Source organism: Phaenicophaeus curvirostris, chromosome 2 (genome assembly GCF_032191515.1).
Source record: "Phaenicophaeus curvirostris isolate KB17595 chromosome 2, BPBGC_Pcur_1.0, whole genome shotgun sequence".
Lineage (NCBI taxonomy): Eukaryota > Metazoa > Chordata > Aves > Cuculiformes > Cuculidae > Phaenicophaeus > Phaenicophaeus curvirostris.
In genome coordinates, this window is record NC_091393.1 from 41,931,550 (window position 1) to 41,992,725 (window position 61,176).

A 61,176-nucleotide genomic window follows, 5' to 3' on the forward strand; every position below is an offset into this window, starting at 1 on the left:
TGACTTGAGAAGTGTGAAAGAATGGGCAGCCTCAGCTCAAGATCCTCTTGGGAAGGACTGTAGCTATCATGAGACAATGTGCAACTTTTATTTATGTGAAGCTTGTGACTTAAGAGTTTGAATTACATTTATGTTTTTGATAGATAAACTGACAGTCCTGCCTGAAAACAAATTTTTAATCTCTGCCTGGCAGGAATGTGACAACTGTATCAGTAAATAATCTCACTGTGGTTTATCACTGTTTTGTTAATTAAATGCATTGCATTGGGGTTGTGCATTTATTATTTTAGAATAGCGTTGAATTTATGCCTCACTGAGCATGATTTCACACAGAGGATTTGCTGCTTGCACTTCAGGAAAACTTGGCAACTGTTCATGTGAGCTTTTTATGGTGCTTTAGATGTCAGGGTTTGAGACTTTTGCCTCTTTATACCTTTTAAAAAAAATAATACCTGTCAAATATAAGAAATTCCTATTTGGATGTTGTGTGAGACAGGGAGGAGCTTATACACAGCCAGGTTGCGTGGGGTTGAATTGACTCAGCAACTTTCAGAGTTGTCACTTTTAACTCAAAAGTCAGGCTGGCTGTTTCTGTTAGGATGATACTTAAGGAAGACTGGCCCTTTACTTTTTGTCTTTATGGACTTGTGTGCAGGAAGGGAAGAGCCAAAACTATACATGCTTTTTTTTTTTTTTCCATTTTTAAGAAGCTATTTAGTTGTGAACTGCTGATGAAGGCTTCTGTGACCAACAGGTACCTCATGGAACACTGCCATTGACTTACTCTGATTCCAGAAAACACATCATGTGATAGCAGAAGTATTGTGTAGGATTAAATAATAATAATGGTTTCACATTAAAATAAGTTAAATAAGGAATTTCAGTTCTGCAAGTTGTGAAAAATAATTTTATTCATTACTAAAATGCTAGTTGTTAAATCCTGAGTCAGTAAAAGCTTTTTGGCTTTTAAAATGTTCATCTTGTGGCTTTTTCCATAAACAAAATGTATTTGAGTCCCTCAGTTCATCTTTTAAATAAGATGTCTCTTACAAGTTAGTGTTTACAGGCTCTTGTCCGATGTGGTGTTCCGGTAGTTTCAGTGCAGCATGTAAATATGCAGCTAATATGATAAGTATAGAACATTATGATCCATAACAGAGCCACTGGAAAAATGTGAATCCTATTTTTAGAGAAAGATGGAGAAGTTGCCTAGAATGCTCTTTTTGTATTGACATCTCTCTTAATCTTTATTCCATCACTTCTTTTTCTTCTCTATGTGTAATTTTTTTTATTTGTAGTTTGGAGGGGTTTTAGAATAGTGTCTCCCAAATAAGCCTGAGTTAACTTCCTTATTATTTTTCTGGTTTTGATGGCAGGGTCAGTTAAAACTTCATTTCTTAATCTCACAAGAACCTGCTTGGCTTCTCTTTGTGTGACAGAACCAGCCCCCGATAGCACTGACCTGCAGCCACTTGCTGTCAATGAGCTGAGAAGCAGGCAGGTGAGTTGCAAGTGAAGTGACTCCATGCATCTTTTCTTGACCCTGCCAGCTGTGCTGGGAAAAAGGTCAGGAAGCTGAGCTAGGCTGATTATTGCTCTTTGGGTGGAATATCCTTTTTGAGTTAAAGACTCTGTTAGGGGGAAATGCTTTAAAAGACAAAAATATAAAAAGGTTAGTAGTGGTAATCAGTCTTTCTGTGAAGGTTTAAAATGATTGAACAGAACTACAAAATCAACTACTGAAGTTTCCACAAAAGACTTAACTGATATGCTTAATGACTTGATTTTTTTCTGTAAGTACATTCATCATGACTCTTGGGTATGTTACTGATTTAAGTTTAAAGAACTTCAGTCTTCAATTTTATGTGCTCCCTCCACTTTCTGTACATAACAGTTCCTTGAACAGTCTTAGACTAACAAGATGCCCTAGTATTCATTATCTGACTCCCTTGCATGGTAGGGAATGTAGCCAAAGCACTTGGTGCTTCTACACCATTGTTCTCAATTGGAGCACTAAATCAAAGTGGAAGTAATCATCTGGAATGGGAGTATAATGTCAAGAAGATTGAAAGCACAGCCAAGTATTTAACCTCCACATTGACAAGGCGAGAATTAGTTTGCTTTTATCTTTTAAGAAATGATGACCTGCCCCAAGAGAAATTTTTCATGCGAAAGGGGTGCCTGTAATATCTAAGTAACTGTAAGCCAAGGGACAGGAATGAAAAATTGAGTGCAATTGCATGGAAGGACTTTTGGATTGAATAGTGATTGATACCTTTACATTTTAGCTTCTTAAAAAAAAAAAAGTTTAAACCTGTACTTGTGACTCAAAAGACTGAAAACAAAGCATGTTTATTAAAACAGATCTCAAAGGTCCAAGTTGTTGGATTAGCAGTGTGCCATTCTGGGCATTTGTAGAACTACTTCAGCAATCCCACTGGCAAAGAAAACCAACATGCATGGAACACTGTGCTGAGCTTTCTGACAACTGAATGAAAATTCACAATTAGCTCAATTTTGTAAACTGCTTGGCATTATTTAAAATGTTATATTGCTTTGGTATTTCAAATAATTTTCTATATTTTTGCTGTGAACTGCTGTTCTATTTAGTTCCTCAGTTGTAACTTTGGTTTTTCTCTGGCTGAGGAAGGGTGTGTAGGGAAGTTACTCTTTTCTAAGAATTGAGTTGCTTTGTCCTACATTAAAGAACTTTTGTGTATCAGAGATTGCCTTTACAATAGTTTCTCAGTGTGTACAAAGATGTGTAGTGCAGTTTAATTGAACTGAGCATCTGGGCAGCATCTACTTACAGAAGCTGAGAATGTAGCCCAAAGTTTTTATGGGAGCATGCTTTTGGTGTTGGAGAGCAGGTGGAAGGTGTTTGGTGGTTTGGGGTTTTTTTCCACTCTGAGGCTTTGCCTGAACATGAAAACCTCAATTATCATTTAAACTTTTAGAGTAGTTGTACTTCAAATTTCAAAAGGAATTATCTCCTTCCTCCTCTCACCACACCTTCCAATCCCTTTTTGGGAGAAAACTTCAATCTGTTTTTTTCAGAGGTCATAAGAACTTTGGCCACATTGATGTCCAGTTTTGTCAGCTGAACATACTGTTGCTAATGCAAGTCTTAACTGTTTTGTTTTGCCGTTTTATTTGGACACAAAGAGATGCCGCTTAACTCAAACCTTGTTTGTTTTTTCATTTTAAATTACTTTCATGAAGTTATGCAATGCGAGTTGAGCTTTGCTAAGCAAGAATGATATGGTTCTGGTAGTCACTACATCCCTTTTGATAAAAGGGACAGGAAAGGTTGCTGTGAAAGATTAAAATGTAATTAAGTACTTTCCATTTATGATTTTAGATAATAATATGCTGAGTTTGTTCACTAGTTTTAGGTATTATACTTAGTCTTAGGATATGTCAGAGAGAGATACATTCTAGTCTTGGACTCCGTTAGTCATATTCACCTTGTGAGATATGAGAGGTCTTGATCAAATGTTGTTGGAGAGCATCAGTTAGCATTGCTGCTGTTAAGTTATTCTGGCTGCAGGAGACTATGGCTTCTGTAGTCCTCAGTATTTGCACTGTGGTACAAGAAAACTATTTATGATGAGCAATGTAATGTATTATTTTCAGTTAAAAATGTCAAAAGACTCAAAGGCACAAACTGTATTGTCTCAGGAGCACAATTGTGTATGATCCTGAAATGCTGGCAATTCGCAGTTCTTGCGAATTGAACATTCATGCCCAAAAAGTTATATAAACAGCAATGTGATTTTGGAATTTAAATATCCCTTTCAGTTAATATGAATGTTGGAAGAGAGCAAGCTTGCTTGTTCTGGTTCTTCAACCTCGTTTTCCTTCTCCTGTTCTGTCACGTGACTCTAGGGACAGAGAGGTTCTCTTTGAGATCCTGAAGGCACTGAGCTGTAGTTAAAGATGTATTTTCTAAACAGGCTATTATGATTAGCATAGCACAGAATTTACGATTTGAAGGGCACAGGATTTTACAAGCAGAATCAACATCGTACAATCTAGAAGTAGTATAATACAACTTCTATAATACAAATAAACTTACGGTTTCTAATCATCTAGACCCTCTACAGGTTGGGTCAATTCTTAATACGCGGTTTGGTGTATCAATGTAACAATCATAATTGAGACTTGAAAATCATGTAATCAATCCTTAATCCTGGAGGGAAGCAAACAGTGGAGGTGTCCATGGTCAACAGGGGGTTACAGGTCTTAGTGTCCAGCAGCAGTTCAAGTCCAAGTTCTTCCCTGATTAAATTTCCTCCTGCTGCCTTTTTCCATAGCATTGCATTACAGACTTAAAATAAGCAAGTAGGGTGCTGCTCCCTCAGTCGAGGGAGTTCCACGAATGTACTATCCTCCTATATATGAGGGCTTTTTGTTTGTTTGGCATAGCTTTTGTGCTGTAACAGTCTTGAGAGATTATGTATTATGATGGTATAGGACTCTTGCTAAACCAGTATCCTTATTTTTTCCACTATCATCTCTTTGCAGAGACTGTGTCTGATGTAATAATGTACATCAGATGGGGCTTGTGGAGGGAGGTAATTATCTTTTATTAGACTTGCTTAAAATGGGACAGAGTGCCACTCAAGCTTTTGGTCACACAGTGACCTCAATGGGCTTATGTGCCCAGATGCACATCAGGTCTCTCTTCCAGCTATATTAGTTAGCCTAATAAAAGGCATTACCTCTCCACAGAAATACTGCCTGACTTGCAGCCTTCGTGATCTAAGGATGCAACATGTTCACCATTACTGAGGCTGACCAATATGCTCTTCTGTTTCCAGTTCCCCTTGTCTTGTTGTATGTGCTTCTCTTTTCAGGTCTAGGGGTTTTATATGCAAGGTGTGATGAAGTCCTTTTTAATCACTGTAGCCTTTTCTCTAAATTGTAAGACAAAGTTTGTCACAATAGAAATGAAAAGTTTCACTTTGCAGTGCCTCTATAATCTTTCAACATCACTTTAGCACATGTTTTTAATGGAGACCCAGGTCCCAGACTCTGGGACCCTAAAATTCTTCAGGTATAAGCACATGTAATTTATCACTACTCATTTTTGTTTGCTTTAAAATTTATTTGTGTTCATGAACAACAAAGTGCCTCATGGGTTGAGATTTATTGCTGCCCTTGAGGTACTAAGTAAAGCATACTAGAAACTTGTTTCTGACATCTACATTATGCAGGATGTGTTTTCCAGCTTAGATAATAACTAAAGTCAAAAGCAATTTAACTAATAATGTGTTAGGATGTGTCAGTAATGATCTCTTCACTTACCCTGTTTTATCTCCATAGATCATCTGTTTTCATGTAAATAAGTTTTACCTCTTGATGAAGGAAGCATTTAGTGCTACTTACAAAATCTCAGCTTTCCCCTCACCCCTTTTCTGTCAGTGTTGGGTTTTTTTAAGATCAACTGAAATATTTCCTTTGAATTTTTGAGGGGGGAAGCCTTTGGAAGGAAGTTACTGGTCTTAAACAAAAGCAAATTGACAGGTCTGAGGTGATGAGTAACTGTAGCTATTGAGTGATGCTAAGCCATATAAATTTAGGTAGTTTAAAATTGTGCAATTATGTCTAGCTTACATATCTCTGATGCTGAGGAGTATATAGGTGTCCATATGTAATTGCCAGCTGCATGGACTTCTAAGACTTATTTTAGATTAAGTAAATAAGAATATCTAACAGTGGTTTATATTACTACTTTTCAGAATTCCTTACTTATACCTGGTTACTCTGAGGTATTTCAGGTGGAATATTTAATGTCTTTCCTCTTCTGATAAATGAATGCATATGTATATAAATAGCATCAATATGATGTATCTGTCTAGGCAGCTATGATGATTGAGAGGATGGAGCCAGCAAGTCTCATTTGCCATGGGTGTTTGCTGTGACAGTTTTTATGCTGTTAACAATCCCTGTAGTACATCTGTTCTGCTAGCAATAAAATGTTTTGTGCCAGCAGTGTAATGGCTAATGGCTTTCTAGTTCGTAAGTTGATTTTTTTTTTTTACTGCAATCTAATTATTTACTGAGAAAACTACTACCTTTAAGAGCAGAAAGCATAGCATTAGTGCCCCAACATGGACAAATTTTCATAAACTACGTGCATTTACTTTTCTGCAAAATGTACAAACACTCCCCGAGTTTTCTAATCATTATCTGAAGAAGTCAGATTTCATTGTGCTTTCAATGTTATTGAAATTATTATACTATTAGGAATTAATAGAAGACTGAGGAAGTATTTGATATCTCCCCAGCTGTAGCCTTCTCCATGTGCTATATAGGCTTTTCTTATAACTCTTGAAAATGATACATTAAATGAATTTTGGTCAGGTACCAGAAAATTATCCTTACCTTCACATGGTAGCAGGACTCTGATTCTTCCTTCACTTCACTACCTCTTAAGGATGCGTTGGGTTTTTTTGTTTGTTTTGGAAGTTATAGCATCCTTAAGAAACAGAATTTTAATACACTGAATGCCACATCGTGGTTCCGATTTTTTCCTTTTATGATAACAAACTATAATTCTGATGTGTTGCTTCTCTGGATTATGAATGAACATCTGGAGTTAGGCTGATGTAGGAAGGATTATTTTTCGTTAATTACTGAGTGACAAGTAGTCTATTCCCCGGTTTGTGAGGATCCCACCTACCTGAATGTTGCATTACAGACTTATAGTCAAACTCTAGGCCTGCGACAAAAGCAGTGACTAAACAGATGGCAAAACTTAACTTTCTGAAAACAGCTGACCCCGGTGTTGATCTGTGTCACTAAAATGGTATCTCCTATCTAGGAGAATCTGTAAGATTCTACTAGAATCTTTATATCTTTTTGTCAGATCCAGTCCAGGGAATGCTTCCTGTGTTGATACTGAAGTAATTTAAACATGAGAGTAGTGGGATTTTATCCCCTTTGCAAAATACAAACATAAGAAGATAGGTGATTGCTTCAAGAAAATGCCTTTTGATTACAAACTGTGGATTTGCTCCATAGGTATAGGAGTGATTTAGATTTTATACTTTCACACAAGTGTTTGTAAATGAAACTTTTTTTTAACACAGTAAATTTCATAGTGTTTAAAGTTTATATCTAAGTTGGTATAAAGTCTCTTCCTAAATGGAATTCCTGGAAAAATATGTGATGGATAAGAGCACACACATACAGCACTTGCAATATTATCAGATTTAGGCTGATAATAGCTGATCTGGGCTCAAACTACCATAAATTTTCTCATGTTTCTTTTTTTTTTTCCCTCATTTTAGCCAGTAACAGTTCTACCGCAAACCCCAAGAACTTACAGCTCTTCTCCACAGTACCTGGTGATGTTCAGCACATACATTCTCTGTCATGGCTAGAGCTATACTTGGTCTACACTTGAATTCGTAGCTTATGTATAGATGATATAGTGAGCGTGGTAGGTAATTAATATAGAGTCGGTACTACTCAGCACTTCCTAATGGCGTACAGAGAGAATTCCCTTAGGGATTTTTCATTTTCCCCTGAGCTCTAGCTCTTGCAGGTTTTTTTAGAACAACACTGATGCAGGTAGCAGTATTTTTACAGTGGTGACACAAAAACCAAACACAATGCAAGATGTAAATAATTTTATATGAAAGCAGTGAGTAATATATACAGCTGAAAAGAATGGGTTAACTTGGGACCTTGCTGTAAGAGTGCTCTTGCCATGGTGCCAGTGCAGTTTTTGGGTAGTTTTAACGTTTTGGGCTTCTTAAATTTAAAGCTTAACTGGCTCAGTTCTGATGTGGTTTTTTGCAGGGTCAAATATCTGATTGAAAAAAAAGCATACTCTTTGTGGCATTCTGAAATTGTCTCCTGTGACAGTAATTCTTATTGCGTACATGCAGTCATTCTAAATTACTGTTCTTGAAACTATGGGGGTTTTAAGCATTCAAATTAATATGTTCAATCTTGAGATAAAGAATCTCAAAGTGGTAGAAAAATATTTTTGGTAGTCAAGCTGAGATGCAAGAGAAGTCCGTCACTTAAGAAAAAATAGTCATGGGCTGTGTTCAACCCAAAATTTGTTTCGCTGCCTGCATTTCAACTCCTGTCTGGGATGGTTAGTAACTTTGTTAACAAGACTTTTCAACTGGGTATATGTTGTCCTAAGGTTTGTGTAAAATGGAAAAAAAATTTTAGATAAAACCTGTCTTTATTTTATGCAGTGAAGCATGGGGATTATTTAAGTCACTTTTGGGGTTGGTTTTTTTAGTAGGTCTGAACATTTGCCATCATTAGCTTTTACTGGAACACTTCTAAATAACGCTCTCTGCTGTTGCACAGCATATGGTGTGTTAATGCTTTTTTATTTTTAGTATGCCAGAACTATGTGTTCCTCCCTACAGCATGAGCTGGCTTTCCTTGTTCACATTCCTTGCAGTCCATCTGCATATAAATGTACACTAAACTCATCAAATGATGATGCTAAGATACTGATGTGTTAAGTCATAAACAGTAAATTTTTGTTGGTGTATTTGACCCAAACACACACTCTGCCACCACCTCAAAATCAAGTGGACTCTGTTTTTTAACTAAAATCTTATTTGGAACCTTTTAATCTAAAACTGGCATTTGTCACACTGTTGAGAGCATCTTTAGGAGCAAATCTGAATTTTTCTCCTGTAGAGTGCCTAGTGTTTTGTGGAAAAAGAGCGAAATATTACTTGTGTTTAGGGCAGGCAGTGTAAAACAAGTTTTCCCAGACTTGGGACGAATGTGTTTTTACAAAGTCATTGTGAAATGACTAGAAGAGCCTAAAAGAGGATACATGCCTGTAAGACACAATTCAGCTGGTAAACTTTATTTTCTGAGAGGTGGGGGACTTGATAATCCTCATCCCAAAGAAAACTATTATTTTGAAACATTGTGGTATTAAATACTGTATACTTGCAAAGCAGCAGAATATGCTACCTCTTCTTGCTTTACCTCAGTGGTTATTGATCTAAAAATAGTAACAAGCTTCCAGTTGCCTATAGTTCACAAGTTGCATTTTTCACAATGGGCTCCTCAGGATTATTGAGCATGCTTTCAGAGTAACGCTTGCTGTGGTGGAGCCTTGAATTTAAACTGCTGTTAAGCAAGAGTCCCAGATCTTGAGATCTCACAGTGGAAAAATGGAAAATGGGTGGTAGGTCTAGATATAATGGTTCTTTCCATTTTTACTAGTGCTCTGAAAGCTTGCCCTAGGAAGCTTTCTCTCTAGAAAAGAGATAAAATAGTAAATAGAACTGGCCTGGCATATACAGTGCCTGTCAGCCTCTGAATCCTGCCAATATGCAGTATAAATACTTGGGTTTAAGTGTTGATCCTTTATTCATTTACACAGGAACAAAAAAATAAAATAAATTAAAAAAATAAAATAACATCTTTTGTTGTCAGCATATGGCATGCTTAACTTAGTTACACTTTAGTTAAATTAGTGTCGTCTGTCAATGTCTATGTATAACTTTAAAAAAAAAAATCTTAAGTAAACAGTTAATTCATAGCAGTATATCTGTATTCTTTACCAGTTACAGATCAGCGTCTGAATAGTAGAGCCGCATATGCCCACAGTCTTGCATGTAGTAATGCTTTTGTATTTAATATCAGCATTTTCTAACACAGTTTTGGTTTTTTTTTTTTCTTTCCCCAGGGTAAGAAATGTTTTGAGATGAGAATTCTGTGCTGTGTCTGAGTCTGTATAGAGAACTTTGTACTAGTAAATGGGCATATTCTTTTCATTGACAGCTGCTCAAGGATGAGCAGAAACCACCGTATCACTGGTGCAAATCTAGACTGTATCAAGAAAGAAAAAACAGGCAGCACTGATGCTGCCTCATTTGGATCAGCAAGACAGATACTAAGTCAGAACCATTCAACACTCAAATGAGCATTGTGTCCAGGTTTGGATCTTCTTTGGCAGAATGCTTGGGAAAGTGAGTCTTAAATACCCGTACATAACCTGCCAAATCGGCAGAATTTGGTGTGTTAGCCAAACTGTTTTGTAAAAACCTGTCTGTCTACCCCCACTTTGTATTAATTTCCTCTATGATGCAGCCTTTTCTTCAACCCCTTGTGCTAGTGAATAAGTATAGCAGTGTTTAGCTTCCGTGAGTTATCTCAAATGAGTATTTAAAGGGTTAGGCTCTGATTAAAATCCCACTGATTCTATACTTTAGGTAGTAGGGTGACTTAAATTGCTTGTGTCAGATGTCTTTAACTTCTCCAGCTGTCCCGTCAGCGAGGATGAGTCAGAAGATAATGCACTAAATCTGGAAGGCTCAACTGCTAGCATAACTGATTTGGCAGCTTGGAGCAGATATTGGACTGGTGCATTGCTGAGGTGGCAGCAGCCTTCCCAGAGAAGCACAGCATCTTCCAGAGAAGAGACAAAAGTTTCTTGGTCCATTGTTTTATTCTATGCTGACAGTGAAAACAGTATTTTCCAGGAGAGCTGAACTGACTGTGGGCTGGTAGAAACAATGTTCATGGGGACTTCTCAGCCTAGCTGTATGGGGAAATGCATTGTTCATTTTCTATGCAGAAGCAGTAACTCTGGTATTTGGGGGTAGGTGCTAAGCTTGCAGCGCATGCATGATGCAGTGAAATCACGCAGAGGAAAAATCAGGATGGATGAAGCCCAACTAGAGATCAGACTAGTCAATTCGGTGAAAGATAATGAAAAATCTTTCTATAAATACACCGATAGTAAAAGGAGGACCAGGGACAACATCCAGTTTTTATTGGATGCAAAGGGAACAACTGTGACAAAGGATGAGGACAAGGCTGAAGTATTTAATCCCTTCTTTGCCTCAGTCTTGAATAGTAAGGAAAGTTGTTCCCTGTGTGTACATCCCCACGAGCTAGGGGAGCAGAACAAAGCTCCCATGATCCAAGAGGAAGTGGTTAGAGACTTGCTTGACCAATTGGACAAACACAAGTCTATAGGGACGGATGGGATTGACCTGAGAGTATAGAGGGAGCTGGCAGATGTGCTTGCCAAACCCCTTTCCATCGTCTTCCAGTGGTCCTGGCTGACTGGGTAAGCTCCACTTGACTGGAGGCTGGCTGATGTTATACTCTTCTACAAGAAGGGTTGGAAGGAGGATCCAGGGAACTATAGTCCTCTCAGTCTGACCTCAGTGCTGGGGAAAGACATGGAACAGGTGATCTTGAGTGCTATTATGAAGCACATGCAAGAGAACCAGGTGATCAGGCCCAGTCAACATGGGTTCACAAAAGGCAGGTCTTGCCAAACAAACCTGATCGCCTTCTATGACACAGTGACTCGGCTGCTGGACAAGGGAAAGGCTGTGGATGTGGTCTTCCTGGACTTCAGTAAAGCCTTTGACACAGTTTCTCACAGCATTCTGCTTGAGAAACTGTCAGCCTCTGGCCTGGACAGGCGCACACTCTCCTGGGTGGAAAACTGGTTGGATGGCCGGGCCCAGAGAGTGGTGGGAAATGGTGTGAAATCCAGCTGGAGGCCAGTGACAAGTGGGGTTCCCCAGGGCTCAGTGCTGGGTCCAGCCCTGTTCAATGTCTTTATCAATGACCTGGATGAAGGCATCGAGTGCACCCTTAGCAAGTTTGCAGACGACACTAAGCTGGGTGGAAGTGTGGATCTGCTGGAGGGTCGGGAGGCTCTGCAAAGGGATCTGAACAGGCCGGACCACTGGGCAGAGTCCAATGGCATGAGGTTTAACAAGGCCAAATGCCGGGTCCTGCACTTGGGGCACAACAACCCTGTGCAGTGCTACAGACTAGGAGAAGTCTGTCTAGAAAGCTGCCTGGAGGAGAGGGACCTCGGGGTGTTGGTTGACAGCCAACTGAACATGAGCCAGCAGTGTGCCCAGGTGGCCAAGAAGGCCAATAGCATCTTGGCTTGTATCAGAAACAGTGTGATCAGCAGGTCCAGGGAGGTTATTCTCCCTCTGTACTCGGCACTGGTGAGACCGCTCCTTGAATACTGTGTTCAGTTCTGGGCTCCTCACCACAAGAAGGATGTTGAGGCTCTTGAGCGAGTCCAGAGAAGAGCAACAAACTGGTGAAGGGGCTGGAGAACAAGTCTTACAAGGAGTGGCTGAGGGAGCTGGGGTTGTTTAGCCTTGAGAAGAGGAGGCTGAGGGGAGACCTCATTGCTCTCTACAACTACCTGAAAGGAGGTGGTAGAGAGGAGGGTGCTGACCTCTTCTCCTCAGTGACAGGTGATAGGACAAGGAGAATGGCCTCAAGCTGTGCCAGGGGAGGTTCAGACTGAATATCAGGAATAATAAAAGGTCACCAGGCACTGGAACAGGCTCCCCAGGGAGATGGTTGAGTCACCATCCCTGGATGTATTTATAAGATGGCTAGATGAGGTACTCATGGACATGGTTTAGTGACAGATAGGAATGGTTGGACTCAATGATCTAAAAGGTCTTTTCCAACTTGGTGATTCTATGATTCGATGCAGGAGGTGACTGGACTGCAGTGCCCCTGAGCCTGAAAGAAAGTAGGTGGCTGGCCCAGTCATAAAAGTCTCCATTAAAACTTGGGCGTCCCTTCTCTTTAGTGGATATATATATGGTGTATATGCAAACTGAGTTTGTGTGCTCAGTCCTGATAGATCTGCACCTGTATCACTCAACACTAAGGAGACAGTGTTTATTTTAGTGATCTTGAGCAGAATGATGACGGCATCGAGTTGTAAAGATGTATTTTCTTAACAGGCTATTATGATTAGCATAGCACAGATTTTATGATTCGAAGGGCACAGGATTGCTACAATTTCTAGCAGAATCAATGTTGTACAATATATAAGTAGCATAATACACCATTTATAATATGAATTAATTTATGGGTTTTGATCACTTGGGCTCTCTGCAGGTTGGGTCAATTATTAATACATTGTTTGCTGTGTCAACATAACAATTATAATCTAGACTCGAAAATCAGAGAGGAGAATTAGTCACTTCCTCAGTCCTGGGGGGAAGCAGACAACAGTGGAGGCATCCACGGTCAACAGGGCAGTTGCGGGTCTGACTGTCCAGCAGCAGTTCACATCCAAGTTGTCCACTTCAGACTTGTAACTGCTTGATTTTACAGACAGTGCTCTGTGTGCTGTTCTGCTTCTCTCAGGGTCATCAACAGCACACAGTTGGCTGTGTGCCTGGGACCATCAAGGGTGGCAAGGAAGGGAGAGGTTGACCTGGTGCCCAGGAACCTTGAGGCTAGTAGTAAGGGGAATAAGAAAAAAAAATGTTTGCTTTGTCCGCTTGGTTCACAGGAGCTTCAAGGCCTGCTAATAGGGGGAAAGGGAACGAATACGTGACCTGTTGGGTCATGAAGAATGGATGTTCGCCTTGTAAAATGGTGTTAGTTGTGCTAACCACAATGTTAGGGATGAGGAGCAGGAAGTGCCAGCCACCCACCTGATACTGGGTTTGGTAGCACTGTCCTACTGTCTACTGTTAAGTAGAAATACTCCTCCTCACACGGAGGACAGAAGACTTCACAGAAAGTCATACTGTGCAAACAGTGGTTAGAGATTTGTGGCTTTCCCTGCCTTTGAAAAGAGAGCTCAACACTTTGTGGTCACCTGGCAACTACATACACAATATGCGAGGATAATTTTTCACTTTTCATGTTACATCATGTCTCCATGTTGTGGAGAGGAGGGAGCTGGCCTCTTCTCCCAAGTGACAGGGGACAGGACAAAAGGGAATGGCCTCAAGCTCTGCCAGGGGAGGTTCAGGCTCGACATAAGGAAAAAATTCTTCACAGAAAGGGTCATTAGGCAATGGAACCGTCTGCCCAGGGAGGTGGTTGACTCGCCTTCCCTGGAGGTGTTTAAGGTGCAGGTGGATGAGGTACTGAGGGGCGTGGTTTAGAGATTGGTGGGAATGGTTGGACTTGATGATCCAGTGGGTCTCTTCCAACCTAGTGTTTCTATCTTGATTTAGCCGTAGTTACAAACTGCTACTGCCAGGTTATAGTTTTGGGGGTTTTTTTGCTGGGGGGGGGGGTGTTTTTTGGTTCTTCCCCCCCTACCCCATGCCCCCACCCCCCCCAGGAAATTCCACAGATCTAACAACAAGGTTTTGTACAGTTTAAACGAAATCTAAACAGATTTGTAATTTTAGGTCCATAGACATAGAGAAACATTGTCTTTCTGTATTTTGTTGATGGTTATACTGGCTGCATGTTTGACCGCATTTTATGGTTTGGTTTTGCTTTTAATATAGTGTCAAAACTTTTACACAAACAATACTTTTTTTATTTCCACAATATTTCCTACAGGCTTCAATTAAAGATCTCCTACAGGAGATAAGATTTAATCCTAGCTTTATAATGCCATTTGAATTGTTCCCTTAAAAATACACCTTTTTCAGTGATAATCATGAAATTTTCAACTAAATTTCAAACTAAATTTTTCAACTGAAACAAAATTTTTGAAGATTTTTCTTTTAAGCCATCTAGATTTGGAGTACTTTGCTGCATAGCTGTGAAAAGAAACTGATCTGCATAATAAAGTTACTAAGCCTGAGATCTTCTTTAGTCAGAATTAGTGTCAGAATAAAACAAACTGGAATAGAAATGTTGAATTTCACTACCTAAGAAAGAAAGTTGACAAACCAACATTTTGAAAAGTTACAGAATCCGGCACACTAAAAGGGCAGAAAAATCTTTAAGTGTAAAGTTCTGCTAAGGGAAGAGTTCATGGGATTGGATAAATCTCTTAAGAATTAATCTTTCTGGCCTCAGAACAGAAGCAGCTTCCTGGGAAATGGTAAGAGAGGCATGTAAGCAAACTAATGTAATTTATTCTTTAAAATAAACTTAATTTCAAAAATTAACAAGAACACCATTAATTTTGCATGTCAAATGTATTGTTGAAGTTGCTTACTGATACTTTTTGAAGTATTTCTACTGTGCTTTGTGCTTTTGATAAAAGTAAACCAATGCAAGGGATGTTCTTTGACAAAAGCTTTCTGATGCTCTGGAGTTGAACTGGCAGAACAGTTATTTTTACGGCAGATGTAATGTTTGGAATGTGAAGTAGCATTAGAGGGAGGTCTTTCAATGATTAAATAACGCATGTAGCATGTGCTTGCTAAACTAGCTTCAGGTTAGATAAAAGCTGCTTTTCACGTCTTACTTGATTTGACTTATGAGCATTTCTTTGCATAATGTTCATAACTTCTATGTTACAAAATCCTACTTGAAGAAACAATCTTGAGAAATTTGTGCTACGTTCGTTGTAGCTACTTTTCATTTTGGAATAAAAGTGTTAAGTTTGGATGACCAAATAAGCACATATGCTTAGGGGTTTGTTGTTTTTCCTTACCATCAAAACTGGTTTTCCACAATTGCCAACAGATGGCTACAGCAAACTACTTTATAACTTCCATAAAGTTTTCTGCCAGGCATGCTGCCCATGAAGCCTTCTTCTAGTTTTCCGTAAATCTACTGTCCTTCCAAAAGCTTCAATAAAATGATTAACTTTGCAAAAATCCCTGAAGATCAGATAAGCTGGCCTGGATTTAGAACTCTTTCTTAGAGTATTAAGAAATGGCTTTAGATTCAGATTATTTTTTTTCCCTTCTTTTTAAAGGTGGTGGGAATTTATGTCTTCAAGTGTTTTAAGACTGGAGTTCTTTAAAAAAAAATATTGCATTGATGGATGATTACGAACCAGAGGACATTTACTGAGCACCCCAAGCACTGAGCAGCTAATGCTAAATGAAATAAAGGCACCTTAGCATAAGGCCTCACAGCTTTTGCACCAGAGTTAAAGCTAACTTTGCAGAAGAAGCAGCTGCTGTAACTGACATACTGTCTTCAAGGTTTCTCTTTGCAACAATAGAGAGTTGTTCTACCTTATACTCCTCTCATTTCTCACGGGAAGCTTTCCTCGGTAGTCCTTGACTTGTTACTTTGTAGTCTATCAATTTGTAGACTGAAATGCTCACATAGCTATTTCTCATGAGAAAATATAATAATGTATTGTAACCAATGATTACTTGTTGCTAATGGAGAATTGTCAAATCAGCTTGCAAAACAATGGCTTGCTTCAGCAAGTAAGGTATAAAATGTGTTGTGAACTTCAATTAAATGGCTTCACTTGGATCACATTGATCACTGCGTGTTGTCCCATATTTTCTTCCGTCATTGCATTTGATTGAATGTTGTCTTAGCTTGTTTAGAACATACCTTTCTAAGTTGGTAACTCTTCCTTATAGTACAAGAATGTAGTCTTTTAAGATACAGAGAGTATTTTCATTGAGTATAGAAGGTCTTATATAACTGAGAAAAGCCTAAATCAAGTATTTATCATACATAAGCATATAAAAAACCAGATACTACTTTTTCTGTAGCAAGCTATCTTGAAGGGTTAGTAGTAAATATGAATGCACATCTGAATTTTCCTTTCAATAAATAAAAGCCCTTGATCATGAATGGAAGTGGGTTTCAGTTATCATAGCTTAATTTTAAATATACTGTGGGGAACAGTTATGATAATTTTAAAACTTAATGCCAGTCTTTATTGTATCATTGTCTATTATATATCTGGTGTTCTGACTCTGCCATCTGCTTTTCCTGCAGAGTGTGTGGAGAAGGTAAGGAAAATTAATCATTTAGTCATCCAAAAAACTGAACAGTACTTAAATGAGATGCACAAGGTCTGCATAAAACTGATTGAAAGGATATTAGGATTGGAAGAACAGTCTTCAGAAGCTCTCTGAAATGTCATCTACCTTGCTTACTCTTAACCAGTGTCATCATGAACACATCTCTGAGGCTGACACAGGTTCAGGGAGGATTAATTTAAAGCTAGGCCTCTTGGGGCCACTTATAATTCAAGAAGATCCTCGTATATGCAGAGTTGAGACTCCTAGAAACACTTTCAGTTATTTAAATGGCATAATACCTTTTACAAAGGTGGAAGGCTTCCACCAAATTTGGCTGTGAAGTGTGTTTGATACTACAGACATCCTAAGATGATCTACTTGTGGCCTTTTGTGCTTGTTACAGGGGCAATATATGTGCAAGCTCAGTGACTGATTTTGTATTTTGCTTTCACAGGGATCAATATAGACAAATCAATTAAGATAACTGGATCTGAAACACAAATTATAGCATGCATCAGAGTTACAGGGTGACCATGTTGTTCTTTACTTACCTTATCCTTGCCAGAACCTCCCAAGGTCATGCACTTCAGTCAGGAGTAGAGTATCTCCTTGAAATCTGTCCCCCTACCTTTGGCTCCCCTGTCATTTTCAATTGCATTTTTTTTAATCATGCTGTTTGTGTTAAAGAAAATCTTTAGACTGGTATTCCTTGGGGAGCTGACTTTAAGCTTTACTCAGGGTCTGATGTTACAGGAATTCCCACAGATTGCATTTAAGACTTAAAACAGCCATGGCAACAGCCTTTAAGGAAAGCTGGGCTATTGACTGTTGCTGTATGTTCCACTGTAGTGGAATAAAATAGGAGGTGAGAGAAAAGAGATTCAAGCTTATATCAGAAAAGTATTGTTACTCTCTTGTGACCTTTATTTTTTATTTTTAAGTATGCTGTAGAACAAAGAATCCCCATCCCAAATTATTTCTATTAACCACAGCAAATCCGGACTATCAGTGGCCAAAGCTCCTCTAAGAAGGGACAGGACTGTTAAGGGGCTTGCTTGCTGCTCTAGCATGAGAGGAAGAGACCAGTGGTGGTTCTGATTCTAAGCATATGTGATGCCAAAATACACGGGTAGAGCTAGGAGCAGGTATCTAGCTTCATTCCTTTGGCTTCCTGCCCAGATCTGAGGTACTGTTACCTGTACAATCTCACTGTGAAAGCTGTAAGAGAGTGCTGGAAATCAGGTATTCCCTGTTGGCAACACCCTATTGGTCCCCAAGCACTAGGTCTTAATTGGAACTCCTGCATACGGGGAAGCTGTGAATTCTAGGAGGGGGAAGGAGACTTGAGAGGAACAGCATCTCTTGGGGCTTGAGAGGTTAGCTGGGGGATATGGGAAGACATCCATTCTTTCCAAATTCCCAACATTTTCACAATACCCAAGAAGTTTTACAATGTGATGTGTTATTTCTGGTGGGAGAAGGGTGAAGACTGTATTTATTGTGAAACACTTAAATAGCTTGACCTGTCTGGAAACTGAAAATTACCAGACTTCTGCACACTGAATGGATGAAAGCTTTACTGTAGAGTGGAAAAAAAGATGATTGATACTACTGCTCATGAAGATACTGGGAAATCAAGTAGTCCCAAGTTAAAGATTGGTTAAAGACTACAACTGCTGACTAGTAAAAATAACATAAGAGGAAGCTTTATGAACATGGATGAGTACTTACCTTGTGCTCTGACCTTGTAAGATAATAAACTAAGGGCTACTTGACTTGTACATTGCTAACATTTTATGTTAAGAATTAAATCAATAACTTACGGTTCTTAAGCCTTCAGAAGAAAATTTTTCCTATACTGGGCTTTAGCAGGAAAGCTTAAAAGACTTCCCTCAACTGTAAAATGTTGGAAATGATGTTACACAATGGCCTTTCTCACCAAGGTGATGCTCAATCTATTACTGAAATGCAAAACAAAACAAAAACAAAAGTGCATAGTTCCACTTCCGTCTAAGCAAAAGATATTGATACAGCATTTTACCTTTCAAAATAATTCAAAGTTTACAAGTTCCATTTTCTACTTTCAAATGTGTGCTGTAAACAAATGTAAGATGGAGAGCAATACTGTGTCCAGATTAAATCACAAGCATATTCTCTCTGCTTATCCAGCATTTGTAGCTAGATAAATGCAACCTGGCAGGAGCTTGCCTACTTGGACAATAACTGTAAACTTGTGCTTAAACTTAAAAGGCATTCTTTTAAGTTTTATCATTCCAAATACTGACCCTGACAAGCTAAGCCATAAACTTAGTAACTGTGTCTCCTCTCAGGAATGATCTAGCAAATGTCAGTCAATGAGTTCGTTACAGGCTGTTGTAGCTGGCAAGCGCTATGAGAAAAAGAGAAGCTGTGTGATACTCAGCTTGAAATGGAAATATTTAAATTAATTTTCCTGCAGCTTACACTAGGTTAAAGGTTCTCATTTTTTTCCCTTGTGCCATCATGCTTTATTCTCAGTGCAAAATGAAGCAAATCAAGCTGACCTTGAATCTTTGAGACTGTTTTGCAAACTCAACAAAATAAAACATCAACTGCCAGTTGATGAGGGTTTGTTGTGAAAATACCACTTCTTGTTCTGTAGAACGATTTCTTAAAAATTATCTGCAATTAAGTTTGTGATGAAGTTTAGCAAAATACTTAATACAGTATCAAAGGAAACTATTTTTATAGCATTTTACCATTCACTAGGCTATTTTCTTAGAGATATACTTTTTGATTTATTAGGTTTCACTAGTTTCTTTTTAGACTGTCTGTAGTGAATAGATCTGAAGTCTTAACACAATTTGCCTTTACAAGAGGTCTTCCCTTATGGACTGCCTGACTACTTTTCTAGCAAGTTACCTTGGATGTTGTGCATATACTTATATTGTATGTTCTTCTTCTTAGGTCATGTAAATAATGATTTACTACCCTCTGTGTCCAGGTTTTTCAGTTGACTAGCTATTGACTAACCTTTCTGCTAGACCTTTCTGAAAATGTCTGACTGAGTTGTCTTTGAAATGCATGTTCTCTACACCTGTAAACTGTTGCTGAGATGTTGCCAACTTGTTCCGCTGCCCTCCCTGTATCCCCGTCACAGGGGAGAGTGGATTACTGAGAGGGAAGAACTGGTGCAGCGGAAGTCACTTTTACAACTAGCTTTGAGAAACCTGAACAATTTGGTACTTATTTTCATTGAAAACATAATCAAACTGAGGGACTTGAGAAGTTAGGAGTTGGATTGTTTTCATTACTACTACAACCCTGAGAAGCATGAGGATGATAGTCAGGCAACTCGCTACAATGCTGGCAGTAGGTGGGAGGGGATGGCACTGAGGATTTGTTTGGTGCTCCTTCAGCTCTGGATACAGTCTCTCCTCTACATATTTATACTTTCATAGAATCACAGAAGCGGAGAAGAAGGTTGGAAAAGACCTTTAAGTCCAACCACAAACTTAAGACTGCCAAGCCCACCACTAAACCATATCCCTAAGCACCACATCTACGCATCTTATGAATACCTTCAGGGATTCTAACTCTGCTGCTTCTCTGAACAGTCTATTCTAACAGTTGATAACCCTGTCAGTGAAATAGTATTTCCTATTATCCAACCTAAACCTGCCCCGGCACAACCTGAGGCTGTTTCCTCTTCTCCTATCACTTTTACTTGGATGAAGAGAACAAAACCTGCCTCACTACAACCTCCTTGTAGGGAGTTGTAAAGAGCAATAAACTTTCCCCTTGGTCTCTACCAGGCTAAACAACTGCAAACTCTGCTGCTCCTCCTCAGATTATTTTTTTTTTTGCTCCAGACCCTTCACCAACTTTTTTGCCATTCTCTGCACCTCGATGTTTTTCTTGCAGTGAGGAGGCCCTTTCTGAAAAGGGTCACATCATCTCTCTTCAACCACAGCTCGCCTCTAAGGAAGCCCCACTGTCCTTAACCTTTCATAGAGCAACACTGACGTGTTGAGGTTTAACAAGGCCAAGTGCCGCGTCCTGCACTTGGGGCACAACAACCCTGTGCAGAGCTACAGACTAGGGAAAGTCTGGCTAGAAAGCTGCCTGGAGGAGAGGGACCTGGGGGTGTTGGTTGACAGTGACTGAACATGAGCCAGCAGTGTGCCCAGGTGGCCAAGAAGGCCAATGGCATCTTGGCTTGTATCAGAAATTGTATTGGTTTAGTGTTTAGTGTTGGCTTGTATTGGTTTAGTGTTTGGTAGGAACGGTTGGACTCGGTGATCCGGTGGGTCTCTTCCAACCTGGTTATTCTGTGATTCTGTTTCCCTGGAGGTGTTTAAGGCACGGGTGGACGAGGTGCTGAGGGATATGGTTTAGTGTTTGGTAGGAACGGTTGGACTCGGTGATCCGGTGGGTCTCTTCCAACCTGGTTATTCTGTGATTCTGTGATTCTGTGAAATGGCGTGACCAGCAGGTCCAGGGAGGTTATTCTCCCTCTGTACTCGGCACTGGTGAGACCGCTCCTTGAATCCTGTGTTCAGTTCTGGGCCCCTCACCACAAGAAGGATGTTGAGGCTCTGGAGCAAGTCCAGAGAAGAGCAATGAAGCTGGTGAGGGGGCTGGAGAGCAGGTCTTATGAGGAGCAGCTGAGAGAGCTGGGGTTGTTTAGCCTGGAGAAGAGGAGGCTGAGGGGAGACCTCATTGCTCTCTACAACTACCTGAAAGGACGTTGTAGAGAGGAGGGTGCTGGCCTCTTCTCCCAAGTGACAGGGGACAGGACAAGAGGGAATGGCCTCAAGCTCCGCCAGGGGAGATTTAGGCTGGACATTAGGAAAAAAATTTTCACAGAAAGGGTCATTGGGCACTGGCACAGGCTGCCCAGGGAGGTGGTTGAGTCACCTTCCCTGGAGGTGTTTAAGGCACGGGTGGACAAGGTGCTAAGGGACATGGTTTAGTGGTTGATTGGAATGGTTGGACTCGATGATCCGGTGGGTCTCTTCCAACCTGGTTATTCTGTGATTCTGTGTGCTCTGCAGCGGCTGCCAGCCCTTGTGGTGCTGGATGGGCTTCTCGGAAGATGCTGTCAGCGCCGCTGCAGGCCCCTCCGTGCCCTGAAGGGCTTTCATACCCAGGTGCCCCCCGCGAATACAGCGAGACTCCCCACGAGCCGCCCTGACCCCGCAGCCCCCTCGGGCGGCCCCTCCGCCCCGAGCCCCGCGAGGCCCCGCCCCCCGGGGAGCGCCGCGCTCCCATTGGCCCCGGCGCCGCCTCATTTGCATGAGCGGGACCCACCCGCTCCCCCCTCCTCCGGCGCCCCGCCCCTCGCAGGCGCGTGGCCGGGTCCGCGCTGTTGTGACACGTGAGGAGGGCGCACGTGGGCCCGTTATGTAAAGCGCGTGGGGAGGGGGGCGGTAAAAAGGGCGGGCCGGCGCGCACGCGCACGCAGGCGCGAGCAAGCGAGGCGAGGGGCGGGCGAAAAGGCCGCGCCGCGTCTCCTCCCCTTCGCGCTCTTCTCCGCTCTTCTCCGCCCCCCTCCTCCCCCGCCGGCCCAGACGGCGGAGCCTGCCGAGCGACAATGAAGCAGCAACAGCAGCAGGCGCAGCTCCCCCCGCCCCAGCCGCCGCCCTCCGCCAGCGCGGGGGTCCCGGCGTTTCTCAGCAAGCTGTGGGCGCTGGTGGGCGAGGCCCCCAGCAACCAGCTCATCACCTGGAGCCAGGTGCGGCGGCGCGCGCCCCTTCCCGCCGGGGCCTGCGAGCGGGCCTTGAGCCGGGCCCGAGGCATCGGGGCGGGGGGAGTGGGGGGGACCGGGCAGGGCTGCTTGGCTTGGCAGAGCCGGGACACCTATCCCTCCTAGCACCCTCGTTCCCCTCCGTGGATGGGGGCAGCCCCCCCATTCCCGCCCCCATGGCTGAGGGGGAGCCCCCCTGCCCGCCTCCGTTGCTGGAGAGAGGCCGGTTCGCCTCGCCGGCCGCCGCCGGTACCTGCGGAGCGCCAGGGCCGGGGTGGGGGGGCTGCTTCCCTCCCCCCTCACCGAGCCTGGGGGGCTGGGCCGGGATCCGGGCGCGGGCAGGCACGCGGCTTGCGTTAAAGCCGTAACGCGGGAGAGAAGAGGCAGCGCCGCGTGGGGATTTTTAACCCCCCCCCCACAGGAGCGGCGGGTCTCGCCGTCGAGGCGGAGGGTGACACGAGCCCCTGGCCTCGCGTGACGCCGGGCCCGGGCGGGCCGGCAGCGGCGCGGCCACGTGCGGCGGCAGCGCTCGCGCTCGGCCCGCGTGCGGGAGCGGAGGCGCCGCGCCCCCCCCCGCCTGCAGGGGGCGGGACGCGGGGGACCCGGCGCTGAGCACCCGGGAGAAGGTGGGGGGTCACCGACGGGCGCCCGTGTCGCTCTGGCTCTGTTTTCTTCGGTAACCGAAGACCCTGCTCTGGGATCTGCAGGTGTACGGCGGCCGTGTCGGTATACATCGGCTTTGATTGTTGTTAAAAAAGTATGGAAAATCTTGAGTCGGATGGCCTTTCATCGGGAAGATGCCCCATCCCTGGAAACTTTCAAGGTCAGGTTTAATGGGGCTCTGAGCAACCTCATGGAATTAACGATGCCCCTGCTCACTGCAGGGGGAATTGGACTGAATGACCTTTGTGGTACCTTTCAACCCAAACCCTTCTATGGTCCTGTAGATTCAAACGCAGGCTGTTGTAGTGAATAATAAAGAAGCATTGTCAGAGCACAAACTTTATAAGTACCTTAAAATATTGAAGGGCTGGCAAGTTTGCTGCCGTAAACATCCTAGCTCCTGTGATAAATCATAGAATCATAAAATCATAGAATAATTTGGGTTGGAAGGGACCTTAAAGATCATCCAGTTCCAACCCCACTGCCATGGGCAGGGACACCTCCCACTGGATCAGGCTGCCCAGGGCCCTATCCAGCCTGGCCTTGAACACCTGCACGGATGGAGCATCCACAACTTCCCTGGGCAACCTCTGCCAGCGCTTCACCACTCACATTGTGAATAAATTCTTCGTTGTGTCTAGTCTAAATCTGCCCCTCTCCAGTTTATACCTAGTTGCCCCTAGTCCTATCACTACGAGCCTTTGTAAAAAGTCCCTCCCCAGCTTTCTTGTAGGCCCCTCTCAGGTACTGGAAGGTCACTATAAGATCTCCTCAGAGCCTTCTCCAAGCTGCACAAGCCAAACTTTCTCAGCCCGTCCTCATATGGGAGGTGCTCCAGCATTGCTAAGTGTTTTTTAAATTTAATTTTTCTCTACATCTTGAATGCTTTTAAAATTTATATTAAAACAATCTTCTTCTCAAACTGTATCAACATCTAATGCTGTCAAGATGGCGCCTCTCAGCTGAGTTTATGTTAAATGCTCAGGCAATGATAAAGTGTCTTTCTAAATGTTTTGCTGATAATGAGTTCAGCCAGAACTTCTGAACAAAGAGGCAGGTAGACTCGGAATTGGTAGGTTACAGCAGTTTCTTCTAATTTCTTTTTTTCTGGAAGAGATGGGCTATAAGAAGATTCAGATGTCATGTAGCTTTAAAAGTGCCATTTTTACCACTTTACACTCTTAATAGGGACTTGTCAAATTCATTCCTTAACTTATCTCAAGTAAGCACACCAAGGCTACTATTAAGTATCTGGTATTTTTTTGATTAAAAATAAAGACTAATTGGTTTGAGATTCTGCAAGGCTGTTTGTGGAAGGAAAATCCGCTAGTCACAGTTGATGTTACCAGCATCCACCAGTTGTTCTGTGGGGGAAGGCGTTGGGATGTCTTGGCACACAAGTGATTATATCTTTTAAATAAGTGTGCTATGTCAATATTATGTGGTACAGAAAGCTTACAAAATGTAATGGCTAAGGAAGAGTAGAGTAGCTATAATATTTCATTTTCCTCCTGTACAAATCCATATCCTTACACTGTAAGGATAAACACCAAATGAAACCAGACAGCCAAATTTTGTCTCCCTGCATGCGTATCTTGGTGAAGCCGCAGGTACGTGTTGTCCATGGAAACAGGTACAAGGAGTACCAAATGAAGTGCTTGGAAGGTTGCTGTGTGCTTCAGTCAGTGATGCTAGGACTTGAAAAGTGTGTCTAGCTATGAGTAATGCTTCGGTGAGTTCGAGTCAGGCCTTGACATCTGTACACCTTGACATCTGTATTTGCTGTAAACAACTGTCAGGGCAGTAAGAACTAGTAGATGTGTATCCCAGATTTTTTTGTGCTAAATCTGAACAGTACCAAAGTGACCGTGAAGTGAGGCACCACAGGAAAGCTGTCTGTTGACATCACAGGTCACTGTAGTGCCACTTGTTCGAGTACCTTCAGCTGGTGAGTTTCATTAATCACAGTATCCTCCTGAACAAAATGTCCAGCATACAGCTGGATAAACACATAATGCAATGGGTGAGCAGTTGGCTGATGGGTTGAGCTCAAAGGGTCATAATGAATGGAGTTACATTGGGCTGGTAACTAGCAGGATTCCACAGGGATCCGTCTTAGGCCCAGTACACTTTAATATCTTCATAAATGATCTGGATGCAGAACTTGAAGATTTAATAAGTTTGTGGATGACATGAAATGGGGAGAAGCTGTTGACACTCTTGAGGGCAGAGAGCCCCTGCAAAGGGATCTAGACAAATTAGAGAGCTGGGCAGTCACCAACTGCATGAAGTTTAACAAGAGCGAGTGCTGGGTTTTGCACTTAGGGCACTGCAACCCTGAGTATACACAGAGACTGGGGAGTGAGAGGCCGGGGAATGAAAAGCTGCAGAGCAACCCTGCAGAAAGGAATCTGGGAGTTCTCGTGAGTGGCAAGTTAATCATGATCCACCAATGTGCCCTGGCAGCCAAGAGGGCCAACCGTGTCTTAAGAGTGTAGCCCCACCTTGATTAGTGTGCAGTGTTGGGTGGCACAGTATAAAAAAGATAGCAAGCCATTGGTGAGTGTCCAGTGGAGGGCCACAAAATTGGTGAAGAGTTTGGAGGGGAAGCCATATGAGAAGTGGCTAAAGTCACTTGGTCTGTTCAGACTGGAGGAGACTGAAGGCAGACCTCATCATGCTCTACAGCCTCCTCGCAGGGAGGGTAGGAGGAGCAGGCACTGGTCTCTTATCTCTGGCAACCAATGATAGGATTCAAGGGAATGGCAGGAATATGTGCCAGGAGAGGTTTGTCACCCAGAGGGTGGTGGAGGACTGGAACAGACTTCCCAGGGAAGTAGTCATGGCACCAAGCCTGTCAATATTAAAGAAGTGATTCTATTAATTCATTGGCTAAAAGGATCCACTCCTGCCCTTTCTTTTGCTTCCCCTTTACCTTCCACTGACTGATTCTCAGAAGGAACTAGGTAGGTATTACTGGGCAGTTTTCATCTTGCAACGCTCATCTCAGTCTTAAGCTTCTAACTCATCCAGTGGTGAGCCTTTTATAAATCCTGTTTCTGACAATCCAGCAAGGACCAAGCTCTTGGGCAAGGACCTTCTTGTGGCCCTGTGGTTGGTTCTTAAAGCTTCTTGGGATCACAGAGCTGCTGGCATCTAGGGGTAAGAAGCAAATGTGACACATTGAACCAAAAAGCTTCGAAAAAGCTGCAGTATCAGTGGCAGCATTTGTTGAAGATGGTACAGAGTGAGAGTGCTGTGGATGTAGACAAAACCTAAGACATTTTGAAGTAGCTAATTTGGATTCTGCTAGTTACTTGTCTTTTAGTTAATGGAGCACAGTCAATGAAGAACAAAGCTAAGCCATCTAGTTTAGTCAAAGCCTGTGGATAAAATAAAATATCAGTCCTCCCTCACAACTGGTATCCCAGGAGGAGGGTGGCATTACCTTGTGTGGTTATCTTTTCAGTAGCTCTAAAACCCAGTGGACACCCTCAGTTCTTTGACAGCTCCATCTGCTCTGCAAGTCCTGTCAAACTAAGCATGCTTTTATACTGGAAAGCAGAAGGTACTTTCAGCTAATTATTGGGGTTCTTTTTCCCTTGCACAGTCTCTAATTTCTTCCTAATACTTTGAAGCTACATACAAAATTCATAGTATTGTCTTGTAGTGAAACTGTGGTAATTGTAAACAATTCATTTCTTCAGGAAGCAACAGGTAATAATAGAGATGCTCCCCTTCAGATATGGTTAGTGATGTAAATTGGTAATACTCTGTTGCTTTGCAACTGCAGGGCTTGTACACTTTTTGTTTTGGAAAACTGTAGGCAAGCAGATCAGTTACATTACTGTATGCACAAAGGAAACATTCCTATCTGGTGATTAATTCTAAAAGCCCAGTGTGTTTTCTGCAGCGGTTTTCAAGTAGCTTAATTTGTCTCTCTCATTTTAGAATGGCCAGAGTTTCTTGGTATTGGATGAACAGAGATTTGCAAAAGAGATTCTTCCCAAGTACTTCAAGCACAACAACATGGCAAGCTTTGTCAGACAGTTAAACATGTGTAAGTTACTGAGTTTTTACTTTCTGGCATTTCTGTATCCTGTATGTGTTTTGTTATAGACTATTTCCTTTGAGCAGTGGCCCTGCGTTCTCTGCAAGTAGGCTACTGTCTCATCCTCAAAAGTGATAACAGGATAGTACAGCATAGTTTGAATTTCTTAATGTGGGTTTTGAGAGGTTGCTTTTTTTTTCTTTTTCTTTTTTTAAAGATGGCTTCCGTAAAGTTGTCCACGTTGATTCTGGGATTGTCAAACAGGAGCGAGATGGTCCAGTAGAGTTTCAACACCCATATTTTAAACAGGGCCGGGAGGACTTGTTGGAACACATTAAAAGGAAGGTTAGTGAAAATTCATTATGTTGAAAACCTGTACTAGTAAGTATGAATGAACAGCAAAGTTTAGGTCATGTATTTTGTAGAATTGTGAGTGCAAATAAGTTTCAAGATTGGGGAAGGAAACTGTGCTGCTTTCGTATTTATCGTGACTTTCTCAAAGGTATTTTGGGGGATTTGACTAGGCTCCTTTAGTAACAGCAAAGCAGGTTAGATATAGTAAGTTTTCACAGGTGGCAAAAATTAGCAACTTATGCAAATAAAACGTTTTGCAAATGGGTATTAGAAGTTCAGAGTATGCTTTGACTTCGCCGTCAGTAATATAACTGTCTGCTTGTTTATGTAGCTTTTTTTTTTCCACAATAAAGCTTCTGTGAGCATTAAACTTTCCCCTAGAGAGAAGAGGGGTAAACCTGAAACATGTTTTACACTGCTAAATGTGACTCTGAAATGTGTTCTGCTCTTATTGCGAATCAAGTGAATACAGATATCAAGTAGAAATATGTCAAGCTAAACTGTAATGAGAGGGATGTACTTATTAACATTGGGTTATTGCAAAGCACTTGTGATGAGATAGAACTCTTAGGAGAATGCCTGAAGAATCTGAATGTGCACAGATGTTTGTAACAACTAAAGCTAATGTGGTGACAGCTGTAAGAGGACATTTCTGTGGGTTTTTTTATTTGATGCTTGGTTTATTGTTAACTTAAATGCATAGTTTATCAACACTAGAAAAAATATACCTGATCACCAAAAGAAAATAGTAGTTAACAATCAGTAAAAGCAAATGTTGTTTCTGGGTTCTTATATTTTAAAGGTTTCTTCTTCGAGACCTGAAGAAAACAAGATACGTCAAGAAGATCTCTCCAAAATAATAAGTAGTGCTCAAAAGGTGCAAATTATACAAGAGACTATTGAGTCTCAGTTGTCTGTTTTGAAGAGGTAAGTTGCTCCATCAGCAACTAATCCCTAAAATTGAGTAATTCTGATAATAGTTACCAGACAAAGACCTTATTTTAGGTGTCTCTTGATTTCTTGTTGCCTAACTTAAAATATTGCTTCAGGGGAAAAAAATTCAATTAAAGAATTGTATTAAAATGGAATATTCTGATATGGCTAAAAATAATAGGCAGTGTTGGTCTTTGAAGGCAGTTGTCTAGTAGTATGCAATTAATTAGCAACTGTAATAATAGTTCCATAATGCTGCTGAGGCTGGATATTCAACTCAGCTCTTAGCATAAAGTATGCTGGTTTATGTCTTCAAGTTTGAAATAATTACTGTGTTTAGTTTGAGGCAGAGTTTGGACTGTGCAAATTGCTTATAGTTCTTGCTATAATTAATGTCTCTGCTCATTGCTTTTTAACTTCCTGTTGTTGTCTGCACTCCCTCACTGCTAAAATTTGCAAAAGTTAGTGCCACTGAAAATCTGTTTGGAAATTTACTAGTTACCTTAGCGGCAGAGGTGCAGAATCTAAAATCCAAATATAAATAAAGTATTTTTGGAATTTAGTAATTACAATTTATTCTCAACAATGAGAAAGATGTTTCACATATTACTTAATACAGACAGGATATATGAGCGTAACTTGGTGGACTACAAGTCACAGCACCTCAACAGTAACTTGTCTCAGGACTCCTTATGTTGAAAACATGAATGATGGTGTATCTCTGTGACTAAGGTCAATGATCAGTTCAAGTTTTAAGAAGCAAATGCTGTCAGTTCTAGTCTTCAGTTCTAATTACTTGAGTAGTGGATTATTCAGAGCCAAGATTATTTTGTCTAGGTAAAGTCTTTATTAGAATCTGGCCAGTCTAGAGTAAAAATGGTCATATTTACCATTTTCCAATCATAGACAAGTTTGGGTTGGACGGAACCTCGGAAGGTTGCTAGGTCTAAACTCCTGCCCAAAGTAGGGCTGACTTTGGCTGAAATGGCATGCTGTTGCTGACAACCCGACAGTTTGTAGAAGTAAGAAGGTAGAATGGTTGGTCTTTGATGTCTGTATTGTTGCCCCATGAGTTTAAAATGATTGAGGTAGAAACTGGAGCTAAATCGGAAGGCCAGGTACTATAAAACACGTCAATAAAGCTTGTGAGAAAATTGAGAAAGTTCAGAATCCTTGACCTGAATTGTTAAATTTATGATGGACATATACTCTTAAAGTACATTGGACATAGGAGCAGGTTGAGGAGTGAGTATTACGCTTCATTACACTGCATATAAACAGCTGCTTCTGAAAACTTAGTTTAAGGTTTCCTAAAAGCCCAGACACTGGTGGAGAGATTTTCCTCCTTTATCTGTTTTGAAAACTAAACAGCGAAAGAGATGAGGTTGGTAAGTTTTCTTTCTGTATTTGTTGAAGCTTTTGGTGTTCATTATCTGCCTCTTAGTATGCTTTATCATGTTTGAAACAACGAGGTTGATCGATGTGATAGCAAGGGCCACTTTACAGTAGTTTTTGTACTCTCAGTAACTGGACCTCCTGTGTATACTGTAACAACCAAGGTTTGTAAAATGGCAGTGTTTCATAAAAACTGCCAACTCTGCTGTGCTCTCTTAGCACCTAACATGCCATTTACTGGAGGTCTGAGAGGCAACTGTTAGCTGCATGGATGACCTCAGAGCTTGTTCTGTAAAGATGTTCTCAAAGTGGCTGTACGATTGCTGACAGATGGTTTGCATCTAGCAAGAGGTATGTCGGAAGGACAAACAGGCTTGATATAGATGAAGAACTCTCTTTTTTAGTGGTGAGAGGTAACTTCATTCTTATGCTGTTGGTCTCTTGCTGCTACCGCAAATCAGTTGTGTGCTTGAACTTTTTTTTTTAATGTAATTCCTTAGGATTTAAGTACTAGAAGTAAGAGGAGAAAGTAACTGTTACAGGAAAGGAAGCAGAAAGTTCATTTTCAAATACTAAATGTATGTGTAATAAATCTTGCTGAATTTGGGGTTGGTGGGGTTTTTTTTCTAAGGGGACTGGAAGTTCTCTGCAGGGTCTTGTCTCCATTTTGTAATTATTTGCCAAGGCTGCTGACTGTGTGACTTCCCCCTCCAATCTAAAAACACATTTCAAAGAGCTTTAACAAAGCAAACTAATTTTTAACAAAAATTATCAATGTGAATACTTTAAAACTTAGTCTTAGTTTGACTTCTAAATCATCCTTTTCAAACAGGGAAAATGAATCCCTTTGGAGAGAGGTGGCAGAACTTAGAGCAAAACACTTGCAACAACAGCAAGTTATTCGGAAGGTAAGGCTTCGTTCAAGTGTCATGTGTGAATGAGTGAGTAATTGGTTCTGAACTGGGAATAATGTGCCACATGTTACATTCCTTTGCCCGCCCTTTTTTTTTTGTAAAAAAAGTGGGTTGATGTTTGGTGAACAGAAACTTTTGGTATATTTCACCCCAAAAGTGGGAGGTAAGGCCAAACTCTTGTAAACGTTTTTGAAGAAACAGGTTTGGGAACATCATATATCATTCATTTAGGTACCCTTAAAATGGTCCATCTATTTTTTATTAATTTGGGAATTGGATGACTAATACGTGTTGCATGATCTCAGGAAAAACTTTCTCACTACAAGAATTACAAAGTCCTGTATTGGAAATTCACTACTGTCCCGCTTAACTGACCCACTGACTATATATTCCTGAAGTTATCAGAACAGACTATTGAGTGGAATGGAACCCAATGGTAGTATGTTAGTTTAGCTTAGTTGAAATTAAGATTTATGATCTACCAAAACTGGTGCAAATGCAGAGTTTACAGATTTTTTTTTTTACACATAAGAAATGGCAACACTGAAAGTAGTCTTGTAGCAGAGACTTACTGATATTTTTTGCAGATTATCCAAGCCAGATACCTACATTTAATGGTTAAACTTAAAGCATAAGGGAAGAAACTCCTAACATTTCAAAAGGAAAGGCAGCTGATGAATACTGTAAAGTATACATGTAATTTTTTCTGAATCTGTCAAACACGTCTTTCACCTGAACCAGTATTTACAGATACAGGTTATGTGTACAGTCAGCATCCCTATGTGCCTTCTGTTATAACTTATTAGAATTCTTCTAATAGTTTGAGTTACTGCTTGGTTTTCTGTGTTCTATATGATGTAGTGTAAAAACCTACTGTTATGACCTGCTACGTGAAAGAACTTTCTCAGACAACTGAATAACTGTTCTTATTAGATATTATCAGCAATGTTTTATATTGTACCACAACTTTTGACTTTCCTGAACACTTCTATATAAGGGTACATTGAAAAGTCTTCTGCTAGAAGGTATCTGGATACTCTGAGAGAAACAATTACAGAGTAGAGCAACTAATAAAGTGTTCTTTTTCTTACAGATTGTACAATTTATTGTTACCTTGGTGCAGAATAACCAACTAGTAAGCCTAAAACGCAAGAGGTAAATATGGTCTTGAAAACTTGCTGTCCACTCGTTTTATTGACTAAAACCAAATAATTAGTTTTGAGACGGCTTTGTTCCTTTACTCTTTCTAATTCAGGCCTCTACTTCTGAACACTAATGGACCTACAAAGTCAAATGTATTTCCACAGATTGTGAAAGAATCAGCTGACAGTAATCACCATGTAAGTTTTCTTTTGTATGTACTCTTTGTTATGATGAAGGAGGGAGTGGAGGGGAGCAGACAGATCAAGTAGCTTGTTTTACTGGGAATAAAACATAGCTTTGTGCCAAGAGCTATCAGCTTTTTAAAGTTGTGCTGTATTCCCTTCAGAAGACAAGTGTGTTGATAATCACCATTTTCTTTTAAATATAAGCATGTATAAGCCAGTTACTAGTGTATTAAATACAGCTTGATGTGATCCTGCTTAAAGCAGTTTTGTTTTTAATAATGGTGCTGTTAGAAACAGTGTATGTATGTTGTGGTGTTATTGCTGGGAGTTAGGCGTCCCTAGCCCCCTGCAGGGATAAGGATCTAGTGTATTGCACTGTAAGGCAGCATCCAATGCAACAAAGTCATGTCAGGTTGCTGTGCCATTTGAATGTGTCACTGTCCAAATAATGGTTAGTGGGGAAATGGTTAGAATGAGTGCTATAGCATGGTACTAGAATTAGAGCTATATAGCAAAGTGTTACTTAAATATCTGTTTTAAAATTTTTTAGTTCCTAGGTAGTCCTGTTGTTGCAGCTTTTTTGTTGCTTTTTTGTTAGCGCTTATCTGTTTTTATTTCTGTGTGTGTAATATTTGCCAGCTATTCTGCGGCTTGTTCATTTATTTGTGTTTTTTTTCTGTTAAACGAAAATCTATAGAAACAGGTTGTAATTGCCAAGATGTAGGAAAGCTCTTATGCTTCTCTAAAACTGAAGTATTGTAAGATACCAAAATAACTGTCAGAATGTTGAAGCTCATTGTTCTTCTGTTTCCTGATTTTTTAAAATTATTCTCAGGTACCTCTGAACAGGAATGAGGGCTTAAAACAAAGGGAACAGATTTCAGATGACATTATTATATATGATGTCACTGAGGATGTGGGTGATGAAGAAAATCCCATGGGTGATGAAGAAAATCTTCCCGTTACACCAGAAACAACTGAAGATACCACTTCAGATTCTTCCAAGTAAGAAATTTCTAGAAGTCTGTGTATATAATTTGCCTTCAGTGTTGTAGAATATGCAATAATTTTGATGTCTTAGATTTTTTTTTTAATAATGTGATTAGAATTATTCAGTACTTGTGCACGTATAGAAGCTTATCTGTGAGTTCGCACTAGGTTCTGATTTAGTTCCAAATAGCTAATTGACTTTTGGAGTTGTAATATGCTGAGGACAGAAACTAGTGAGAAGCAGTCAGTATTATTGCATGCTTGTTAAGTACATGACTTGTCCAAAGATGGAGTAAGTGATGTCTTCTTACTTCTGGTTATGAATATGGTAGCTTGACTAAAATGGGAAATAACAGAGCCTGTGGAATAATATAATGGTATCAGTTTAAATTAGTGTATCAGTTTAAATAAGTATATGAAATGCTTTCATTAATTTATTTTATATTACAGCTGTAGTCATTCTCCTGAAATTATAATCGTGGAAGACGATAATGAAGAAGAATATGCCCCTGTAATTCAAGGGGATAAAAGTACAGAATCGCTTTCTGTCCAAGATAATGATCCCCTCGGTCTTGTCAGTGACAGTCCAAGCCCACTTATGTCAAGTGCTGTACAGCTGAATAACCAGTCAACTTTGACTGCAGAAGATCCAGTCTCAGTGATGGATTCCATACTCAGTGAGAATGGAGTCATTTCACAGAATATAAATCTACTTGGAAAGTGAGTAGCCCAGTCTTTTTTTTTCCCCCACCCCCAAGTATTAGAACTGGCTGTTTGACTGAAGTAAAAAGAACTGGATAGTATTACTGAGAACTTGAAACTTGTAGGGGACCTTTGTTCTAGCCAGTTTCTAAAAATCCTTCTATATTTTAAGTATTTTAAGATGGGACCTCTGATTTTCATTGTGAAGCGAGTGAGTCAGAGTGCATAATCTGACAGCGTGTTATTGCGGATATCCTTGTTTAAACTGTCAGAATTTACCTGTGCAGCTCTTGGAGGTGGGTGGGACTCATTAGGGCTACCCAGATGCAAAAATTGCATCTCTGCTGATGTCATGTCATAGTGTGATTTGCTGTCTGTTTTGGAGCTCCTGTCTGCTTTACTTGAGTTCTCCTCTAAAATTGTGTTTTCGTTTGGTTTGGTTTTTTTCCCAGAGGTTGTTTCTAATGAAAGACTTAGTTCAGTCTAGTTCTAGTGAATATTTTTAGATGTATATAGTACAGCTGTGTAAAGTTTAATTGTGGATTTTCCTTCCTTTTGTTAAAGGATACAGCAATAAAATATTGTTTGTCTTCTAGAGTTGAACTGCTGGATTACCTTGACAGTATCGACTGCAGTTTAGAGGACTTCCAAGCTATGTTGTCAGGACGACAGTTCAGCATAGATCCAGATCTCCTGGTTGATGTAATTGTCACTGTTTTAAGTATTTTAGCAATACACTACAGAAAATATTTGTTACTGTTTAAAGTAGATTTAAAACACAACAGATTTTTTTCCTTTCCTTAAAAAAAGGAAGGTTTGTAAATATTTGTGAACATGTGTTTCTGGGGCAGTGGTGTAATTCTCAGTGCTACACCACTGCTCAATCAGGTACTTAAGTTTTGATTGAAGAATGGCTTTCTTAATTAAACAATGCTTGTAATTGTTGCTGCATGAACTCAAGACACCAATTAGCTTAATATTGTTGCTTTGAAATAGCCCAGCGCATCAGTCTTATCAATTGAGTGGGATTAAAAATGTTCTTGCTGCATATTTTATGAGTTTCTGTGTTGTTTTAGGTTATTTCCTAGCAGCGTGTATATATGTTCCCAAGTTCTCTTCAGATTTGTGTCAAGTAAAATGGTCTAGGTTGCAAAGGACCTGTGCAGGTCATCTAGTGCAGCCCCCTTGCTTAAAGCAGGGCCAGCTTGAAAGTTAGATCTTGTTGCTGAGGGCCTCGTCGACTCAAATTCTGCGTTAGATCAGTTGCAGTTTTCTTGCTGTACCTTTTAACTCTTGCCTCTTGTCCTTTGTCCATCTCTGCAGAGTTTTTCTCCATGATACCTCTTTAGAAACAGTGGAAGAGTGTAGTTATCCTCCCTCGTCTGCCATCTCCAGACAAGATTAGCCAAGCTTCTTTTAGCCTGTTGTATGTCATAAGCACACAAATTTGTGGCTCTCCAGACACCCTCTAGTTTGAAAACTCTAATACTGGGAGGCCTAAAACTGGACACACTTCCTTAAATGGCCTCAGGTGCTGTGCAAAGAGAAATGTTTGTTCCACTGACCTCGCTGTGCTCTCTGTGTAGCCCAGCGTGCCTCCTTATAGCAAGACTCCTTCTCGCTCATGGTGGGATATTTTAAGACTGCAGCAAACCATGTTAGTCTAAGTTAGATGTAATATAGTTGGGGTTTTGTGACAGAGGTTCATGGAATTCCAAGCCATCATGCTCCATTTCTTTGCAGAGAAGTCGTAACTACCTGTAAATAAACCCTAATCCTGAGGGTGAAAACATAAAGTACAGGAATTATTCTCACACATGCTGATTTGACATTCTTATAATCTTAATAGCAACATCGAGATACCTGTAACTTGATGTGTTTTGTCTTATTCAGCTTTTTACAAGCTCCGTGCAGATGAATCCCACAGATCATATCACTAATACCAAAGTAAGTCTTAAGTCCGCTGCTCAATGTACTTGGTAGTTGGAGATGCAAACTTTATTCATTCCCTATTGTTTTTGTTACTGGTGTAGTAGCGCCTTTTTCATGTTTGTTAGAAAAGGGCCAAGCATACTAATTAATAATAGCCGTTAAAACTTGTATTACCATGAGGCCAATGCTTGTACCTTGTACCAGTCTCTTAACTTTTTTATCCTCTAAGATTTCAGTACTTGCAGGTACAGTACACACTTTGTCAGAACGTTTTCATCTGTATTGTCTGATGGGAAAAGAAACGTGAGAATAAGAAGTAGAGCAAAGATCTAGCTCTTTGCATTTGTCCTGTTAATTTATGAGCATTAGTTTTGGTTCTTGCTCGAGTAAGCCTGTGTTTCTTTCCATTTCACATTTCCTTAGCCAAATCCTATTAGTGTGGGTAACTGATATCACTGCATCCCTTCACAAACAGAAATTTTAATTTTTTGATAGCTGGTCAGCTGTGTTGTAGCAGCATTGGAAAGCACTTTAATGCATGTGTTTAAGATTTTGCTTTCTATTCCAGGCAGAGGCAAAGGGAATAGAAACTACCAAGAATAACGATGGTCCTGCGGCTTCACAGGAAACACAAGTTTCTAAACCCAAGTCAGGTTTGTAGTAGTGTTTGTGTCAAGCTGGTAACCAAATAACCAAAACAAAATATTTACTATATTTGCTTTTTTGGCACGGCGCCAGGTACAGAGAAATGAGTGGTTTTGCAGGAGAATCTGAATGAATAATGTTATGCATGAATGTAACAATTCTTCAGTTGCTCATTTAAAATAAACAACTCTAATGTCTTTTGTTAATTATTCTTTAAATAAATTCTGTGGGTTGGTTTGGGGTTTTTTTTCCTTCTGCACATAGAAAGGCATGTGAACTGATAATGTTTGGGGAATTTTTTTTTCCTTAGATAAGCAACTCATCCAGTACACTGCGTTTCCATTCCTTGCGTTCCTGGATGGGAACCCAGGCTCTGCTGTGGAGAGCGGGAATTCTGCAGTTGAAACTCTTTCCTCTGACAAACCCCTGGAAATGGACGAGCTCCTGGAGAGCAGCCTGGATCCTGAGCCCACCCAGAGTAAACTGGTGCGGCTGGAGCCACTGACAGAGGCAGAAGCGAGCGAAGCCACACTGTTCTATTTATGTGAACTTGCCCCAGCACCCATGGACACAGACATGCCATTCTTGGATAACTGATGTGATGGGGACTCTGTATATAGTTATGAAGATGAACTATTTATTTAGAATATTGTTTGGTAAATGAGTTTTTTGTAAATCACTGTTTTATGTAACCAGGTAACGTGGAATCTAAAATACCTTTCCTATGTTACTTCCTACAAGCAATTGTTTAACTATGTGGTTAGACAAGCTGTCAGACACGGCTGGCAATACCAACTGTTACTGTACTGCTGTCGGATACTTGGTATTATACATATCACTAAATATCCCAGGTAACTGAACACTTGTTAATAGTAAGCTTTGATTTATGGATTCTTATATTTCTGGTCTTACATATGATGACGTAAACTAGTAGTGTATGGTTAGGGAGCACTGACTTTCTGTATCTTGGTTTTTTTCTATTTTTTACAACATTTTGTTTAACAAACATGAGGCTTTTTTGGGGTGGGGGGGACCAGGACCTGATGTAGGCTTTTTTTTTCCCTGCTTGAACTGGGAACAAAGTGCCTGTACCTTGCTAAATCTTGGTTCTGCCTTACTTTCACTTCAGTGGAAGTGCTCACACATAGCACAACCTGGGGACGAGTTCTTACAGCTGCCAGGCCCCTTGACTGCATGTGTACTTTTAACCTGGACCATATACTCTGATAAAATAAATGTTACTTGAGTGTGTGATACTTGTTAATAGTTGTCTCTTATTCTGTGTGTCAGGTGGGTATGGATTTAACAGCCTGTGGTTTTCATGCCTCAGTAGCTGTGCAATGAGGTCTGCTACTGTGCCTGCTTATGGGAAAATACTTATCTCCAAGCATTTTTTATACACATCCAGTGCAGCAAACCTTTCCTTTAGTAGTACATCCTTGTTTTGCTTCTGAAAGGAAGGCTTGGTGGAGGGATCTGAACAGGCTGGATCAATGGGCTGAGGTCAACTGAATGAGATTTAACGAGGGCAATTGCTGGGTCACAACAACCCCATGCAGCGCTACAGGCTCAGGGGAGTAGCAGCTGGAGAGCTGCCCAGCAGAAAAGGGGACCTGGGGATGCTGGTTGACAGCTGCCTGAATGAGCCAGGAGTGAGCCCAGAGGGCCGATAGCATCCTGGCTCCTATCAGTGTGGCCAGTAGGACCAGGGAAGGGATTGTGCCCCTGCCGTTGGCACTAGTGATACCACCCCTCAACTGCTGTGTTCAGTTTTTGTCCCCTCACTACATACAAGAAGGGTGTTGAGGCCCTGGAGCATGTCCAGAAACAAGCAACGATACTGGTGAAGGAGCTAGAGTGCAAGTCTTATAAAAAGCAGCTGAGGGATCCAGGGCTGTTAAGCTTATAGAAGAGCAGACTGAGGGGAAGCCTCATCACCCTCTACAACTAACTGAAAGGAGTGTCTATAGCAAGGTTGGTGTTAGTCTTTTTCCCCAAGTGATACAAGAAGAAATGGCCTCAGGTTGCACAAGGGAGGTTTAGAGTGGACATTGGGAAAAATTTCTTTACTGAAAGAGCAGTGAAGCATTGGAACAGGCTGCCTGGGGAAGTGGTGGAGCCACCAGCTCTAGAGGTGTTAAAAAAGCTGCTGGGCTGGCAGTTAGACTTTAGGAATTTCACAGTCTCTTCCACCCTTAATGATTCTATGAGTGTAGGAAGAAGGAGGAAGAGGAGGACACTGGGAGTGATGGTGTTTTGGTGTTTTTTCTTCCCGAATAACCATTACACCTCAGAGTCCTGAGAAGGGGAGGTGGTTACAAGGGTGAAGCAGGGTTGTGTTTTCAGGGGAACCCAATGCAGAGGGCAGAGAACAACTGTCTAAAAACTTGACATGGGGCTGCGTGTGATCCCTCCAAAGAGCCAGGAACTGCCATACAGGTGTATTTTGCAGCACTAGGCGCTGTCACTCCTCAGACGAACAAGTCCCAGGAACCAAAGATGCAATTACAACAGAAAACCATGACTGGCCAGATGTGGATAGCATGTATGAACCAAAAAGGCAGTGGACATCTTCATCCAAATTTATTTATTAATAAGGTAACAACATATTCCAAATTATTACAAGCCTTTACTAGGTCCTTCCACTACCATCACAAATTTGATTGAGATGTCAGACTTCTGCAGTAAATGTCAGTGTTTAGGTGCAGAATTCAAATAAAAGCTTAAAGAATAATTAGCAACAGGAAGTAACAGTACAAACACCACAGTAACAGATCAGCACGATGTCTGCTGAAGGCTCTCTGGTCTCCCAGTCAGGCTGCTCTAGGCTCAAGCTCTAGCAACTAGCAGATATAAATAATGCAGCTTACCTACTTCAGTTAAAGCAGCAAGCACAAAAGCATTTAAGATTTTGTAAGTGCACAGGAACTATACAGTACTTCAGTCAAACAGCCTAATATCTTGCTTTATGCCTAGATTTAGACTTTCTATAATATCTTGCCTTATGCCTAGATTTAGACTTTCTATGCTCAAGTCCATCTCTAGCAATGGACAACAAGAAAAATATTTAATACATTAGAACACTTCAAAATTTAGAGCCCGAAATATATTAAGAAACACTTTTGTTGAAGCCTCAGTTAATGCAAGCCTCCTTTACTTACGATGATTTCAGTGCTCCTTTTCCTCCATTTCTTTAACCACAATGCTAAAATAATTCTGCTAAAGGGCTTACAGTTTTCATCACTTGGCTCCTTGCAACCTCTGTGATTGTAGCTCAGCCAAGAAAGTGGCACACAAAACAGCAATAAATTACAGCACAGCTATCCCATTTAAACTACTTAAAAAAATAATACACAGATGCACATAATAAACAGGTGCCTTAAAACATGCTTCTTAGCATCTGATACCAACATGTTTTTGCCCACAGTGTCCATCCTCCTGTCTGCAACAGGACATCAGATCCAACAGCACCAAGATAGACATCAGCTCCTCCACAGTTTCAGGTACAAGCTTCCACATTTAACATCGGTGCTAATGGTATTACCACCCTCAGTCAGGGAAAAGGTCAGGCTGTCAGTACCAAAACGTGGCAAGATGTCCAGTAAACTCCAGCATGCACTATTTTGAGTCTAACAATACTTACTCAAGACTTGCTTCAGAATCAAGGCAACAGGGATTATCAAAGGCAGCCCCTCCGCTGCTTGCAAAGCCTGACCTAATACTGGCTTGTTACCCTAACACTTGCACTTTTTTCCTCTACAACTTTTTAATGCAATTGAGGGGATAAACCTACTTTCAAAAGGTGTTGATCTTATATCTACTACTCCTGAAGCACTCAATCTAGGAGTAATCCTATGAAAATCATCATTCTAGCAATTGTCATTGAGCTCAGCTAGAAAAAATCATTTAAGTGAAATGACAAGAGACATGATTCAATGTAATCATGCAGAATAAAGCAGGGTATACTACACAGATAGCATGCGCGCGCACACACGTGCACACACACGTATTTACAACTGCACTATTATCTGGAATACTGTTTGCTTCAAAGACACAGTGAAGCTAATACAATCTCCCAAGAGAGCAGCACTGTTTAGTCAAAGTCACGGTTTGTAAGAACCAGCGGAGCAACCAGAGTCCACACGTACAGCACGATGCCAATCCAGCTGGAAGATATCTTCACCCAAACAGATGGCCATTTGCTGGTCATCGTCTCGTAAGAAGAATCGGGACTGTGAAAGAAGGAAAACGAAAAAAATACAATTTACAATTTTTGTTTCAGCATGACATACTTCTGTAGTAAGCCACTCTTCACCACTATTTTCACAGTAAATCATTTTCCCTTCAACTCAACATCTCAAAGGACATTTCTACCCTTCTTCTTCCAGGCAGTTCACACCAATTTGTACAAGAACACCATTTGTCAGTTGCTGTCAAATGAAAGATGGAAAGCAACAGCAGCCCAAGAAATACTTAAGAGAAGCTGGTAAGAAGCAGCAATAATTACAAGGAATCTCTAAGCAAATCTGTAAAAAGGCAGGAAATTGAAAGCATTTATAGATACAAATAATGCATTTCACCTTGCTAACAGCTGGAAGAACTAATAATCTTGATGTCATATTGACCCAAGCAGGGCCACAAATCACATCCACAGCAAGACTATCTAGTAGGAGTTATTTCTAGTGTTGCTATTTTAACACAAAATCCTTTTACAATATTAGAGACCACAATATTTTTTAAAATTCTGGAGAATATCTGCTCAAGCTGTAACTTAATATTAAGAAACATACATAGCAGAAAGACTACCTGAATGACAAACTCACACACAGGAGGACTGTTTTATTGTAAGGAATTTTTCCAAAGAGCAGACAACCAAATTTTCTTCCTCTACAGACCCCATCCATAGACTAGCTGAGGTTGAGGGGCTCTTCCAGAGGTCATATGGTCCAATCCCCTGCTCAAGCAGGGACACCTAAAGCAGGCTGCCCAGGAGACTATTCCCAGATGGTTTCTGAGTATCTCCAAGGATGGAGACTCCACAACCTACCTGGGCAACCTGTGCTAGTGTTCAGTCACTATTACAACAACAACAAAAAAAAAAATAGTTCCTGATACTCAGAAGGAAGCTCTTGTGTTCCAGGGTGTGGCCACTGTCTCTGGTCCTGTCACTGGGCACTACTAAATCGACCTGTCCTCTTTATACTCTCCCTTTATTTATATCCATCGATAAGATCCCCACTAGCCTTCCCTTCTCCAGACTGAACAGTCACAGCTCTCCCAGTCCTTTCTCATATGACAGATGCTCCAGTTCTCTAATCATCTTTGTGGCCTCTTTGCTGGACTCCCTCCAGTCTTTCCCAGTCCACCTTGTACTGCAGATCCCAGGACTGGACCCAACAGTCCAGGTGTGGTGTCACTAGGGTGAGAAGATGGGAAGGATCACCTCCCTCCACCTGCTAATATAACGTTCTACCTCTCCTTTTTCCAGCTCTCTGTGCCAGACACAGGCATAGTGTTTACATTTTTAGTTTCTATAAAATTTAAGATTCTATCTTGTTCACTTCAATAGGACGTATTTCTGCAGTCCTGTGAATTATGAAAATTATCCTAGAAAACATGACAGGCACTTGGGAACAAGGCTGGTTACTCCAATTTTCAAATACAATTTATTTAACACAGATCAAATAGCATACTTCCCTTGAAAGTCCCATTCAGGACCTACATTCCTCACAGCACACAATGCACACCACCTTGTCCAGCTAAAGGGAGCATCCTGTATACTTATTATTAGCACAACATACTATCAAATGTAAATACCTGTACCAGTTGGTAAGCGTCATCATGATATACAGTGATGCCAGGAAAAGCATGAAATGAAAGAAGGAGTAACTGTAAGTAACTCCATCCCTCTCATTATCTATGGCTCGGTGAACATCATCTCCATCATCAAGGGAGCCATCACCCCTGGGCATGCCATCCTCTATCAGTGTTGATTCATCACTGGTCAGCATCAGCTTGTTAACTTGGCTGTTGTTGGATGTTCGGATGCTGTATTTGACAGGAAAGAATACAATACACGTACCAAATAAATACAATTTAATATCGGACAATCAGCAGTAATAAAAGTTAACAGGATATTTTTTTTTTTTAAATTACTCTTACCTTGAATAGAGAACACACAGCAAAAACAAAATCAGTCCTACAATTCCTTGTGCATCCCACCACTGAACTACCTGACCTTGGACTGGAACAGTGGTGCTGTTGTAACCAATGATGCTCAGCAAACTTGGGTTACAGCGCCTGTCTGGGGGAGGTGGGGAAAATTACATTAGAACTTATGTAAAACAACAACAGAACACACATCCAACAATACATTTCCACACTGAACATGTGGCCATAGAAATGAACTTTGCGACCATTACAGTCAAAGTGAAAAAGCTTTAAATTTAATTTCAGTCTATTGAGTCTCTCTAAAGCAGGCAAATGACAGCTTATGGCATATAAATCTGTCTCTTTGAGTAGACAATGGATTTTAAACTTATATAAGACAATTCATCAACTCCTTTACTGCTGCATCATGTATAATCAGATGCAACACAATAAAAAAAACTGCTCTGCACATTAAGCTTTAATAATCCCACCACCAGAAAACAAGTTTGACAACCATACAGTTGAGATACCAACTACTACAACACTTACCTGGTTCATTGGTCATAGCTGACCAAGTCAAATACATTGTATAAACTGTGATCACAGAAGACTGCAGCAAACCAGATCTTGGCTGAGATTCCTATATAAAGAAATCATGAAACAGCAACGTTAGGCACAATTATAAGTTTCTGGGACTGATAATACAAAAAACCCCAAAAGGTAACAAAATAAAAACTATACCTGAATCCTCGGCAAAATTGACATTATAGAAGCACCAATACACAGCAGCATGTTGACACTGATAAATGTCTTGTTTTCAGAACAACTTTCTGGATGAGTGTAATAAACATAAAACAAGACAATGGCTACCAGAGACAGCAGATAATTGACAGCCGTAGCTGACAGCAGAGCTGTAAAAAGAGACAAGAACAGAGTTAAACTGGTTGATAATGGAGAGCATTAAAACTGAAATACAATTCCATGACTATCAGGTTTGTGATGCAGTGTACAGTGAAAGAATTGAGTGCAGCTCTGGGCACTGAAATATAAAGGAAATAAGTTGATCTAAGTATTCAAAGGTGTTTAAAAGAAAGAACAGTTAATAAATGGGAAGGCTGAAGCCACACTTGATTCTCCAGTGCTCAAACAGCAACCAAGAGCAGGTATGAAGGAATACAGTTATGCTACATACACCTTGGCTAAAAACTTAAAGAAACTGAAGAACTACTTCTCCAACAGAACAAAAATCGAAGTCTTACTTCCAAATTCCATCTTATTAAATGCATTAAAGAGTGAAGTGGCCACTGCATGAAAACAAGTCGTGCTCTGTTTTGAAACATCTATATTATCACATCTGAAACACTTTATTAACATTAACATATCATTTATTCAGTGAGATGGTTTGTACTTTCACTCACTATCATAGCCTTTCACTCCACATATACCTTCACAGAATGAAGGACTGTCAGACAGAAAGAAAAAAAACAACTGAGATCCTAAAGCTGAACATGAAGCAGTAACAGGCAGTTATTTTTACCCAGCACTAAGATGTAACAAAGCCCGTGGCTGAAAAAAACACCCCAAAACATACAATTGCCACATCTCTGCTATCATAAATGGATGCCCTGCTCCCAAGGACTAGATCTTATTACTCAAGAGGCTGCTGCCCCTCTCACTGCCCTCTGTTATTTAAGTTGACATCAGAAGGACAACATGACAACACAGACAAACTAAACCACCTGAGAAAGTGATACTTATGCACAAAGCAGCCACTCAGCACTCTGGTAAAATGCATTACTCAGTGAAAAAGTTATTTAATATAATGTACAATAAAATACAAAACTTGGTTGTAGTGCAATTCGTTACCTGCATACCAGCACCTTGAGTTTCCTTCCTCCATTTTTTCAACCCAAGATTCATTCCAGGAGTGGGCAAAGTCAATAAGCAAGACCAGCTGAATAAGAATAAAGCAGAATGCTCCGGCCATACCTACATAAAACCACACTAAAAGAGAAATAAAACAAAACCAGTTTAGAACCATATAAAACCTACCACCTTGTCTTAACATCCCTAAACACAGGAAAGTGCTATAGTTACACAGATACAACAAAAACTACGAGACATCCGCATGCACTTAGTTTTGCTATAAAACCAATTATGATTGCACCACGACACAGTGGAAGACGATATTCCCTTACCAGTTGTAAATGGTCCCTCTGGTATGAAGAAAGCTCCAATGCTAATTGCAAGCGCTGTTGCAAATTTAAAGAACCAGAATCTAAAGAGAAATTAAAAAAAAAAAAAAGACAGCTAACTGCTGAAGTCTGATCCAATTCACAAAAAAACTCTGAAGTACACAAAATGCATATCCATAAGAGCTGGGTTTTTTAGCTCACTCATTCTTAACTCACTTCTTTTGAATAATAAGGACCTTACCTGTCTAAGCTTTTTCTTCTCAAAAAAAAATCATGCTTCAACTGTGCTAGACTGACAAAGTTTGACACGTTTCCCAGAGACAACTCACCGCTGCTTTACAAATGAAGCTAGGGTGGAATGTAACTGTGAGTTGGGTTTGGTTTTTTTTAAGAAAGTTTTAACAAGAGCAGCAAAATTATTGAACTGTCTGCATCCCAGAAAAAAAAAAAAAAGGTTAAAAAGTCCTTATCTGCTCTTTATACAAAGACAAAAAGTAAGAAGATTTGGTTGGTGCCTACGAAAACAGAAAACATTATCCTGGAATTCCCCACCAGTCTCAATTTCCTACCAGAGGGGAGGGAGACATACAAAAGCCTGGATTCTTTCCACCTAACTTCAGACTCTTTAGGCCTACACATGATGAAGACTTATTACAAGGATTTATCCTTCACAAAAAGGACACAATGAAATTCTAAGTCCCTGTTCCAGTGCAGCAGAATTGGATTTTTTTTCCAGTAAGAGATATGGACAAACAAAATGGATCAGTCGTTTCCCAGAAAGCAGACATGGGAAAAAAAAAATTCAAAGATTCACCAAACTCACTCCAAGCACAGAATATGTACAAACATATCCTTCATATGGACCTCAAATCAAAACTTTACACCAACAGAACCACAAGGAAGTCAAGACTTTTTTTGCGATCACAGCGACAGGCAGCTCCAAATATAAGCACGGTACCATCTACATGTACTTCAGAATAGAATATAGCACAAAGATATGTACCACAACTCCACGATGTCAAACACTTGCACAGTTTCCAAGTTTTCTATTCCTATCCGTTTTTTTCCCCCGATACTTTGAACATGTTCAATCTCTTCTTCTGGCTGTTAAAATCATATTACAGTGACCAGAGACTACATGAGATGACAGAAGTCCAGAATACGGGAAAAATGGACTACTTCATTGGGATATAGAGAAGTGACTAAATCCAGTTTGAAAACTGAATTAACTGAAACATCTATGATGTAATACATAACCCACTAAAATTAGATTAAAAAAAAAAAAACAATACAGAATTCCACACATGAGTTCAAATACAGAAATAAGAACAGGTTCAAGTTTATATAAATTTCATCACCAATTCTAGACTTTATGGGATTGTAACACTACGCCATATAATACGCACAGCATTCAAAAACAGTACTCATGAAATACCTACAGTTGCTATGCATTCTCTGCAAGCTGGCAACAATCCCATGAACACATTCTAACTTTTTTTTATTATTATTAATCTGAGACAAGAAACTGTTCTGACTCCTGCTACAAAAGCAAAGAAGGTGAACATTGGCACTTGACTACATCACTAGGCTTTAACTTCCACACAAGTAAGAAATGAGTACAAATACATAGGAAAACCCAATGTTCTAAATATTTCAAATCACTGACAGAAAGACTACATTTGAAGGCATTACTGATGATACTTACAATTTCAAAAATCAAAAGCTGTGGTTTCCATAAGGCTATCTGTAATGCATACTATTGAAGCAACTAGTTACTACAAAATTGTTGTAAGCAACATTAATATTTTATCAGTTACAGTTAACAAGGATCAGTTTTCCTTTCATTCTAGTGCTGACCCTAGACTGGTTAAGAAGAGTAAACAGCTCTGTGTTGCATAAATAGTACCAAAAGTTGGACTGGAGAGCACAACTCCAAATAAGGGTCCAAGATGATCCCAAGCACTTATGAAGCAGTTCTAGGTTAAAAGATTCCATAATCACATAAAAGGCATTTTTACAGTTAAATAACCACAAAGTGTTGATATGGAATGTACCTGAACCATCTTCTTTCAATTGTAACAACTATGCTCTCCTGAACAAAGCAGGGCAGAGGGAAAGGCTGAACCAAGTTACTGCTGCTAATGCATCTTAATACTGTATCCAGCCTCATTTTTTAAACAAAAGAAGTAAACAAATCAGTACTCTGTTCGGTCTTAATTATCTTCTTTACCTCTACAGAAATAATTTGAACTTTCTTCTCATTCTATGCTAGAAATGCTTAATCTTATTATAAGAAATAAAAAATAAAATTATGACCTCATTTTTATGGCCTAGCTGTACACAGTTTCCGCTATATCTAACCACCTTGAAGAGGCAGTAGTCTAAGCAATCACTGTGACCACCAAGACTGAGCACCATAAATGGTTCTATGCTTTTCAGTGCCATGCCCTATTACAAAATCTCATACTTCCCTCATCCAAAAAACTACATTACACATCAGCTGAACGCAGATGGAAACCACCACTTCCATCAACCCACAAGCTGAAATTCCACAATTACCTTCATCTGATAATTCCAGCTATAATGAAATACAAAAGGAAGCTCTATACATAACTCACTCTTCTTTATACATATGGGAGACTGAAAACAAGACAGCAGAGAGAGAACAGATACAGAATATACCTATACAGATATAACTGCTAAAATCTTTAAAATAAAACTGTTCAGAAAAGAGCAAGACCTCACAAAAATCAAAGTTAAGAGGAATGCAAGTCCTAGAGACCAGATTAGACTTTCTAATATTTGTCTCTTTAAAAAAAAAAATCTCAGTAGAATGAAATGTAATACCATTATTAATCTCTGAATTCTGTCATCTTTGGACAAGAGCAGAATCTCCAATTTTGGGAAACCTCTGGAAAGATCATCCATTGTCATATTTCAGGCTCCAAGAACTGACAGCCATGTGTATCTTCTCCTCTTACAAAAATTAACCTGCCACGTTTCAGAACTTAATAACTTTGAATGCCCTTTACCGTGACAATATTCCCCTAGCTACTATGAACTTCTTTGTTTGTGGAACAGTAAATTTAACCAGTGTGCTCAGCCTTTGGCTTTACTTTCACAGAAGCTGTATCTCATTCACAAACACCCCACACATCTCAGTTCCCATTTCTATATCTTACCCATTGTGCACTGCTGCTCTTGGGTCGTTGCTGCTTTTCACTTTGATCATCAATAAGGAGAAGAGAAGGAAAAACATGGCCATACCAAAGCACACACGGTACACTGCTTTGTAACCAACTAGTACATCACAGTTCACATGGCCATGCACACCAGGAATAGTTGTTCCCATCCCTCCATCACAAAATCCAGGAATCTGTGATAAATACAAGATACTTCAGTGACCTGTAAAAGGCTTCCTGTGAGTGAATACATATTAGTAATTTATTAATATATAACTCATTAATATTGCAACATAACACAACTATTAACATCGCTAGAAATTAAGAAACTAAAGGGCTGTATTGTTAGTTACATCCAACCAGAATATTAAACACATTCAAGGAAAAAAAATCCCACATAGGCAAATTCTAAACAAAAAAAAAAATACATTTTATTACCAGTGTGTTGGTGGTGTGTTACTAACAATTTCAGAACTCAAAAACAATGCAATTTTCAATTGTTCATCTGATTCAGGACATAAATAAAAGATCTGGTAAATTTGACTTGATGGTTACTATCAAGTTCGTGACAGCTAGGAGAAGGCAGCCTGCTTACACTTCTGTAAAACAGAAACAGCCTCCCCAAAAAGAGCAACATCAGAACCAATTAGAGGTATCTGTAACTGCCACATGAACCAGCTGAAAGCATCCTTTCTAGTCTCTACCGGAACATGAATAACATGTTTTTGAAGTCAAATCATGCTCCAGAATGCTGTAATTTTCTTTCTTGGGTGACTAAAATGGCTCTCTCTGATGCTCTATGTGGTTACTATATCATATTGAAATAAACATTTACACTTGAACCATTTGGGGGTAAAAAAATCAAAATCAAGCCTAACAGAAGTTACTACACTTACTAGAAAAAAGAAATTAAAGACAGAAAAATGGAGACTAACAGAATAAAAGCATGTACAACTCAAATTATTATTATAGCTTCATATAACTAATAAACTGAAAAATCCTATAAGAACTTTCTAATATCCTTAGTGAAAAATATAATACTATCATTAGTGAAAACTACCTTTATTATTCTTTTGCAGACTTTAAAATAGAATTTTATCTAGTACACCACAATGAAACTGAAAGACATCTTAGATTGTGGTTATTTTTCATTCTTTCATTAATACTAATCAAAATCAATTAAGTGCCACAAACACAAGCAACTTAGTATAAATTTTAAGACACATACATGAATCACTTTTTCTTGCGTGATACAAGATTTTATTTATTTTGTTCTGAGCTGTTAAATAAGAGGTGCAACTTTATTTCTAAATAGTGCTTTTCATCTATGCAGTGATCGCCCCACAATTTTTTCTTTACTTGATCTACAATTAAATTAATTGTGACTGTGAAGCGCAGGTGGCAGCACAAATACATATTTCCAAATAAAACCCACGCTTTCAAGATGTCATTTACAATTATCTGTGACATTTGTTCTACCAGACTTGCTAGCAAAGAAGTAACCTGACCTTCTTCAGCTGCTCTTCCATGCCTGGTATTAACATCACACAAGCCACGCTCACGCCAAGGAGTAGAAAGAATGCATAAATCAGCCGAGTAATGGTGGAGTTGTTTCCGCTGGGGCAGCATCGGCAGAGCAGGCATGGGGCACTTCCACATAAGCACGGTATCTAACACAAGAGACAGAACATAAAGCAAGCTCTTGAGAAAGATTTTGCATGAGTAGGTTTTAATATTTAACCAAGTTGTATAGAAGTTTTGATAGAAAGTGACTAATCCTATGCATCTCATCACTAACAGACGAAATTGCTGCAACACATTACAGTCTCCTAACAATCTTGGCAGCACCTCCTAAAGCATCAGTGAACAGTGAAATTAATGCTGTGTCAGAAGTAATCATTTATTCATTCAGAGGAAATAAAAGACTGGATTCAGGCTCACTTCTTCTCTTGAATTTTATTTCATTTCAGCTAAATGAGATACAAGGATTGCTTTTAGTTCACAACTACATCCTTCCTTCCACAGCTGCAGAAATTCAAAAAAATAAATTGCAGAAGAAAATTTTAGTGCAATGGGGATCTAGGTTCGCTTTCAGTATCTGGCAGAGTAAGGCCACAAACCTCACTGAGGCCATAAACATTACTGGAGCACAAAATATTAGGTAGAATAGCCTAATTCTTAGGTTGCAAATCATTGTGTACTCGGCAGCTACTCATGTGTCACGTAATTCTGTCAGCTGGCGAAATTAACTTATGCAATGTAAAAAATCAGAAACCACAAGACCAAAGCAAACACACAGTACACGTATCACCACTGGCTAAAGTAGACAGGAATGCAAAAGTGGGTAGAGTTGCTGTACAGCTGTAATACTGCAAGGGAGAAAAAATAGGATGTAAGTTACCTGTATTCAATTCTATCAGAAAACTCTGGAAAGAAGGGAGCAAATAAATAAATAAATAAGAACTTCATCTGAGTGACAATTCAGGAAGCAAAAAGAAGTGCGAGATTCCACAAGTAAACATAAGCCAAAAGAGGAATGGTACATTCAAAGTGTTTGTGGGTTGTTGTTTGTGGGGTTTTTTCTATTTGCAAAGAGTTTATTCTCCCTAGAAGACAATACCCCAGAGAGCAGTTAACAGCTACATTTTGGAAGTCACATACTTTGCAGCTCAGGCAACACTACCAAGCAAGCTACGCCCTATCTGAGCTACAACAGACCATGGAACCTCTTACAAAGGTACTGAGCTGCGGCAAACTCCAGCTCCTACCCCAGCACCCTTGCAGGGACACCTCCACCATGTGACAAAAGCCACAGATACTCATCACTGTGCCAAAGACACCCAGCCAGCCACATAAGAACACAACTAGTTACACAGCCACATGACCAGTGCACATCAATCATCCAGTACGACTGGCATATGTCAGAGAGCTGTTCAAAGCTTAGTCACATAAGAACAAAAATGCCAGCAGTTTCCTGCTACCGAAAAGGACCCAGGACTTGCAGGGAAGAGCAGACAGCCACAACACACTCAGCAGCCTCCCAAGAAGCCCTTAGGAAAAGGCTCAATTACCTGCTCTTACAGGTTCAACCAGACCTACACATTGGGCCTTTTAAATAATTCCTTTGTATTCTTTACATTCTTTATTTGTGTTCCTGTCTGAGGATGGAGGAGACAAGAGTTTTAACTCCACTGTGCTTAAGAATCATTTTTAAATTGGCAAACTTCACTATTAAGTTTGCCTTGCTAAAAAAGTGAAAGTTTTCACTGTAACTATTACAGTATATTAAAGACATTATAGCAGCTTTTTACCACCTCCTCCACTCAGTATCATTATAGCACAAAGAACACAAAAGCACCAATTTCAGGAGAGGTTTCTCTTGATACAAGGAATATATTTTTTGCAGTAACAACAACCTTTCACTGTAACAATCTCCACAGGGACGTGGTAGACTATCACTGAAGGTTTTCAAGACACCACCGGACAGGATGTGAAATAATCTAATTTAGGCTCCCTTTTCCAAGAACGGTTGGGTTGGGCCAGGTGATGTTTCAAGGTCCTTTCCAATCTGGGCTGTTCTATGACTGCAAGCAATTATGTCAGGAGCATCTATGCTTAGTAAGCAGGAAATGTATTGCAAATACTAACTTGGGATGTATCAGGATTTTACAGTACTCATACATTACGCTATTTCCTATACACACACAAGTAACCTTTCTAATGAATATTTCTATTCTGTATTCAAAAAATTGCTTTTTTGAACTAATTCTGTCTTCATTAATATTTTTAAAGTTACTATTGAATAAAAGGTTGAATTTGGTAAAGCAGGACATGAACCAGGGCTCATCTGGCATAAGACACTTTTCTGGAGAATGCTTGTGTTAAACTGTTAAATATTTCAGTAATTCAAGCGACAACCTCCCAAGTGCATCACAGGAGGAACACATGTATCCTGGATGTTTCTAGAGATATGGGAGGCTCGAAGTGCCTGAAATAAAGATGAATGTCTTCATCTCACCAGGAAACAATATTCCTTACCAAGGCAATATACGTCAAAGTGTCTGAGCTCTGACACCAACTTCTAGAACATTTTGACCCCAAAAAGCTCATTCTTACAAGCCGTGCAGGTCTCTAAACAACAGACACCTACTGATAACTGATACTATTTATACAAGTTGGGCTCTTCTGCAACAGATAAATCACATTACAGCCCAAGTCCCTCTTTCTTTGGACAAGACAGAATAGTCTATTCCATTCCAATAAAATAGCATTATACTACCAGCAAAAACACTTCTAACAAGTAACAGACTTCAAAAACAAAAGAAAGCAAAGAGCATTTGGCCCAAGGAATTGGGTTTAGAGGAAACAAAGACAGTTTGTGTCACTTTCTTCCTAAATTCAAAGCAGGTCTCCTACAACAAAATGCTACAGTACCAACAGCAAGATACCATAACATGGATCAAAGCTTAATATTAAACTCTGCAGGTGAAGGCCAGTTTAGTCATCGATGAAGACAGAGTTACTCTGCAATTAGTTTTGAGAGTGTTTTTGTAAGGAAGCTCAGGCAACAGCTACTAAGCCACAACAGCATAAACCCTCTATCAACTCTCCATATCACCCTCTAGCAACTTTCAGACCTACCAAACAACTCACATCCTTGTGTGTTTCTGAGAAAAGTAAGTAGTTCGGTGGTGGTGTTCACTCAGGGAAAATACAAAAAGATGACCCATACACCTATTCTGGGAGCAGCCAGCTGGGCAGACAAGTTAATTCGTGCCTGCTGAGTTAGTCACTTCATTCTCTAGTGCAGCAGAAATCGCAGGAGGAACGCATGACAAGATGAATACTGCAGAGAGGAGAAAAAACCCTCACAAACCACTGAAAGTCAAGTGTTACTGCCCTGATGCACAAAGAACACATTTTTAATACCGAATAATCTTCTTACAGGGATGATGACTAAATGATTATATACTGAATTAAATATTCACAAACACACTAAGCCTCCCCCACTGGGCCTACTCAAGTTTTAGCTACATCATCCCTACTCATATGCCTAAAGGAACCGATTCAATCAAGACCTTTGCCTTGACAGCGAGTATTAAAGTGAACAAAACAGCAGCTGAGCTGTTTCAGAGAACAATACAGTAAAGACCCAGCAGAGTCAAAATAGCAGTGCCTGACCAATCTGGGTCGTCAGGATCAGAAGATTTTTGTTGAGATGACAGTGCTCTTAAGGCCTCCCCCTTATCCCAGCCCCCAACTCTGACTGGCTTATCTTTGCTCTTTAAAACGCTAAACTGAAACACTGCCTGATCAGTGTGCAATAAGCTAGAGCTACAAGCAGCAGTAACACCACACAAAAAAATCCACAAGAAATAGAGTTGTGAGACCAGATGCCAAGGTCAGTTACCCCGAGAAGCTCTGCGTGGCACAACACAGCCTCACATGGAGAAGCTAAACAGCTGAAACAACACCAGCAGCAGTGTCTTCCCAGAAAAAAAAAAAAAAAAGACGTTTTTCTGGCCATGGCACAATCCTCATTAGTACGAGCACCACTACATCTGGTTCCCTGCTACCTCACCTTCACAGTGTGCTTCTCTTTCAGAACCACAATGTTTATCCTGACATATCCTTAGAGAACAGCCAGATGGATTTCTCCTATATGAATTATCATACTGGCTGTAAGTGCTGATTAGCTGTGGTTTTAAATGTGGAAAGAAAATCAACACTTTAAAGCCAGGGGCAGGATCAACAACACACACAAAGCAATTTGTTTGGGCACTTTAAAGAACGGTATAGAGGTTAGCTACCCACAAGTAAATCTGACTTAACCAAGATTATAGGCTCATGTAAATCATTCTAGATAAAAGATCATTACCTGAATTTCTCTGCACAGAAATAAACACACAAAACCCAGAGCAAGTATACCGTGATTCTTCATGTGCTATGAACACCAGCCAGTTATCAAAAAGGCTGTTTATGCACTTGAATATGCAATATGTATTAACTCAAGTACTTAAATTAAAACCTATAGTTATGCTCTCAGTTACTATTTGACAAAAATTAAAAATGTTAACCTTAACTTTATTCAGCTAGTAATTAAAGCCTAACTGGCTAATCCAGTAAGTAGTGCTTAAACTATTAATTAAAGCAAAATTAACACTGACAGTAGTTCATTAATAGGGTATCATCAATGGTCTAAGCACTTATTTACCCGCATATCAGTCCGGAACCCTGGCTTATACAGATTTACCAAGTCTATGATCATTTCACAGAATCTGTACAGAATATTAAGGAATTAACTATCACCTCTCTAATTAAATATCACTTTGTACTATGGGAACTGAAGTTCACATGAATCAATACGAGGTTTTGCTGGACCAAGTTGTGCATGTGAACTGTTTAAATATATATAATTTTAATTAATCCAAGCATGGTATGATATTTTCGGTATGGAAAAATTCAGGTTTTCACAATATCACTGGCAACTTTAACGCAAATGTTTAAAGAGTCACAACCCACCTCACTGTTTGTACTTTCATAAGAACTAGACTTAGAATGACATATCACTTAAGGATAAGGCAGTAGTGCCCCAATCAAGAATAGGGCTGCCATGCAGGATCTCTACCAACCTCACTGTTTTTCTGCATCACACCAACAGTTTTAAAAGCATTCCAAACTATTGTTTTCCACTGAGAAAAATAACCCCATTATGCTCAGCACGGTGGTGACACATCACCGTGGTCTACTGTACAATGAGAAAACGATGCCTTGATAAGACAAAGATGCTACAAAGGGTGGAGCTGCTCAAGACAAAGCCGTAAGAAAGAGAATGAAACACAATCATTAGGAAGAGGAAAGCAGACGAGTTTTACTTTTACTGAAAGAAACGCCAAACCTCGTAAGAATTTCTTTAGACTCCTTCAGAGATTTTAGAAAGGGGAATTTTAATGGTTTTGAATTGGAGTGGGAAGATTTAGACTAGACATTAGGAAAAAATTCTTCACGATGAGGGTCGTAAGGCACTGGCACAGGTTGCCACAGGAAGTTGTGGCTGCCCCATCCCTAGAGGTGTTCAAGGCCAGGTTAGATGGGGCCTTGGGCAGCCTGGTCCGGTGGGAGGTGTCCCTGCCCACAACAGGGGGCGGGTGGAACTGGGTGATCTTCCAAGCTCCCTTCCAACCCAAACCCCCCTATGATTCCATGACAATTTTAGCGAACGCAGCAACGTCTCCCCCTCAACAACGCAGACGAGGCGGCGCCCAGCAGCCCGGCCTCTCCGACTCAGACCCCACCGCCCTGCGAAACGGCTTCACCAGGAAAGCCCGGGGTGGGGGGAGCGGGGAGGGGCCCCGCAGCCTGGGGCAGCGCGGACACAGCACCATGGCCGCCCCTGCGAGACAAAGGCGCGGTGAGGGGGGATCCGACGCCCGGGGGGGGTGAGGGGGCCGCTCCGGGGCCCCGCCTTACCCAGCTCGCCAGGGAGCAGAGGCCCAAGACGCCGCCCATGATCCCCGCGGGGCTCCGCAAAGATGGAAGCGCGGCGGTTGTTTACGGCTGGGGACGGCGCTTCCGGCTGCGCTGACGTCACGTCCGGGGGGGCGGGACAGGGGCTCCTGGGCGGTACGGACCCAGTTCTGGAACCGTGGAGTCATGGGGTGGGTCGGGCCGGAGGGGACCTTCAGGATCATTCAGTTCCAACCCTCCTGCTATGGGCAGGGACACGTCCCGCTAGAATCCTTGTGTTGAAAGAGACTTTCTCGGTCATTCAGTCCGGCCGTACCTGTCCCATACAAAACCACATCCTCGAGAACGTCAGGCACCCATCCTTTAAATCTCTCCAGGGACCAACCCCTCCCTGGGCAGCTGTGCCTGTGCCCCATAACCCTTTCGTGAGGAAATTTTTACTAATGCCCAATATGAACATCCCCTGGTGCAACTTGAGGCCATTCCCTCTCGTTCTATCACCTGTCACTTGAGAGAACAGACCAACACTCACCTCACTACAACCTCTTTCAGGCAGTCTAGGCAGTGATAAGGTCTCCCCTCAGCCTCCTTAAGGTCCTCCAGGCTAAAGAACACCAGTTCCCTCAGCTGTTCCTCATAAGACTTGTTCCAGCCCCTTAACCAGCTTCATTGCTCTTCTCCTGATGCACTCCAGGACCTCAATGTCTTTCTTGTGGTGAGGGGCCCAGAACTGAATCCAGTATTCCAGGTGCTGCCTCAGCAGCACTGGGTATGGGGGAACAATCACTGCCCTGCTCCTGCTGGCCACGCTGTTTCTGATACAGGCCAGGATGCCATTGGCCTTATTGGCCACCTGGGCACACTGCCGGCTGTTGACCTACACCCCCAGGTCCTTCTCTGCCAGGCAGCTTTCCAGCCAGTCTTCCCCAAGGCTGTAGTGCTGCACAGGGTTGTTGTATCCCAAGTGCAGAACCCAACAGAATTTCCCAGTGTGAAGAGGCTCGGGCTCAGGTCCAGGCCCATTGTCCCTGAGCTTGTGTCTGGACAAGGCGCTGGTCTGCCCTCAATGGCCCGGCTGCAGAAAGCCGACCCTCCCGACCCCATGCACTGTCAGTGACCTCCCTCTTCCCCTGGGATAGAAGCTGACCCACTGTGACTGCCTGCATCGCCATCACGTTTTGATCACCTTCCTGTGATGTGATGAAAGGATATAAAGTGGTTAAGAGTTAGCCTTTGCTTCTTCATTGTCTTCCCACATGTGCCTAAACCAGGGAGTGCTGGAAAGTCGGAATATGTCACTGGGAGCAACAGACTAACCTCCCTGCATCAGCTGCTGGTGCTCGTTGTGCTGCTTCCCCGCACCTCCTAAAATCAGCTAATGGGCCAGAGCCATGTGGCTGTAGTCTCCCTTACCTAAACAATACTAATGGGTAGGCTTCATCCCATAAAAAAAAAATATAAAACCATATAAAACTTTCACTACCTCAAACCTCATTAGGGACCACATTTCTTACAAGTACTAACAAGAGGGTTGAGTCTGTAGGACCTTCTGGCTGTCATGGTGGTGCTAAGTAGGAGAGGAACATAATCAAAAAAAGAAAAAGTCTGAAAAAGAAAATAGTCCAAAAAGTATTCCTCAAAAATCTTTATAAAACAATTCAACAATCAAGGAACAGAAAATGTACATTTTAATAATATAGACATAATAATACTGAGGATACTGTCTTGGCTGAAAAAATATGACTGTTTCATTTGTCAAATGTGTTTTAACAGCCAAAAATAAGCACTTAAGAAGGATAAATTAATAAATTGTATTTTTAAATAAACTACTTAGTAGTATGAGACAGAACATTTCATAAGGGGTAAACACTATGTAATTGTTTTACAAATAAAGAAACATTTTTGACTCTCACAAGATTATCTGCTTACTAACATAAAAAGTGATTATAGTACTGAAATGGGACAACACACAACAATCAATGTGATCCAAGTGAAGCCGCTTTATTTGGGTTCGTTCTGCTTTTTATAAAGTTGTTTAACCCTAGCCCGCCTTCAACAGCCAGCTTCCTAATTTGCATAACACAACAGAGTCGTTATAACCTTTTATAACCTTGAGGACCCTGGCTAAGGCTTCCCCGCGTCACCCAGCCACAGTGCTTGAGCTGCTCATTGTATGCTGCCACCCATCATAGTACTACATACTGAGCTACTTCTCAGATTGGACTTCCCTGTGGACGTTGCGAAATCTATCATTTGCAATCAATTCTAAAGACAATCCTATTTTCAAAATCAAAATTAAGCATGAAAACAAAAAAGCTAAGAAGGAACTTTTGCAGCCTGAACTTTTAAAGCTGTGATACTTGTTCAGCGATAATAAAGGTAATGGGAATAATTAACAGAGTGGTTATAGCTATTAGTTTGAGAGGTAAGTACACACAATTATTGGACATTGAATGGTGAACTGATATCAAATGTGGCATGCTTGTCCTTACCAGAAGATTTAGAAAGCTTCTGAAAGTCTCTATAAAAGTAAAAATGAGTGTAGATACTTGAGGGTGAAAGATGGGATTGACAGTTTGCTGGGGTACATCTGTTTGGTAGCTAAAGAGTCGTCTACCCAGTAGCCACCAGGGTCTCCTCAGTCTGTTACCTCTTGGTCCTAAACTAAGACAACAGTTGAGGTGCGGATGAGCTCTGATCTTAGCATAAGGTCTAAGCCTGTGCCATCTTCCCCTGCAAGACTCACTGTAGTGATGGGACCTTTCCCCATGCTAGATAGGGTAATGGAAGTAGATTTACAGCTTCAGCAAATGGAGGGGGGAAAACACAAGGAGAGGAAGGCAGTGAGTGCTGCTCTTCTGTTCCCTATCACAGATGCTGAGACTGGTGGTGAACAAGGATTTGGTCCTCAAGGATCTAGATATCTCCTCAGAAAAGCAATGGGAGAGCAGGGGGTGAGGAAAAATGTTGGAGAACTTTTAGTTCAGCCAGTAGGTCCACAATACTAATTCTTAATTATTACTTTTGTTTGTGCACTAATTTGAGCCACTAAAGTGTGCCGTGTACATCTTCTACATAGCACCACCACAACAGCCAGCAGATTCTGCAGGCTCAGCATCAGCTCACAGCTAGCATAGCTTGCTCTGCATGATGAATTTGTAATCTCTCAGAATAGGAGCCTATTCCCTTTCCTCTGAGAAGCCCTTATTCTTTTCCAAATAGGAGTTTTCATTACTTACAGATTTTTTCTGCTTTAGTGTTCCTGTAGTATTCACAATACATTCTTTTTCCTTACAGAGACCTCTGATAGCCAAAGCAGACTATTTCTGAGAGACCAACCTGATCTCTTTTCTTTAAAAATATTAAATCACATGATTGGTCTGATTGTTTCACTCTCTCTGCTGTCTAATTTGGTGAATTGACTGTGGAAAGATACTGAAGTGTTACATACACTTCACTGCAACCAATTCTTCCTTCATCACACATCTTTTATAAGAAATTGCAAGAGAGGACCAGTCTGCTACAGGAATTTCTCTACTGTAGTTTTATTTCACTGTCAAGTCATACAGCTTGCCTGACAGCTTTAAATCATATTTTGAAATCTGGGTTGTGTAGAAAGTAGCAGTTTCTCAACATTGTTCCTGTGGAATTTGGAGGTCTGTTTGGGCTGTTCATATGCTGCTATGGAAATGCTTAGGACTTTGCTTACCTTTAGTGTGACAGGAAATACTTTCCTTTGTACTGGAGTTTCTTTTAACTCTTTGCCGTCAGTCCACTTGCCAGTGGAAAAGCCTCTTGCTGCACTGCTAGGTTTGAGCTCTTTATTTTCATTGTGTTTCTTCAGTTTTATTTAGTTTGAAGGGGAGTGGAATCCTTCATACCCAGATATCTTCTTTCAGATGGCTTCCCCAGTATGATTCCCTGCTTCCCTATAAGCCTCTAGAGTTTGTATTGATATGAAAATTGTATTTGTCCATTATTTGAGTAGCTCTCTGAATTTGTTGTAGAAGATAACCCAGGGCATTGCTTTGTGAAGCATCCAGCACTATGGTACAGCAGCATCAGGCCTTTCACCATGGATAGACTCCTTACATCCACAAATCCCAGAAAAATGTAAAAGCACCTCCAGGCCTTCCCAGACAAGATTTCCAAGCACACACATGCACAAAAAAGGGAAAACGTGTAAGGAAATCAAAAACAAATAAAGGTATCTCTAATCTCATATTTGAGCTATGATGCAAAAATCATTCCAATCATCAGCATAAAATTTAGAGAAGGCAAAATCTTCAGCATTCAAAAGTGAAGGAGAAAAGCGAGGAAGACTCTTATTCTCTCTACATGGATGTGGAGATATAGCTGAAGATCATCTCCCCCAGAGGGCAGTGTAACTTAAAGAATGGAAATGTCTCCCTGGCAGAGTTTAAATAGAAATCGTCGTTTTGAAGAAGTGTTTTTTATCTCAACGATGTAAACAGTAAAATAGTCTACAGGGATGTATTCTCTGGAATAAATCTGTGTACGCAGTACGACTCTACATTCTCCATTTCACTGACTTTAAGCCACATTTAAGAGAAATCTGCAAAAATCCTCCCCCTTTTTTTTTTCCCTCTTGATCCTCCAAATGAAAAGGAATATTGAAATAATATCTGTGATAACAGATTGTGACATCCAGTGTTATGTGTCTATTGTGGCAGAGAAGTGGAGCACAAAAGAATAAAATCCTTATTTTTGATGCACTGTGCAAAGACTCATAATAGAGATATCTAAAATTAAATGGAATTCAGAAGCCAAATTTTTTAAGGACTGACCTAGATGTAAATCTAATGCTGATTCAAATAAACAGACAGGAGTAGTTTCTCTTTATCTCCCTCTTACAAGTTTTGAGGGTTTTCTTCTAATAATACCTGTTCATGTAGATCAAAATCAAACTATATAATAGATTGAAATGATAAAGCATTATTATGTATGTTTCTAAAATTATGCTTTGTCATCTTGAAAAATACTTTACTGAATAGAAATGGCTTAACAACATGCATATTTTTTATAAATACGTATGAATTTATTCCTCCTTTGGAAAGGAATGAATCTGGAACTTTTATTCAGCTATTGTCAGGAGGCAAAGAATAAAAAATCATCCAATTGTGCAAATTGCTGTCACTACATTCATAGTGACAGAACAGTAAATGCAGATTGGGCTAAGATTGTTATAAACATTCCTATTAAGACCTAATACAGTTATTGCAAGTGAGAGAAAAAATACTCATTTCTGCCTCTGTTACTGTTATTGTTTCCTTGGAAAAAAACTTTCTCCAAGGGTAAATTAACAAGGTGGTTCCACATCACTACATAATGTTCTAATCTCTTAACAGGAAAAGTCAGAAATATTTGTAATAAAATCAAACCCCCTCAATTTGTGTAGCATAGTATGGCTTGGTGTTTTAAAATAATTGGCAGACTGCTGTAGCATTGTACCAGTGTGTGATGGATGCCTTTAAATCCTAACAGTGACAACTTTCAGTCTATTCCCATCTTGCCCAGTGGTCCAATAGTGAGAAGCATTGTGTTTGTATTATTAGTCCTGGGGATAATTCTAAAGAAAACTGGTGGAATTCGTCAAGGAATGATTGGGGGTTTTCCCCTTATTTTTTGTCAGCCAGTGAGATTTTTAGAAGGCCTGTGTTCATCTCTGTTCTTCAAAGTCATCCTGTCTTCTGTGTTGGAGAGCTCACCAGGGTGTCTGAGTGGACCTGAGGACATGTAGCTGGCTTTGCTTTAGGCTATGTGCAGTCTCAGGTCCCAGTGCCCAAAAATCTGGTCACAGTGGTTTTGCTGAAAGCAGCTTTCAATGCTGGTTTGGAAGGAGGCGTGTGCTCGGGATTCTTGGTTTTTACTTATTTC

The 61,176-nt window shown here is 40.6% G+C and overlaps 2 protein-coding genes across 2 annotated transcripts; one reads left to right on the forward strand and one right to left on the reverse strand.

The window, feature by feature from the left end:
• The first annotated feature begins 22,172 nt into the window (after positions 1-22,172).
• On the forward strand, positions 22,173-37,538 carry HSF2 (heat shock transcription factor 2). The gene is made up of 13 exons (XM_069851783.1): positions 22,173-22,365; positions 26,992-27,100; positions 27,309-27,436; positions 28,248-28,372; positions 30,606-30,681; positions 31,781-31,842; positions 31,943-32,027; positions 32,851-33,020; positions 33,456-33,725; positions 34,304-34,409; positions 35,601-35,654; positions 36,208-36,292; positions 36,595-37,538. The coding sequence occupies exons 1-13, from the start codon at positions 22,225-22,227 to the stop codon at positions 36,879-36,881; spliced, it is 1,698 nt and encodes a 565-aa protein (XP_069707884.1). The 5' UTR covers positions 22,173-22,224; the 3' UTR covers positions 36,882-37,538.
• A 1,938-nt stretch (positions 37,539-39,476) lies between these two features.
• SERINC1 (serine incorporator 1) lies at positions 39,477-55,409 on the reverse strand. Its single transcript, XM_069851784.1, has 10 exons — positions 55,282-55,409; positions 49,320-49,481; positions 47,812-48,005; positions 44,633-44,712; positions 44,301-44,438; positions 43,176-43,345; positions 42,984-43,074; positions 42,447-42,588; positions 42,102-42,332; positions 39,477-40,516 (listed from the first exon to the last, which is right to left on the reverse strand). Exons 1-10 carry the CDS (start codon positions 55,318-55,320, stop codon positions 40,378-40,380), a joined length of 1,386 nt encoding a protein of 461 aa, XP_069707885.1. The 5' UTR covers positions 55,321-55,409; the 3' UTR covers positions 39,477-40,377.
• Positions 55,410-61,176: the final 5,767 nt, after the last annotated feature.

Coding starts and splice junctions, on each gene's coding strand:
- HSF2 (XM_069851783.1), top strand. CDS start 22,225: ATGAAGCAGCAACAGCAGCAGGCGCAGCTCCCCCCGCCCCAGCCGCCG. Junction 30,682..31,780: donor AACAGCAAGTTATTCGGAAG/GTAAGGCTTCGT, acceptor TTTTTCTTACAG/ATTGTACAATTTATTGTTAC. Junction 33,021..33,455: donor ACCACTTCAGATTCTTCCAA/GTAAGAAATTTC, acceptor TTTATATTACAG/CTGTAGTCATTCTCCTGAAA.
- SERINC1 (XM_069851784.1), bottom strand. CDS start 55,320: ATGGGCGGCGTCTTGGGCCTCTGCTCCCTGGCGAGCTGG. Junction 48,006..49,319: donor TGGAAGAGCAGCTGAAGAAG/GTCAGGTTACTT, acceptor TATTTATCACAG/ATTCCTGGATTTTGTGATGG. Junction 44,713..47,811: donor AGAGCAGCAGTGCACAATGG/GTAAGATATAGA, acceptor ATTTCTCTTTAG/ATTCTGGTTCTTTAAATTTG.